We start from the raw sequence: 72,089 nt of genomic DNA on the forward strand, positions 1-72,089 counted from the left end.
AACTAGTTTTTATTTATTTATTTATTTTTCTATAATTTTTTGTTATTTTCTATTTTTCTTTATTTTAATAATTTTATCAATGATGTCCTTTTTCATTATGAGAGAACATTGACATTTTTTGATAATTTTAGGAGGAACATGGACATAATTGGTAGTTTGTGATCGATCGTGGTACTGTACATGTGATCGATCGTGGTACGATTTATGTGGTCGATCGTTGTACGATCTATGTGATGCAACATGGTACGATCTATGTGATCGATCGTGGTACAATACATGTGATCGATCGTGGTACGATCTATGTGATGGAACGTGGTACGATCTATGTGATCGATTGTGGTACGATACATGTGATCGATCGTGGTACGATCTATGTGATGGAACGTGGTACGATCTATGTGATCTATCGTGGTACGATACATGTGATCGATCGTGGTACAATCTATGTGATGGAACGTGGTATGATATATGTGATCGATAGATCATCCGATCAATCATGATAGATCAATATGATCGATAGATCATCCGATCAATCATAGTAGATCATCTGATCGATCATGATAGATCATCCAATCGATCGTGATAGATCAATAGGATCAATACGTCATCCGATCAATCAAGGTAGATCATCCGATCGATCATGATAGATCATCCGATCGATCATGATAGATCATCCGATCGATCATGATAGATCAATAGGATCGATAGATCATCCGATCAATCATGGTAGATCAATGGGATTGATAAATCATCTGATCAATCATGGTAGAAGATCCGATCGATCATGATACAGGATCGATAGATCATCCAATCGATCATGATAGATCTACAGGGTCGATAGATCATCCAATCGATCATGATAGATCTATAGGAGCGATAGATCATCTGATCAGACTAATGCACAAGGTCGGATGGTCTATCGATCCTATTATTCTATCATGATTGACCAGACTATCACTACAAAAGGATCCTATTATTCTATCATTATTATTATTTTTTTGGGAAAGTACACATAACCCTCTCAAACTACCACTCAATTGTCAATGTACCCCACAAACTACCAATTGTGTTAATGTCCCCCCTTAAACTACTAAAAAATGTCAATGTCCCCCCTAAGACCAACAAAAAGACAAAAATGACCTTAATTTTTTTTGAATAAGACAAAAATGTCCTCAAAAATTCAAAAAATTAAAACTAAAGAATTAAAAATAAAACAAATGAAGAAAAAGAAAAAGAAAAACAAATTTTTATTAAATTAAAAAATGAAAAAGAACAATTTTTTTTTAAAGAAAAAAAACGAAAAAATGAAAAATAACAGAAATTTATTTATTTATTTAAAAAATAAAACAAATTAAAAAAAAAAAAACAGTTTTTATTAAAATAAAAAGACGAAAAAGAACAATTTTTTCTTAAAAAGAAAAAAAAAACTGAAAAATTATTTTTTTAAAAAAAATAAAAAATAAAAAACAGTTTTAAATTTTTTATTATTTTTTGGAAGAAATTTTTGTTATTTTATATTTTTTTTAATAACTTTAGAAGCCGCTAATGAATATTATTTATTATTTTTTTTCTATTTGTTTTATTGTGTAGGATCAATAGCGGTGACCCCAATTGTCGCCGCTATTGAGCAATTATTAGCGGCGACATTTGATCTAGCATTAACGGTGACTTTAGAAGTCACCGCTAATGAATATGATTTATTATTTTTTTTCTATTTTTTTTATTGTGTAGGATCAATAGCGGCGACCCCAATTGTCTCCGCTATTGATCTAGCATTAGCGGTGACTTCTCTAAAGTCACCGCTAATGAATATGATTTCTTATTTTTTTTCTTTTTTTTTTTATTGTGTAGGATCAATAGCGGCGACCCCAATTGTCGCCGCTATTGACCAATTATTAGTGGCGACATTTAAATGTCACCGCTATTGATCTAGCATTAGCGGCAACTTTAGAAGTCGCCGCTAATGAATATGATTTATTATTTTTTTTCTATTTTATTTATCGTGTAGGATCAATAGCGGTGACCCCAATTGTTGCCGCTATTGACCAATTATTAGTGGCGACATCTGAATATTGCCGCTATTGATCTAGCATTAGCAGCGACTTCTAAAGTCGCCGCTAATGAATATGATTTATTATTATTATTTTTTTTTATTCTGTAGGGTCAATAGCAGCGACTCCAATTGTCGCCGCTATTGACCCATTATTAGTAGCGACCGGCCAACGAGGGTCGCCGCTAATGATGGGTCAATAGCGGCGACAAATGGTCGCCGCTAAAGATCTAATGTATATTTGCAGCAACTTTTTAGCGGCGACAGATTGGTCGCCACTAAAGATCACTCATTAGCGGCGACCTCTAAATGTCGCCGCTAATAAGGTGTCTTTAGCGGCGATTTTGGTGTCGCCGCTAAAAAGTTGGCAGCTAATGTGCAAATTTTTTGTAGTGATTTATTATTTTATTTTAGATTTCTTCAAGATCAAATGATCTATGTCATCCAAAAGAAGAAGCAATAGGATGATATAATGCCAAATTGATCTATAATATCCTTCAAAAAAATTATGGAAAGTTGGAAATTATTTTCCCCTTTCTTTTGGCACTTGGAAGGCTCGTGTTGCTCACATATCAATGATTCTATAGTATTCTAGATCACACGACCATTCCCAAACAACGAATAGCTGCAAGAAAGAGATAAGCTAAAATTGGAGATTGGTTGGAGTGCCAAAGGGAGATGACTCTGATATTTAATTTAGCAAACATAATTATCAAAATAGTTCTTTGTATTGAAGATGGAGGAGTATAATTTTATGTATTACTTGCATGGGTAGCATGGCCCCATTGCTATGGTGGGTCTACGGAAGTTGTACGGGTGGGTAGGTGTCACCATGTGACAAGGTGTGGACTTGACAAGACATGGGGTCTAATTTGTATTTTCCAGCAGGAGTGCCCTTCACCAGGTGTCGTTTGGTTAAGGGTGTGCGGTTCTGGCCAATTGTGGCTCCGAATTTCTCACCTGCTTGTCAAGTTATGGCCATTGCTTGATGCCGTGCATGTCACAGACACCGTCCGAATATCCTCTGTCCTATCCAGACACTCATGCACTACAAAAAAATAAAATAAAAAAATTTTATGACAATTTTTAAAGGATACTATTCAAAAAAAAAAAAAGAAGGTAGCCAATCAGTTGGTATCCTTTATTTTACAACGTTTCTATTTTGCCGTGATTTTTTTTTTTTACGACGAAATATGTTCCCATCCTTTACACATAAAGGTCATTAAAAATAATATGGTTTCCTGTGTAAATGACGCATTTTTTTGTGACACTTACACAATAAACGTCATTATTTTGTGATACTACTGTATAAAGAATGTTAAAGTTCTGTGATGCTTACCGGTAAACGTCATTATTTTGTGAGGTCTACTAGAGAAAGGATTTTAAAGTTTTATGACGTTTACAGTATAAGCGTCATAGAATTATGTCATTTATATAGTAAACGTCATAAACATTCCACTTAAAGTCATTTTTCTTCTTAAAAAATTAAATAAATTGGGTATTATATTTTCTCCCTTTTTTTTTTTTTAATTCTATTTTCACCTGATAAAACATTTGCAGAATAAATTAATTGTAAACAAAATCATATGGCCAAAAAAACGCGTTTATGTGTACGCTACTGAAATTCCAACATCACCACACAATTCCATTCGGCGAACACCCCTACAAAAATCACAATAAAACCCTAGGTTTTCATCTCAAACCAAAACCCAATCAAAATCCTAAATTTTGTTCCTAAACAAACTCAATCAAGACCCAAAGAGGACCTAATCCGATTCTAGTTCATTCCACCCAAAAATCCACTGGAAATCACTGAAATCGGCAAGGAATGATCCTCCACGCCACTTGTCGAAAACCACCATTAAACCGCCGAAAATCGCCTCTTCTGGCTTCACTGGCGTCATCAACTCCGACCCACCGACGACCCACTCCAAAAATCGCCCCTCTCGGTCTCTCTCTCAGTTTTTCTTTGTTTCGCTCTCTCATTCTCGGAAGATCTCTCTCCCTCAATGCGCGCGGCAGCGCGTGTGAAGAATAGAGGAGGAAGAGAGAAATAGGGAAGGGGGGGGGGGGGGGGGCGTGGATGATAAAAGGGAGAATTGGAAATACTAAAATGCCCTTTGCCCTAATTTTTTATTTTATTTTATTTGCTTTTCTATTTATTAAAACTAAGAAATAAGGTATCTTAGCCACACACGTGGCAATAGATAAGTTTCATTTTTGTTTAAAACCCTCATATTTTCTAGATTATGACATTACCCCACCTTATATTAATTCTGTCTTTTGTTAATTAATATCTGACCCATTATTCAATCAAATTACACTTTAACCCTTATAATTAAGCTCAAAAATTTCTTACAACCCGGTTTGTAAGAAATTTTCTACAATCCACATATAAGATTGACACGTGTTTCTTAACATATGAGAAACATATGTTATTTAAATAGCATGTACTTTTTACATGCTTTTTTAATAGCATTAATAAAAAAACATGTATTTCTCATATGTTTAAAGGATACATGTCATTTTTATATGTAGGTTGTAAGAAATTTCTTACAAACCGGTTTGTAGAAAATTTCTATCCTATAATTAATTATTTATTTAACTAGGACTCATTTTTATTATTTTATCTTATGCTCCGTTTGTTTCGGCGTAAAATGATTTCTGAAAAATGATTTCGGCATTTTCCGGTGTTTGGTAGGGGCGAAAATAATAGTCAACCAGGAAATGATTTCTGTTTGACCAAAAATGCTTAGTAAATTTCGGAAAATGATTTACCCTTTTTAAAAGCGTAAATCATTTTTCGAAGACGCCAGACGCAGTTGATCTATTTTAAACGGCACAGTTGACCTTCACGTTCAAGCAACTGACCACCATCCAAATATTGCCGGTATCGGAATCCAACATCCAGTTAATGTCGCCGGAATCTGGCGACGGAATCCGGCCACCTTCGCCGGATTCCGGTCAGCCAGATTCCGGCGACCAATCTGACCGGATCTGGCCAGAGAGGCCGGATCCCGGCCGGCCCTGGCCAGAGGGGCCGGATCCCGACCGGCTGGTTGGACGGATCTGGCCAGATCCGGCCAGCCTGCCGGGATCCGGTTATCCCAGATTCTAACGAAACTGTCCGGATTCCGGCCTTTTATCTTGTATTCTGGCTATATTAGTCGGAATCAGGTAAAAATAGTCAGAATCTTGTCGGTCAGTGACCGAATCTCGTCATCGATGATTTTTATATTATTTTATATTAATATTTTTATGTTGTGAATAAAAATTGATTTTTATTAGTTAATATGATTGAATAAAAATATAAAAAAAAATATTTGCAATTTTCCGTACGCGCCAAACACCGGAAAATGCTTTCAACGGAAAATGGTTTCCTGAAAAATGACTTCCCTGAAACCATTTTACGACGGAAACCATTTTACGTCGAAACAAACGGAGCATTGGTTTACGTCGAAACAAACGGAGCATTAGATTTATTTCATTTTCAAAATATAATCATTATCACCTAGAATATAACTATTAGTCCTATTTGTTTAATAAATTCAATTTATTAATTGTTAAATTCTTTATTTATTTTCTTGGTCTTTACCATTAAACTAATGTTAGGTTAATTTTGTTGAAAATGCATGTGCTTGAAAATTCAGAGTCTCCATTAATGTACAGCTAGCTCACGGAATTTGGATGAGACAAAATGTCCTTCTGTCTATAACATGCTAAACCCTAATTATCAATTAAGTTTCCAACTAATCATATCTGCATTCTTTAATTCCTGAATTCGGTGGATGATTAACCTGTCCCTTTGGACCTTTGACATCACGTGGGAAATTGAAATTATGATATAATCCAGACTGTATCTTCATTGATGGCAACCTTTTCTCCAATACATCCTAATATAAAACACAAGCAAAAACACTTGTATAATTGTATTATTGTATTCTCCAATGTGCTTCCACACTTCAAATACCTACTAATTCTATAATATTCTTTCTATTAATTGACTTTGAATGCTTCCAAGTCTCCCGTCAATTCGTCTCTCCTGCCTCCCTTCTCACCAAAAACTTATACAAATTACACGCTTCCACCCTTCAACATAACCTTATCCAAAAGCTCTGAATAGAGAAAATTAGCTAGAAACATGGAAAATAAAGTAGCATGCTTTTTCCTAGCCTTCTTCTTCCTCACACTAGCCAGCCCCTGCCGGAGTCGACCGATTTTTACAAGCGACTCACCTTCCGACAATGTCTCCGATGGAATCCATAGTCATCACCAGCCAAAGCTACTTTATCTTAACCGCCTGTTTTCGTCGGATACCTGCACGGAGACGTACGGATTTCTGCCATGCACCACCACTGTCCTTGGAAATGTTTTTCTCATTCTTGTGTATAGTTACTTGATGTTCTTGGGTGCCAAGTTATTGTCGGATGGGAGTGAGATTCTGCTAGAAATTCTTGGACCTGGGATCATTGGTGGCTTCTTCCTGCCTGTTTTGAGCTCTCTTCCTGATGCAACAATCATCCTTGGTAAGCATGATTAAGCAAGCAAACTCTGTCTGAATGAATTTCATTTTTTACTTCTCTTTTTTTTTTCACTTGATGAATGAGAAACTTTCGTTAACGAAACAACTGAACAGTACTTTCATAAACCAATTACTTTCATTTCATTCCTTACTTCTGAATCCTTTAATATATATATATATATATATATATATATATCGACTCACCTACGCATGAAATCTTTATTTTCTTTCCTCAATTTGAATGGGTTTAACTTGCCTGCTGCATAAAAGAGTTCACAAACCAGCAGCCGAGTTGGCTTGGGGTATCACTTTCGGATGCTCAGATTTGACTTCCTACACGAGCACCGCGATCTTGAGCTGTACTTGTCTCTTGCGGGAGGGGACATGCATCCGGAGGTTATCCCGTTTCCACCTAAGGTGGGGTTGAGGGTTTTGTTAGAATATAAATTAAGAGAAATAATAGAAGTCATTTTTCAACCCATCTTTCACCCATTAGTAAATAAGTGAATTTAATATTAAATTTGTAGGGCCTACATGTAGTTTCCATAAATTCATCGGTGAATTTATAATTCAAAGGGAGAGTTGGGAGATTGGATTGATGAAGAATGATGGGTAAAATGGCTCATAAATGAAATGATTAAATTCATCAATATTTATCAAATTCAACTTTTAGGATAAGTGGTGATTTAATATGATTTCTTCGCCACTCATTCTATTTTAATTAAATATTTCACGTATTAAGTCTCACCTATAATTAAAGGAGAGTTTGAACTCATACATGAGAGTGTCAGAATATAAATTAAATGATTAAATTTTTAATTTACCAATTTTTATTAATTTAAACTTTTAACATAAGTAATGATTTAATGCGTTTAACGTCATTGAAAATAATATAAGACTACAAGAAAATTTGGAATTCAATGGATCCGTACGGTTGTCAAATTTCGGGTTTTTCAGCCACCTTCTCTGACTTGGGACTTGATTGGTATACTACACCCACACAATAATAGTACAACAGCCCCTCACATGGGGTGGACTCTATCCCATGTGAAGGGCTGTTGTATATTATTGTGTGGGTGTAGTGTAAATAGCATTTTTCTTCTGACTATATGACAAAGTTCTTGTTTTCCACATCGATCTAACGTTTACTCAAATTGAACAACTTGACGGAGTTGGAGCTGGGGCGTGTATTAATACACAACTTATAATCTTTGATACGTGACACTAATTATAACGCCGTCCTTTTTTTGGTTTTTCTTATATTTCTTGTAAATTTAAAACTTCTCCTGTCAGTAGATGATTGGCCTATTCTTCGACAAAGTCAAGTTAGAAAATACTAAACTATTCCTTAAGAAAGGACGAAAGTCGCTTAATCCTCGTGACTATCGCTAAGTACTGCTCAAATATACTTGAGAATTTATTTGTTTTAATACTCAGAATGGCTCAGAATTTATTATTAATATATGGTAAGAATTTAATGTTCAAAATTTTCTTATTGTCCACATCTAACACCAATAAAAAGAAAAAAGAAAAAAAAGACTCAAGACTGCTAAAAAATGGCTAAGAATTTATTCTTGATGATTTAGTACTGTTCAAATATACTCAGAATTTGATTTAATACTGAATTTTAGGTATTCTGTCTAGAGATATATAAAGTTTAGAGTAATACTACCTACTTATCTCTCATATTATTGAGTTGATGTTGCAGTGCCTATCAGCTATTGGATTAACACTTGTAGAAAAGGAAAAGAAAAAAAAATTGATTGTCACTGTTGCATCATTCCAGTTGTATTCCAGTCGTATAACAGTTTACTAAATAACGTTAAGAGAAACTTCATTTAACCCTCTGAACTTTTATTACTTTTGCAATCTCCTCCCTCAAAGTTTAAAAACTCTCAATTATTGTATCAAACTTTAAAAAATTTGCAAACTCAACCCTCCTTTAGGATTTAAAAGAAAATCCTAACGGAGAGTGATGAGAAATTCTACAATACTCTTATTTTTATTTTTATTTTTTAAAAAAATTATTATAATTTAAGAGTAATTTTATAATTTTATAAAGTTTGTACTTTTACCCCGTTAGATTTTATATATCCCAAACCTAAAGGGAATGGTGAGATTACAAAAAATTAAAAGTTTGACATACTAAATTGAGAGTTTTTAAACTTTGTTAAAGAGATTGTAAAAATGATAAGAGTTCGAGGGAGTTAAGTACCCAAGTTATTTTAGTGAGTAAAACTTATGGTAACGTAACATATATAACATCCTGTTTTTGAACAGCATCTGGACTATCTGGGAGCACGGAAACTGCTCAAAGTCAGGTATCGGTAGGGATGGGGTTGCTAGCTGGATCAACTGTAATGCTTCTGACAATTTTGTGGGGCAGCTGCCTAATAGTTGGCAAGTGTGATCTTGATGAGAATTCAGTCGCTGTAGATCAGAAAGATACAAAAACATTTAGCTTCACCGGTAAGCCTTTGGATGGTTTGTGCGCGCAACTGTTCCTTTCCACTGCTAATACATCCATTTCAAACAAAAGAATTTGGTTTGTGTATGTTAATTAAGTGACTGCTTAAGGAATGGATTTATTGTCAGAAAGATAAGCGGATGACATTTTTAGAATCCTTTAACAGTTAGATTACTAAGAATTATTACTTGGATGGTCGAGTACTGCAGCTGGTTTTAAATGATTAGAGTAAATATTTATCACTATTGATGAAGCAACTTTAAGTTTAGTTGCTTTACAAATTGCTAAATGTCTTCGCTTCTTCAAAGTAAAAAAACTTAGGATCCGTTTGTTTCCACGTAAAATGATTTTTGGGAAAAGTTTTTTTTATATTTTTCGGTATTCGGTACGACCGAAAATAATGGCCAATCCGAAAACATTTTCGATCGACCGAGAAAACCTTCTTTAATTTCCCTAAAATGGTTTCTCTTTTTCAAAACGATAAACCATTTTTCAAGTTTGAGCTTCTTCTTTTTATACGTACTTTATCTCGTAGTTAATTCTTCACTGCTGTTGGAGTTCGCGGGAATTTGTTGCCACGAGAGGTTGCCAGAATCCGCCGAGGTGTTCGCCAGAAGTTGCTGGCCATTTTTCGCCATCGCTGATTTATCGTACAAGCCAAAGGCTATTTTTTAGGGAAATCATTTTTTGAAAATATTTTCTGACAGAAAACCTTTTGCGTCAAATCAAACAGAGCTTTATTTTGAATGCAACAGCCATTTTTTATGGCAACATTTCTAAAAATTCAGTTCATTTTACCTGATGATTGGATTACGAGGCTGAAAGATACCTTTTTCTAGTGGAAGTGTTTCTGCTGTACGTGGGATATGCTTAATAACATGAAACGCTTGATTTTTGCAGGATCTGGGGTGAGCACTGATATCTGGACCAGCTATGCTGCCAGAATCATGATTATGTCTATTATCCCGTTAATAATAGTCCAATTGCCACAAGTTTTCCAGGAAACTTCTCTAAGCCACCTGGCAGTTCTGGTTTCGCTTGTTGTGTCCATTTGTTTATTGATTGCTTACAGCCTTTATCAGGTATTTACAAGTTGATTTTATTAACGATTGATATAATCTTGTTTGGCTCCATATTCTGTAATGATTACATGCAGTATCTTCCTTTGAAACATAAATGCAGATCTTTCAGCCTTGGATTCAGAAGAGAAGACTTGCTTACGCAAAGCATAAGCATGTAATATCAGGAATTCTAAGAGATCTGAAAATGCGTGCCCTAGGAAGACTTTATAGAGATGATGGTGAACCAAATACAGATGTCATAGAAAAGTTAGTCTTTGCATGTTAAACTTTCTGTTTTATTTGAATCTATCTTTCCAATCATTCAATCAAATTAGTGATTGTCATTCCTTAGAAAATATGCACCTCATGACACTTGCATTCCAAGAAGCTTAGATCCTACTATTCAAGTGTTCAAAGGAATGGAATAAGGGAAAGTTTCCTTTCAAAGGATCATATCATTAAGAGTAAAGGCTTCTCTAAGCCTACGAATCCTAATTCTAATTGCTGCTCTTAATTATGACATCCTTTGCCTTACATACATTATGGTTATGCACACTAATTCAGGAAAGAGATGGCCATGGCCTATAAATATTTTGAGTTCCTTTGATAACACTTTCTAGAGAGTTTTTTTGGCTTTTTGGTTGAAAAAGTGTTCTGATATGACATAAAAACAAAAATTGTTTTGAGTATTTTGTAAATGTTTTATGTTTGAATTTATTTGTTAATACTCTTGCTTTTTTACTAAAAAAACATTATCAAAAAAGGCCTATATATAGTTTTTTTGGTAAGGACAAAATAAACATCTTTCCATTTAACCTGAATTTGAGATCCAATAATCTAGACCAACTATGCTGTTTAAATCAGACTGTAGGATGAACAGACAGATAATTAACCGATAAAACTATTGACATTCAATAAATGTGAACTAAATCTTAGCTTCTAAACCAACTGCTACTGCACTACAATGGCAGGTTGTTTAAGACAATTGATCAGAACTCAGATGGGAGTCTTTCAGAAGCAGAGTTAAGAGCTCTGGTAATAGGAATTAATTTTGAAGAGATAGATGCAGACACTGATGACGCCATTGCAAAATTGATGAAAGATTTTGATGCATCTCGCGATACACGAGTTGATGTGAATGAATTTGTCGAAGGAATTTCAAGATGGCTTAAAAAGGCTAGGCACTCTGCTGGCGATGGCCAAGATGATCAATCAATAAGATTTCTCAATCATTTTCATCAGGTATATATATTACTTCATATAATTTCCTCCAATCATGCCTTTCTCTGTCTGTGTGATGAAAGTCTATAAATGCATATGCAGCAAACAAAGAAAGAAGCAGATCTTTTTAGTGATCAGAATGATGAGGCTGTGGAGAGAATTGAGAATGCCAAGTGGCATGCCTCCAAAGCAGGCTTGATGTTGCTTCTGGGAACTCTAATTGCTGCTGTAATTGCTGATCCCCTTGTGGATGTTGTTGACAACTTCTCAACTGCTACCAGCATTCCTTCATTCTTTGTCTCATTTGTCATTCTGCCCTTTGCTAGCTCCAGCGAGGTAGTGTCAACTCTAATTTTTGCCAGAAAGAAGAAGTCGAGAATGTCATCCTTGATGTATTCAGAGGTTTGCTTCTCCTTGCTTGCAACACTGTTTCCAATAGTTGCATTTGTCTTTGAAAACATGCATTAAGAGAGCCTAGATTGAAGAAGATCGAATAGCCATATCTTACTCTATTACAATGTCTCGAAGAAGGATTTCACACATGGACACAAATTAACATGCACTCATTTCCCACCATGTTAATGTCTTAAGGATAGTCCTTCATTCAGAGTTTGTTTGGGATTGCATTAGAAAATAGAGCATTTGTCTATAGAAAAATCCTAAAGAGCCTTTTAGGAAAGCCTCATGTTCAAGTTTTTCCCAAAACGCAGTTTTTAGCTTTTTTATAGCAAAAAAGGTCAAAAAAGTGTTTTTTAAAATTTTTTACCAAGAGAAATTATATAAATACATCTCCTATATACACATCTTATTTTCAAATCTACCATTGAATTTATGAAACTCACATTGGGTCCTGCAAATTTAATGGTTAATTTGACATGTGAGGAGTTGTATATAGTTAAATGTAAGTGTACCATTTCCCTTTTTACCAAACCAACATTTTTTTGCTTGAAAAGAGCTTTTTAAGTACTAAATGTACTTTTTAAGCTCCTTAATGCAATCCTAAATGTGCTCTCAAGATAGGCTTTGAAAGAGTTTTAATACATTCATTCTCACGTGTGGGCTTAGACTCGCCTTTAATAAGTAGAACTCAATACGTAAAATATATAGTTCAATTCATTGAAACAGGGGTTGGATGATAATAGATACAAAGTTCGAACTCATGATAATAGATAAGTTTGGCTTTGATACCATGTTAAACCACCACCTATCCGACTAATAGAAAATAATAAATTTAATCATTTAATCTATATTCTCTTAATCTTTTTAATTTTAAGCGTTTCCAATCTCGAGGGTCTCTAATCTTTGTGTTCTTTGTGGTGCAGATATATGGGTCAGTAACAATGGCTAACGTTCTTTCACTAGCAGTCTTCTTGGGTCTTGTTTACTTCCGCGACTTGACATGGGACTTCTCGTCTGAGGTGCTGGTTGTACTTGTCGTCTGCATTGTGATGGGTCTCATTGCCAGTTTCCGCACCACCTTCCCTCTTTGGATTTCATTGGTGGCCTATGCGCTTTATCCACTTTCCTTGTTGCTAGTCTACATTCTTAACTATGTTGTTGGGTGGTCGTAGACTCTTTCCACTTCACAAGGAAGCAAATGGAAGCATCGATGCCACAGTACTGCTTGGTGTGGGAGGTTTCATCATGTATAATTCTATTATTTGAAAAATCATTAATTCCATAAGTTATTCAAACCTAAAGCTTTTCTGCCCAGAAAAGTTCATGAGCATAATAAGCAGGTCCACCAATGCCATGTTTCGTGGTACGTAGGACAAGGTACGTACATCAATAAATTTTTTTTAAAGAAAGGTTACTTGTTTTCGCTGTTCGATCAAGAAGTTTCTGTTTTCTTTATGTGGAAGCAATAGATCTATTAGAATATATGAAAAATATATTATATTTTTCGTATATTTGATATTTGGTTTATATTCTCTATTTACGGGTTAATTTTAATCAAATCATGGGGATTTGATTATCATATTTTGTTTTTACTCTAAACTCTATAAATAAGAACTTTTGTATTATAGACAAATAAGTCAATAATCACAATGTTATTTTTAGGGCTAATTCATAATGGTGGATGTATGTGTCTAAAACCGAACCACCAATAATTTCTTGTGTTTTTTTTCCTCTCTTGTTTTCGTATTTATTATTTTATTTTAGATTTCTTCAAGATCGAATGATCTATGTCATCCAAAAAAAAAAAAAAAGAAGCAATAGGATGATATAATGCCAAATTGATCTATAATATCCTTCAAAAAAATTATGGAAAGTTGGAAATTATTTTCCCCTTTCTTTTGGCACTTGGAAGACTCGTGCTGCTCACATATCAATGATTCTATAGTATTCTAGATCGCACGACCATTCCCAAACAACGAATAGCGGCAAGAAAGAGATAAGCTAAAATTGGAGATCGGTCGTTGAAGTGCCAAAGGGAGATAGATTACTCTGATATTTAAGTTAGCAAACATAATTATCAAAATAGTTCTGTATTACTTCATGGGTAGCATGGCTCCATTGTTATGGTGGGTCTACGGACGTTGTACGGGTGGGTAGGTGTCAGCATGCGACATGGTGTGGCCTTGACAAGACATGGGGTCTAATTTATATTTTCAAGCAGGGAGTGCCCTTGGCCAGGTGTCGTTTGGTTAAGGGAATACGGTTCTGGCCAATTGCGACTCCGAATTTCTCACCTGCTTGTCAAGTTATGGCCATTGCTTGATGCCGTGCATGTCACAGACACCATCCGGATACCCTCTGTCCTATCCAGACACTCGTGCACTACTAAAAAAAAAAAAAAAATTCTGACTTTTTTTTTAAGGATACTATTCACAAAAAAGAAAAAAAAAAAAGTCCCCAATCAATTGATGTTCTTTATTTTAGGACGATTCCGTTTTGCCGTAATTCCACCTGTCGAGATTTTTTTTTTACAACATAAATATGATAATATCGTTTCCTGTGTAAACGACACTTTCTCTTCTTTTTTTTTTTCTTTTTTTTTTTTTGTGACACTTACAAAATAAATGTCATTATTTTGTGACTCCTATGGTATAAAGGACATTAAAGTTCTATGATGCTTACCAAGTAAACGTCATTATTTTGTGAAATCTACTAGAGAAATGATGTTAAAGTTTTATGACGTTTACGGTATAAGCGTCACAAAATTATGTCATTTATACAATAAATGTCATAAACATTCCACATGAAATCATTTTTCTTTTAAAAAAAGGTAAAATTAGGTATTATATCCCCCCCTCTTTTTATTCTGTTTTCACCTGATAAAACATTTGCAAAATAAATTAATTGTAAACAAAATCATATGGCCAAAAAAATGCATTTATGTATATGCTACTGAATTCAAAATAAAACTATATACAATTTTCTGTACGCTACTAAAACGACCATTGTTTCAAAAATAAAGAAACACATCAAGTAACTCATGATAATAGCATTTTTTTTTTTCCGATGAATAAATGATCTATATTGAAAACAGAGCAATTGTACAAAATTGTTCAAACCAACAAAATTAAAGAGCAAACTAGCTCAAAACCGAAACAAACCAACAACCAACTGGACAAAAACCAGCAAACAACCAAACTAGCAAACAAACAATTAGAACTATCAGTTAAACCAAACAACTAGTATCAATATTCCAGCTATGGCATAAACTAATAGACTCTGTGGTTCTTTTAAAGCACCCTCTTCCCGAAAATCCTAGTCCGGACTTCCCAAAAAATGGACTTCAAAATATGCTCCTCAGTCCGTGGTTGGCCATGATGCTTGATCTCATTCCGGGCACGCCAAATACCATACACAATAGAGCTCAAAATCAACCGATAGACAATACCCACCATGGACTTAGCTTTCCAATTTTTGCACCCATCCCTGACTATAATTGACCAATCAGAAGGAGGAACCAACGGGGAGCAACGTTGCATACAAACTTTCCATATCCTGTATGTAAAACTGCAGGAAAAGAAGAGATGATCCCTGCTTTCAATAAAATGTCTACAAAAAACACATTTTATATCACCTGTATATCCCCAACACAGCATCCTATCTCCCGTAGTCAATCTATTCTTCATAACAAGCCATAAGATAAAAGCTTGTTTGGGTAAAGCATATGGAAACCAAACCAATGACCCCCAATCCACAATTTCCTTCTTCTTCCTAAGGAAATTCCAAGTGTCAGCACACACATAATATCCCTTCTTTACTATAGACCAGATTGGTTTATCAGTAATACCAAGAGGAATTTCAGGAAGTTTGCTTTGAATGGCAACCAACACATCAGACCGAGCTGGCTTCCAACTCATGATAATAGCATTGTTGGGACTAGTATCCAAAATTCTAATTATATTAATGTTGCTTTCCTATAATTGTATAATATTGGTACGTTGGATGCTTATTCACAAAGCCCATGTTTAATAAGAGATGCTTCGTAACTGAATTTTGTGGCTCCAATGAATATAGGCCTCCAATAAGATTGTTGTCGCTGTTAACCCATCTAGTCCACAATTAAATAAAGCTAGGTTCCTCGTCTCTTATTTTGTGAAACCAACAGTTCACTGCTGATGCACGATCACCTACCATTCTCCCTCCCAAATTTTTTTTAAAAAAAATATTACTATAATTTTTTGAAAATTAAAATTTTACCTTCTAAATTTTTTTTAGTTTTTAGTTTTAAACCACCCCCCCCTCCTCCCAATTGTTTTTTGCCAATTTTGCCCTTCCAAATTTTAAAAGCTAATTTCACCCCTATTGTGAGAGACTACTTATAAGACCTACTTGACTAAATAAGTGCTTAGGTAACTCAATTTTTATTTGGTCAGGTAGGTCTCATAAATGTTCTCTCATAATCATCTGCTTAAATTTTCTCAAATTTAGACATATAATTATAGGCGGCAGTGTCCGGACATGTCATCGCGTGTCTGAACATGTATCAGAAAATAAACATTCTGTGAAGCGTGTCTGGAAATGTTGCCCTTGTGTCCGAACATCTACATGAAAAACTTTTCTGTGTCCACTGCCTTGTCTTTTGTATCCAGACATCTCGGAGAACAGGGACTTTCTAGAACTTGCACCTGCTAGGCTGTCCGGACATGTGAGAGAACATGACCTTACTGTGACTTGCGTCCTCTGGGCTGTCTAGATATATTGAGAACACAAACTTTCTACCAGTTGTTTCCGGACGTTCCTCAGGAAAACCAGAATTTAAGGAACAATAAATTCTGGAAAATATTTTTCAAAATATTGATATTTCCTTTCTTGATTAATATTCTACAATACTCTCATTGTTCAGCTCTTTCCTTTCTTAATTAATATTCTACAATAATCTTTTGAAAGTTTTCTGAGAGATCGGAGTCTCAAGTTCTTCAATTAATTCACATTTTGTCATCAAAATGTAGTCAATCACCAAAAACAAACAAACTTCCATTTTGGCCATTCTGGGACAAAATGGTTATATATATATATATATATATATATATATATATATATATATATAAACTCCCCATTTTTGTCACAAATGAACAAAGGGTAAAATGAAGTGAAAACAATCAGAATAAATAAAATCCAGAAATTAAAAAAAAAAAAAAAAAAAAAAAAAAAAAAAAACTCAGTCCATAAAGTATACTAAAAACTGTTTATCAACTAATACAAAACACAGTAAAAGCAAGTGTAGTCATGGCACTTGATCCCGCTGGTCTTCTGGAAGAATGTTACAAAGAGTGTTCCGTACATTTATTTTTATATGGGCATCATCCACCTCTATGAGCTGCATGCGTTGATCCATGAATGAAAAATATGCTATGAAAATATTTGATGGTTGTAATTTCTTTCCAAAGATTGGCATCCCTATTCTCATTCAAAAGGCACTTGTGACAATTGCACAGTCTTATTCGAGATATGGGAAGGGAGATTATTAATGGAAAGTCACCGAATTTGCTAGGAAAACGTAGTAGATTGTGGTTTTACGATGATGCATTACATATATTACGCGAACATACGGTAAAGGCATATACATTTATATATATAAACAAATTTACATGTACGGGCACATAACATATGTTAAGTGTAGGTATATATGAGCATTTTTGCCTTTTTGCCAATCATGCATCATAGTTATAATTGAATAATTTTAAATCCAAATATTCTCTGACTTAAGTCAACAACGGATACTCAACAATATTTAAAAGGTATGCAAGCGCGTTTCAAATAATTTTAATAATGTCTGAATCAATTTAGTTCTTTTTTTTAAAAAAAAATATATATATATATTCATGATGAGAGTATATAGACCTATTCTAAGGTCAATGTTGTTCAAGTTTTATGCAAGATGAGGATGTGCATTGCCAATCCAATTGTCTATTTTGCTAGGGAACGAAAATAGTTGAGGGTCTGATCTTAAAAGTATTTGAAGATGTATGCTTGATCAAAACTGAAGCATTTACCAATATGAAGAGTTTGAGATTACTCCAAATCAATAATGTTCATCTCAAAGGATCTTATGAGCATCTCTCTAAAAAGTTAAGATGTCTTTGTTGGCATAAGTGCCATTTAGAATTCCTACCACAAAATTTTCATCTAGAAAACCTTATTATTCTTGACATGCAGTATAGTAATCACAAACAAGTTTGGAAGAAGAACAAAGTATAACAAATCTTACAAAACTTTCTCTCTCTCTCTCTCTCTCTCATATATATATATATATATATATATATATATATATATTAATGTTAAATGTGTAACTAACAAGAACTTTTCCTTTCTCTATTTATTCTCTATTTTTATTTTCACTGATACTTAACAAGTTGAAGGTCCTTATCTTAGCCATTCCAAATATCTTACCAAATCACCAGACTTCTCTCAAGTGCTACAACTAGAGACACTAATACTTTAAGGTTGAACAAGTTTGGTTGAGATTCACGAGTCCGTTGGATGTTTGAAAAACCTTGTTTTGCTTAATTTAAATGGATGCAATAGTCTTATGAATCTTCCAAGCAGTATTTCTAACTTAAGATCTCTCAAAACTCTTGATTTGTCTGAGTGCTTACAAGTTGACAAGTTACTGGATCAAGTAGGGAGTATGGTTGCTTTAACAGAGCTGCTTGCAAATGGAATTGCTATTAAGCAATTACCATCCTCCTTTGGTCTTTTGAAAAATCTTGAGATTACATCATTATCTGGACGTAAAGAACAATCCTCAAAATCTTGGTCATCATTGATGTCACCAAAAAGCTTGAACCCATTTTGTTTTCTACCACCTTCCGTTTCTGGATAACGTTCTTTGACAACACTAAAGCTCTCTGGGTGCAATTTGTTTGAAGATGTGTTTCCTGTTGATTTTGAGAGTTTATCTTCACTCCAGTTTTTGGATTTATCAAGAAACAATTTTCAAAACCTACCTGATTGCATTGGTCACCTTCCTAAATTGTACAATTTGAATTTGAGTGAGTGTACGGCCCTTCAATCAATTTTAGGACTCTTCTCAAGTGTAGGTTTGTTGGAAGCAAGGGATTTTACATCAATGGAACGACTCTCAATTTTGTCAAACCACAAGAGAGGACTACATTTTGACCTTCGTAATTGCCACAAATTGACGGAGATTCAAGGCTTAGAGAATTGGGAAATTTCTCCTATTCACAATCAAGCATATGATTTTAGGAGTCATCTTCGGGTTCCTCTCTCTCTCTCTCTCATTCTATGTTTTGAACATATTTTTTTTTTCGAACAGTGTCCGTTAACCATGGGCAAAGATGAGTCTCATATCATTTGCCTAACTGGTAGTGAGGTTCCAAATTGGTTCAGCCACAAGGAAATTGGGTCTTCGATATCCTTCGATGTACCTTTAATTTCAAAGGTTCAATTCATTTGGATGCTTGTTTGTGTTGTTTGTACTTCTTATGGACCCAGTGATTTCAGGATTTTTCATTACTCTCCTAGCGTGACAATCCGAAATAAAACTAGAGGCAACTTGAAAGATCTTGGGTCACCACAATATCCTGCCCCTTTTAATCGATCGTGACGACTCCTTTATTTTTCTAAGATGAAAGAAGAAGATTATTTCTTTCTATTCCCAACACCACTCATAATAAATAAATATAAGCTGGAAAGTGGACTCATATTTAATGAATTGGTGATGGAAAGTGGAGATTGTTAGTTTTATTGGTTATATTTTTGTAGACAAAAACACTGCCATATCAGGACACTACTTGGATAGGGACACCGTAATTCAAAAGGACTTTTTAGATATTGCAGAATATATTCTCCAACATGGAAATGGCTTAATATGACAAGGTCTGCATCAAATATCTCAAGGAAGGCAATTTCCTGAGACAAGAAAAGTTCTAACGCACGTACAACTCAACAAAGGCGGTTTTCATTGTGACCGTCTGGATGGCCAAAGGAAGTGTCCGAACGCCCTTCAATGTTACATCTTGTCCAAACAGCGTAGCAGACGCAAACCACAGGGACTTGGTGTTCTACACAATCGTCCGGACACTAGGGCAAGCCGTCCGGACTCGCTTCAGCAACTTATGAAGAATTGTTGCTTACCGTCCGGACGCCCAATGTCCTGTCCAGACGCTGCCTAGGGAAATCTAAGTTTGTGTCAAATTAGGTTTTCCAGAACCTATTTAAAAGGGCTCCTAGGCTGTTACATCATAAGAATTTAGGCAGAGATTGTAATATTTTCTAACTCTTTTAAAGTTATTGTGTGTGATTTGATCAACCATTGAAGTCTAGTTTAGGGGGAAGCTCTAAGCTAAAGGAGTCCATTGAAAAACCCTTCAGACAAGTGGTCTGGTTGGGATGCGCTCACGTATAGGTACATGTTAGAGTTCAAGGTACAACTACTGCATCAAGGGTATGTGAGTACGACTCCTTTGTAACTAGTTATTTCTTCTGTTAGTGGATTTCCTGGGTTTGGCTGCCCCATAGTGGTTTTTTTCTTGTTTAAGAGTTTTCACTTTGTTACCAAAATATTTGTCTTATTTGAATTCCGCATTTATATTTTGGTGCACAATTGATCACACACACACACACACACACACACACGTAGGAGTCTTATTATTTTTCAATTGGTATCAGAGCAGGTACACTATTTTTTTTTTTTATTAAATTCCTGTGTGTGATCTGTGACTCCTATTTTTTATATCATGTCTCAATCTCTTAATTCCATTCTTACCTTTGATAGCACGAATTATTGCTATTGAAAAGTGAGGATGTGCTTCTTTTTAAAATCTATAGACGTTTGGCAAATTGTTGAGACTAGGTGGTCCCCACCAAGTACAGCACTTGCCGAATGGACTATTGTTCAAACTAGTGCTCATTTTTCCAATGACAAAGCCTTACATGCTCTTTGTTAAGCTCTTTTACCGTCAAAATTCTCACGAATTTCACACTGTAAATCTGCTCAAGAAGCATGGACAATTCTAGAAACAACATATCAAGGCACAAAAATTATTAAATCTGTCAAAATTCAAATGTTGATTTTTAGATTTGAGGAAATTAAGATGCTTGAAAACAAAACTTTTAATGAGTTTTACACCAAAATCAGCAACCTGAGAAATTCCATGGTGAGTCTCGGAAAGAAGGTTTCGAATGCAAAACTCACTAAAAAGATTCTAAGATCTTTGCATGAGCGTTTCAGAATAAAAGTTACAACTATTAAAGAAAGCAATGATCTGGATTCAATGAAGATTGAAGAGCTCATGGGATCTCTTCAAAATTACGAGTCTTTCCTGCCCCTGGTTAAGAAGGCGAAGACAATTGCACTCAAGGCTGCTAAAAAGAAAGTAGAGTCTCTTCAGAAGAAGACACTGATGAAGAAGATGCAGTCGCCATGCTTGCCAAGAACTTCAGCAAACTAGTGAAGAACGATAGATTCAAGAAGAAGTTTACTAAAAGGCTAAAGAAAGACCCAAAGGAAGCCGAGCCAGAAGAAGTTGAGAAGAAGGATACTAGAGGTCCAAGATGTTTTGAATGCTCAGGCTACGGGCACGTGAGGGAAAATTATGGAAACCTTAAACAGGCCAAGGGGAAGGCTTACAACGCTACTCTCAGCGACGACTCAGAAGAAGAAGAGGTTATGGGTAAGGATAAGAAATTCCTAAATTTTATTGCTCCACATGAATACCCGGAGGAATCTCAATCCTATTATTCTGAGAGTAGTGATGATGGAGAAGAACTGAAAGAGGCCTACAAGATCCTCTATGTCAAGTTCTTGAAGCTGAGAGAGACCCGCCAACAACATGTGCTGGAGCTGAACATTTTGAAGATTGAGAAGAGCACATTGCTTCTCAAGATTACAGACTTGGAAGAAAAGTTGTTGGAAGCACAGCTGCAATTAGAAAGGATCACTGATGAGAAGATCACTCAGATGCTGTCAGTCCAAAAGTGCCAATCTGACAAAATTGGACTCGAGTATGTTGCCTCTACTTCTGAGATAGCCTCTACATCTAAAACTATGTTTATCAAGCCCACAGTTCCAGAGCCTTTACCCACCTATGTGGATAAGGGAAATGATATTATTGGGGGATAAGTAATAGCTGCTGTAGAGCCTGTCAAGAAATCTTCTACCAAGAGAAGCCCTCCCACATGCCATCATTGTGGCATAAGCGGTCACATCTGACCAAAGTGTCCACAGTTGCAAGCTTAGAAGCCGAAGGTCAAGAAGGAGCTGCCAAAGAAAGCTACATTAGGAACTAGACATGCAAAGGTGCATCAAGCTCCACGGCATCAGCAGCAACAACCAAGATTTGTTCTTGCCAATAGACATAATGGCAAGCCCAGAGACAACAAATCAAGGCATTTCATGAAGAAGCTTCATGAGCCCAACAACAACTAATTCGATGAAGGGTTGCTGAGCATAATGCAGAATGTGCTGAGCAGGCTGCACAACCTGGACAAGGCTCACAATCCTCCTCTGAAGATCAAGAAGGTTTGGGTTAGAAAGGATGAGACCATTCACCCTTTAAGGGGGAGTGGACTCACCAAGTGGTAAGATCACACCATGCCTAGGATTTTGGTTCCTGATCCTATAGCATGTCAGGTTTGTTTGCATTGCATTAGTTATTATGTCATATCTTATTCATGTCTTGCATTCTTGTTTGGAACCATATTTGTTTTATCCCCATATTTTCTCTTGTTTGTCTTGAGAAAAATTTCTGCAGGTATTCTATGGGGATGACAGAAAATGTACGTTGGGTGACTGCTTTTCTGTCTTGGTAATTTCAAACATATCTATGAGGAACATGTTTGCTCTTACCTCACATGTTAGGATTTGTTTTTGTCTATTCCCTTCATAGCATGTTTTTGTTGTTTTTCTCTTATTTTTTCAACATTAAAAAAAGAAGAAGATAACTTCACAAAGGGGTACTGAACTATCACGCCTTTTAACGGAAGGATACAAAACTATCATTTCTCTCGAAGGGGAGTATTAAACTATAAAAAACCCTCAAATAAGGGTATTTCGTTAGCTTTGGGCATTAAATCATGCCAAAATTCTCAAAATACCCCTGTATTTATTTTTTGAAAAAATTTTATAAAAATTTTCAAAGATTCAAGCATAGATATTTTTACAAATTCCATTAAACTTTGACCAACACCTAAATCCTAACATTTTTTTTTCTAAAAAATAAATAGGGGTATTTTGGGTATTCAGTCAGGATTTAACGCCCAAAGCTGACAAAACACCCTTATTTGAGGGTTTTTAATAGTTTAATACCATGATTCGATAGAAATGATAGTTTGGTATCCTTTCATCAAAACGCGTGATAGTTCAGTACCCTTTTGTGAAGTTATCCAAAAATAATAATAATAATAATAAAGAGGGGGGGAAGATAATGCAGCTTATTCTTTGTACATATTTTCAGCTATCTTATGTATTTAGAATTGATATCTCAAGTTGTGTGCATTGATGACATATCCTTACATATCCTTGAGATGATTTAACATTTATATATGCTTAAATTTTTCTAAAAGTTGGATAGTTTATTCCTTTTATGTGATGATCAAATTTGTGCACTATCTAAAGCTCCCTTACAGTAAATTTTTTTATCTCTGATTTTTAACGCTGAAGTTTTTATTAAGAGATAAATTTTTGCCTAGATGGTCAAATTGACCAACTCGCTAGTTGAATCTAGAACCTAAAAATTCTAGCATTTTTTCTAGGTTGCAGCACCAAGTGATAAAAAGAAATAAACTTCTCATAATATATGGATACAAAAAGATCCACTACTGAATGTGCTGTTAAATAATTTCTTACTCTTGTCTCTATAGAAAGAGTCAGTGATCAATTCATTGCGAAAAGAGACGGTTACTAACGGACTAAGTAAAAGAAAAAGTGTTGCTTCTTAGGGGGAGTGTATCAGATGAGGGTGGTTAGGCCCTAGTAGGATAATGTATGACTTTTGACTAATCAAACAGTAATTTTATCTTTTTAGAAAATTCAGTGTTTTCAACCTTATCAATGAACATATGCCTTATTGAGACAACTTTCATTCACGACACACATGATATGAGTTGAGTAAATTGATCATAGTTAAAATTCTGCAGAGAAATTGTTGCTCATAAATTACTCATCTCTCTTGTATATATTTGGACATGTTTGATCTGCTTCATAACTATTTTATCCATTTTATATACATGCGTGCTCTGACTCTATGTGTGAAAGAATCACTCTGCATGTCTTTCTTTTCTTTTTCAGAAAGTTGTTGGAGGTTTAAGTGATGTGTCACTCATGTTTAACTGAGTTTATTTTGTAGAACACTGCTATATTCCAAATTATTTTGGATGTTTATTTGTGGATTTTTTACTCTGTTTACCCTTTGTCCTTTTGAGACCTAAATAGAGAGTAATTTTTATTTTTGGGACCGGTTATATCGTTTTCCACTGGTTGTTTGTTTTTGTCCTAGAATGACCAAAGGGGGAGTTTGTTAGTTTTATTGGTTCTATTCTGATAGACAAAAACACTGCCATATCAGGACACTGCTTGAATAGGGACATCGTAATTCAGAAGGACTTTTCAGACATTGCATAATATATTCTCCAACATGGAAAATGGCTTAATATGCCAGGGTCTACATCAAATATCTCAAGGAAGGCAATTTCTTGAGACAAGGAAAGTTTTGACGCACGTACAACTTAGCAAATGTGGTCTCCATTGTGACCATCTGGACGGCCAGATGAAGCGTCCGGACTCCCTTCAGTGTTACATCCTGTCCGAACAGCGTAATAGACACAAACCACAAGGACTTGGTGTTCTACACAACCGTCCGGATGCTAGGACAAGCCGTCCAGACGCGCTTCAGCAACTTATGAAGAATTGCTGCTTATTGCCCGGACGCCCAAGGAGGAGCTAGTTAAGCTAAATGAGTCCATTGAATAACCCTTCAGACAAGTGGTCTAGTTGGGAGGCGCTCACGTATAGGTACGTATTAGAGTTCAAAGTACAACTACTGCATAAGGGGTATGTGAGTACGACTGCTTTGTAACTAGCTATTTCTTCTGTTAGTGAATTTCCTGAGTTTGGCTACCCTAAAGTGGTTTTTCTATTGTTTAAGAGTTTCTACTTCGTCACCAAAATATATGTCTTCTTTAAATTTCGCATTTATATTTTGGTGCACAATTGATCACACACACACACACGTAGGAGTCGCATTATTATTTTTCAGAAATGAAATTGAGGTGTCCTTCGGAGATTGGCTAAATGCTAAAGTGAAGAAGTGTGGAGTTCATGTACTAGTTGAGGAGCCAAATGTAATGTAAGAGTATGTTACATTGAAGAAGGAAGTTTGGAGGACTTATCTTTTAATTGCTTAGTTGTTGTCTTTTAGTTTTAGTGGCTATGTTGCAGTAGTAGAAATAAGGATATTACGTGGTAGTCATAATTATCTATTAAAGTCGGTGAGTCTTTTAGTTATTTGTAGCACTATTGTTACTACTAAAAAACCGAACTTTTATATAATTTTTTATTTTAGGGTTAAATACATATTTGCCCCTTGTGCTTTACGACCTTTATTTTTTACCCCCCTCAATTTCACTTTTTATTAATTTTGGTACCTGTGGTATATGAAAAGACGGAAATGGTACCTTCGTCTAATTTTTCGTCCAAAACTAACGTCCACCCACGGCATTTTCTGTCATGTTGTTGGAAACGATGTGTAAAGAATTGGGTTCTAGGCTTCAAATTTTTAGGTACCCAATGACGTGGGTGGACGTTAATTTTGGACGGGAAATCAGACGGAGGTACCATTTCTGTCTTTTCATATACCACAGGTACCAAATTTGATAAAAAGTGAAACTGAGGGGGCAAAAAATAAAGGTCGTAAAGCACAGGGGGCAAATATGTATTTAACCCTTTATTTTTATTTTGTATGAGCAATAAATATATTAATTGAACAATTCATAAACAAATTAGAATTCATTCAAATAATAAATAAACGAAGCTTGAACATGTAATCTAATTTGGTATTAAGCTTGAACTTTACTCAAATCAAAATTAAGCAAATCATGTTTGAACATTTAGCACTCAACTTGACTTGGTTCGATTACAATGGTGCCTATATTCATTATATATGTTTAATGTTTTGATCTACTTCTATTAATAATTTAGAGTTTTTCAATTTTTTAATCATATATGTATGATATTTAATTATTCTAATTGAATTGTTTTCATCCCCTTACACTGAAAGTTATTAACAAAATTGATCACGTGAGAATAATTAAATATCAGATAAAAAAGATATGGATATGAAAATAAAAATGTGACTAATTTATGTTATGGTTTTAACACAAAAAGAGCAAAAGTAATTAATCAGATTAAACAAATTAAAATCGGATCCATAGAGTGTTGGATCCCTATGCGGGATCGACGCTCGTTATGTCCAAGGCACCTTTGAAAGTCGAGTAATGCTACACATCATCCCCTTATCCTCCTTTTGTCACCCCAAAATTGATGTGGCTCTTAAAATCACCATTGAATTTTTGATATATCACTCTTGGATTTTGATCCAATGGTGATTTTAAGAGCCACATCAATTTTGGGGTGATAAAAGGAGGACAAGGGGATGATGTGTAGCATTACTCTTGAAAGTCATCTGCAAACTGATTCTTCGTCCGACATAATTGAAGGTAATAATCTGTCTCCGTCGCCCGACGGCCCGAGCCGGTTCGCCTTTCGTCCTAGGTGTGTGCTGGCAATGGCATATGCTAACATTGAGGTTGATAATTTTTAAGGCAATTTGTAAATTTTATACCAATTCAACATAAAATTAACCGGGTAGAGCTTTGTGTATTCGGTTTTACGACCTCAATTAACCAGTTTAATAATCGAGTCAATCTCAAATCAACTCATTTAACTTATGAATGACTTACATAATTTGTATATAAATTAAATTATAATTATTTTTTACAATTAAAAAATAAAACCCTTAAAGGCTCAAATTCATATAAATTTATTTTTATATAAAACTCAAAAACTCATATAATTTTATTTTATTTTTTCATTTAAATTCATATACAGGTCGAAACTGGTTAAACGGATTATGTTTGGGTCAAGTCAACATGACCTGCTTATTAATGAGTTATGCGAGTCGAGTCGAGTCGGGTCTGGTCAATACAATACGACATGTGTATTAAACGTTTTATGTAAGTTAGATCAAGTCATCCACTTATTTAAATGGGTCGTTTCAAAATTTAAAAATGTGATCCGTTGATTTAAATTAAGCTTGACAATTTTTGACACGACCCTCAAACATGACACGAACCTAACACGACCCGTTTAATTCGGGTTGAGAAGTCTGATCCGTTTAATTAAATTGAACGGGTTATGGTTGACCTATATAGTCTTATACTCATACCTTGACACGATCCAAATCCAGCACGCAGCATAATAATTGGCAATTTTTTATATAACATGTGAAACAAATATAAAATTAGGGGTTAGGGTTGAAGAGTTTAACCCGTTTAATTAAATGGGTCGGGTACATCGAATCTTATACATATGTCTTTACACGAACCAAATTTAACACACGAACACGAACACGAACACGAACACGAATTACCACCTCCTATCTAAATAGATGGTCTTTAAATTAACCAACAAATCAACCCAACAAAAACGACCCATCATGAGTTGTAAGCCCTAACTAGAAACTCAATTGAAGCTAATGATTGACTATTGAGCTGCGCGAAATGGTTGCGCTACGGTTCTCTTCTCCTAAATAAAGTCGGTTTACCGTTTAACAGAGAGGTAACCGCTATAAGACAAAAGCATTAGACAGATCTCAGTACCAGCTTACTCGCATTCATATTCCCACTTCCACTCTTCCACAAAGTGACAGTAACGGTCACATTTCGATCTTCCCCATAAACCCCTCTACACTCCAGACGGCCACATTTCTCTCTCTCTCTCTCTCTCTCTCTCTCGCTGCGCAAAGCCCTCTGTTTTTCTCTCTGTAAAAATGGCGAAGGCCTTTGGCTTCTTCATCTCTCTCTTGCTTTTCCTGTCCCTCTTCACGCTCCCACTCTCGCGCGCGTCGGTGCCGGTGTCGAGGGCCCAGAGCGGCGTCGTGGGGACGGAGCTGTGGTGCGTGGCGAAGAATAACGCGGACGACGCGGCTCTGCAGACCGCTCTGGACTGGGCATGCGGGCCCGGGGCCACCGACTGCGGCCCAATCCAGCAAGGCGGTCCCTGCTACGACCCCACCGACCTCCAGACTACGGCGTCTTTTGCCTTCAACGACTACTACTTGAAGCACGGCATGACCGACGACAGTTGCTTCTTCGACAACACTGCCGCTATCACTTCTTTGAACCCTAGTGAGTGCCCAGAAAATTTCCTGTTTTTCTTTTCTATTATTTGAATGGAAATGTTTGTGGGGCTATTCGATCTGATTTTAGTAAACCCATTTGTTTATTTGCAGTCTCTCTAAAGAAAATTAAGTTGGGGCATTATTGGGGGGGGGTTGGATCTGAAAACTTGAACTTTTTTGGTGTTTTTGTTTGTTTTTTTAGTTTATTTGGGATTTGATCTTGGTTACTTTTTTTCGATGTTCTATTGCAGGTCATGATAAGTGCAAATTCCCATCCAGGTAACTGTTCAGATTTTGGTTTTATTTATTTGGTTATAAGGAAATTTGTGCTTTGGAAGAGAGAATATTTGCATTTCTCCTCAGGGAAAAAACTATAGAATTGTCATCTGAAAATTTTACGTTTTCAATGAAACATGATTGAATTTCCTAGTAAATGTGCTATACCTGTCTTGATGAATGGATCCTCAAGAAAATAATATACAAACCAATAATAATATCACAAACATTTATTGGATTTGTATCTAGAGAAAGTAATGGCCTTAGTTGGAAGCACGCAATGTTGTTCAGTTACATATTACACATTTGGGTATTTTATGATTATAGCCATAATTCCAAGATTTATTACAAACAGTAAAAGCAGAGAGTCTTTTGGTCTTCAAAATTGTGTAATATTTATGAATTATAATGATGCAGCTTGGCGTCGGCGAGCAACGGAAGCTTTTCCGGTTCATCAACAGGAGCGGGATTCGGACCAAGTGAAGACATAAGCGGCTGCACTGGCAATGCTCAGCTATGGTTTTGGACTGTAATTATTGCTCAAATGTTTCTTATGATTCCACAGATTATTATTTCACAACGGTAGAGAGTAACTGGTTTGTCCTCTTTTTCCCTTTCAATTATAGGCAGTCAGTGAAATCAAAAAAGCCAAGGCTTCTTTGTTTATGAGATATCTGCTATGCATGTTTCAGAAACTGAAAATGTATTGTATCTGTGGTTAGAAGTCTCTTAAGATAATATTAGTACGCATATTTGTAGTGGCCAGTTGGGACATTTCCGATTGATCAAAATTCTTGAGCAGAACCCTCAAAATTTGAGGAACTTGCATATCTTCTTGTCGATAAGAGCATGGATATCTTTTATGTGGTATTGCTACGAGAATTGTTAGAATATTAATTAAGGGTTAAATGCTCCACAAGTACCTGTGGTTTGGACCGAAATCGAATAGCCACATCGGTTTTTATAAGTGTCATAGCTGGTACTTGTCTTCAATAAAGAAACCCAGTTAGTACTTCCGTCTAGATTCCGTCTAAGTTTTTAACGATAGGCCACGTCACCACCACCAAAATGCTAACACCTATGATTCACCGCCACGTAGAATTCAAGACATTTCAACATTTTGGTGGGGTGACGTGGCCTGCCATTAAAAATTTGGACGGAATTCGAACAGAAGTATCAATTGGGTTTTTTCATTAAAGACGTGCCAATGGTAACACTTATAGAAATCGAGGCGGCTATTTGATTTTGGTCCAAACCACTGGTAACTGTGGAGCATTTAACCAATTAATTAAAATGATTAAGTCTAACCGCTTCCTACGAATTGGGATGATGTGATAGTGAAAATCAGTACTTTTTTTTTTTTAGAAGCCTTTGTATCACCGAATGCTAATTTTCACTACTATTTCATCACAGTTGTATGACAGTGGTATAACAGTATACTTAATAACATTAGAGCATGTTTTAGATTGCGTTGAGATATAGAGCTTTTAAAGTCATAAAGAGTTTCTTAGAAAAAAATAAAAACTTCAATTTTATGCTCTTTTTTTATTTATTTTTTATTATTTTTTTTGAAAGTGTGTTTTGGCATTTCTTTTAGAGTAAAATGTCAAAGAAGTATTTTTTTAAATTTTTTTTTTTTATGAAACGGTCTAGGTTTTTACTTGGCACAACCTTTTATACACTAAACTCCCTAATGCAATCTTGAACATGATCTTATCTTTGATATAAGATGTGAGTTAACAATGTATTAGAACAAAGGCATGAAGTTCGAACTTTGTCTCTGTCACTTACCTTTCACTTGTTGAGAGAGAGTTTGAACTGACATGTGAATGAGCATCCGAATATTAATTTAAATGATTAAGAGCTTGTTTGGGATGATGTTAAAAAGTTTAATAAGTGTTTTTAGTAAATAGCTGTGCTATTTTTTTTAAAATAATAATAATAATAATAATAGGATTGTTAAAAAATTTTAAAGGTAATTTTTTTTTTTCTCAAAATACTCAACTGCATATTTAAAATTTTTGGAAAAGTTTGAAAATGAGACTATAAACACAAATTATATTTTCCAACATAAACTCTTTGATGCTACTCCATTATTCTCCAATTACTCACGTCTGACACATGGTATACCACGTGCTGGTGTTGCAACTCTATTGGAATCTACTCCTGGATCTTCTACTTCATTTTGGAAGACTGCAACTGAACGTGGCATTTTGGTAAACAAACAAAAGAAAATAGTGGAGCTGCGAGGCTCCTTTTTGCATAAAGAGGGGACACAGGCATTATTTCTCCAGATACACACATATATGAAAGTGTGTGCACCACAGTACAAGGCAATTCTGAGAACTTTTAGTGGAGTCCCTTCTTTAAGGTGATAAAGCTATTTGCTTTCTTTCGTTTTTAATCTGTGATTAAGGGCATAGATTAAGAAAAAAGAAAATTAGCTGAATTGCCATGACACACGTTTTCTGATCTTCCCCACTTCGCAACAAGAAGCTACAAGAACATTAGGTGGAACTTGGAAAGGGTGAAAGACCATCGTATTGTCAATGTCATTAGATGGAATTTGCATGGAGATGCTGTAGTGAGATTTGAGTCTACTTTGGAGTCTTAACATTTTTTCTTGTAAGGAAGAATTCATATGAATCTCTCCAACTTGATGCATTCATTTTGAGGTTTGACTTTGTGAGATAAAATTTGAAATTTTTTTAAAAAATTGAATAAAATATGATTTATTTTTTAAAAAAGTAGAAAAGAATCAATATTTTTTTTCATTGCAAAACGAATCAGGTGTTCTCCAACTCTAACCAACTCATTATTATTGTTAAGACAATTTCTGGGTGTATCCTTGAACCAGCAGATGGGGATATCCTATAACTCGATTGTCAACAAGAAAGTGATTAGACAAAAAGAACTTGCCGGAGTGGGTCGGCGTGAAATAGTTCTGATACCTAAGTCAGACGGTGTTCTTCAGAAAAAAGCTTCATAAAGAAATCTCTAAAGTGTTTGTGTGTGTTTTGAAAAAGAATAAGGAAAATACGTTCTCTCTCTTTCTCTCTCTCTTATACTTATTCGATCGTCTGGGTGGTCATGTTACCCTGGTCTTTCTCGTGCCGTGCTCAAGCAGCTAGTCCTTTCGTGTCCCCTTTATACTCGCACCAGACGGCTCAATTATCCAATAGTGCATTTATTAACGGTCAAATCAGTCGTTTTCAAGCCTGTCCAGCCATCTATCAGGAGGACAACTTCCGGGGATCTAAGAGGGTACAACCAGAGATCTTTATGACAAGTTTTCGTCAAATTAATAACTCATGTCCTGAGAACCTTTCACGATCGGGGGATGGTGGCACCACGCAATCGTCAATCTACTTGGTGATCGCAACGGACCGAGGGGACGATACTCAACCTCAAACCACTTGCAATAATTTTTAGATTCGGTTTTACATCGAAGCTTGTTTTGCTCGAGGCTAGTAATGTGGGGATCATGCACATACAAAGTAAGCGCATCGGAAACCGATCCTATAAAAAATTTTGCTTCAAGATAAACAAGACTAGATAAAACAATTACAGAAGTCCATTGTGACAGCCTATTTTTTATTTATTTTCATACAAAATGGAATCATCACACTGGCATGACGATTAGTGACAAAGCCAACTTATAGTACACATCTCATAATATGTACTTGATATTTCAGAGACAACTATGCAGCGGAAACTAAATCTCATAAACCAAGTAATATTAGAAATAATAGAGCCATATATTGCTTATCTGCTTAAAGCTTAATCAAAATGCTAATTACACAATGAAAGAATGGCTGTACAAAACACATGTCACATACGACACAAGCCATATACAAAAAGTTTACAAAAGTGGACCATCAGAGTCCGACACACCTACGACCCAAGCAAAGAGCTTCAATCGTAGTAACCCAAATATAGCGCCACAGGGTCTTCATCGACGTTTGCGGTACCTGCAGCCAAAGCATTAACATCTACACGGTTGTGGTGTTAGCCACGTCCACATAGGTGAAAGTATGAGTTCACGAACTCAGGAGTATAATGCACATTGGTTTTCACAATGAGCCAACTGTTTCTATTCTACCGTATGTTTACAAGAACAGCTACTATTGACATGATACTTTTTGTTTTGAAAACGTTTCGTAGCTAATAAGAGTAAACACAGGTACACCTAAACAGGAGGAGTTTTAATACATAATACACACATACATATATCATATGCACTCTAGCCGTAGCCATATACATATGCTCTGTCCTATTTAGACTCATAGGCATATCGATACGTCTGGTATGAAAATTCCATATAAATCATTCTATGCAATCTAGTTGTAATTGCATACATACGTTTTGTCCCATTCAAACTCGTAGGTATACTGGTACATGTAGTCATAAAAGCATTTTAAAACATAAATCATGTCACACGTCATCATCATGCTCTGCATGCTCACCATCTATTCTTGTAGTTTCTGTTTCTGAAGCCTCGGAACTTTATACCCGGTGATCTTACACTTGCTCTGATGCCCTTTGGCTTTATACCCAATGGTCTTACATATGTTCATGTTTTCTGTTTCTGAAAATAATATAATTGACTTCTAAAACAAACCAAGTGTGTGTGTTTGTGTGCAAACAAATATCTTAAATGCGGAATTTAAATAAGACAAGATATTTGTTACGAAGTGGAGACTTTGTGAAGAGAAAAACCACTCCAGGGCAGCCAAACCCAGGAAATCCACTATCCAAAAACAAAGCTAGTTACAAGACACTCGTACTCACATAACCATATACAGTAGTCATACCTTTAACTCTGACGTGTAACCCAACACGAACGCTTCCCAACCAGATCTTCCACCTGAAGGGGTTTTTGATGGATTCCTTTACCTTAGGGCCAATCCCTAAGATATACTTCACATGAACACTTGAGCACACACTGGCACCGGCTTGAGAGCTAGCGGATTTTCGATTCTTCTTAAACATCCTCTTAAAGCACTATGAAATTCACTGTCGAATTCTGTACAAAACATAAGCCTAGAGCCCCCTATTTATAGGCTTAAAGAGACCTCAAAAATTGCTGAGATTCGGACTCTGGCTATCGAGCGTCTGGACGGAAGTTAGCCACATCCGGACGGTTTTTTGCAATATCCTTTCAGAAACAGCGCAATTCTATTTTTATCAAGTTTACGTCTGGACGGCTTGACCGAGCGTCCGGACAGTCTTTGCTAAAATCATTTCCGCGTTCGAACAAAATTCTGGAATATTCTGAATTACTGGATATCGTCCGGACATGTTGCCGAGTCGTCCAAACGGCTTGCTGAGACTTCCCAAACAGTGTCGACTTCTAAAATACAACTCCTTGTTGAATACTGATTGACTTAGCGTTTGGACAGTGTTGCTCTGACATCCGGACGTCTTCAATGTTTATCTGTAAGACACTGCGGGACGTCCGGACGCCTTCAAAGGCTCGTCTGGACGGTTGCACAGGAACTGGCTTATTTGTCTTGAATTTTGCAAGGACTCTTCACGTACGTCTTTTTAGAAGCTTTTGATTAGTTATTGTCTTTGATTTAATCATTGTCTGAAGATATGAAGATTCTGAATTGAAAACCAACTATCCTGTTAAAACGCAACCATTACATAAAGTGTTTTTGTTTTATCCAGAATGTAGCCAATAAAAATACTAACAAACTCCCCCTTTGGCCATTCTGGAACAAAAACACTTGACCGGTTTGGAAACACATTCCCGATCTAAATACCAACAACAAACAAAAATACTCCCCCTTTTTGTCACGCAATGACATAGGGTAAACAGAGTATATAATGAAACCATAAGTGTTTAATAATTACATCAAAAAGTAAGCACAAATGTAAAATTGTTCAAAAACCAAAATAATATAAATAAAACTCAATCATCATCATCATTCTGCTTGGGATGATGATATTTGAGACACTCTCTGATGTCGATCTGGCTCTGCTCGACACGCTCCCATATAAGATTGACTTCCCGCTGAAGAGCTGACATGGAAGTCATAAGCCGTGCAAAAGCAGCTTCAATGTCAAAGGAGGGAAGCACAGCCTATGAAGACGATGATGCAGCTGTTGTGGGGAGATCTAGTGGAGGCTGAGGAATAGCACCTTGAGCCTTGTGCCGCAACTGAGCATTAGACTTCATGAGAGTCTGAATGCCAAGAGTATCTGGGATCCGTGAGCGGGGCTCCGAGTCTGAAATATCTGTCACGACCTACAGACAGATGTGAGTGATCAAACACCCAAAAGATAGACTCGTGTTCTTCTCATCTCGAACCTCGAGCATAGTGTGCAGGATGTGCTTGCATAGGCAGAAAGGAGTCTGCATCACGATGGCATAAAGAAGGGTGGCCTTCTTGAGAGTCAGCTCACTCCGACGAGCTTGAGGCCAAATGTTTGTGACAACAACCTTTGCCAAGAATCGATGCATAGGAGCAAAAGCACCGATGCTGATCTAAGAGTGTGACTTGTCCTTGCGCTGTGGTCTCATCCCAAAGAAGTCATGTAAAAAATCAATGCTGGGAGCCTCATCAGGAAAAGGAACTCCGGAGACTGGTAGAACAGGGACCTCGATCACAAAACTGATAAGTTGGGGGTCCATCAAAATTGTCTGGCCTCTGACCATAGTCTGCATGATCAGTCCTCTGTCATCATCCTGAATGATGATCATGTGGCCATAAAATTCCCGCACCAGTCTGGGAAATGCCTGGCAGGCACAATTGTACAGGTACTCCCAGTTGTTTTCCAATAGCATCTTAGCGATGGGAAGTAGAACTAGGTCTCTCAGATCTGCGCGAAGAAGATTCCGCTTAGGACCTGTCGTGATTGCATATGGTGCAACCGGTCAGCAACTGATTCCTCAATTCTGTGCCTGACTCGAGGAGGAGAGTCGTTTGAAGACATAATTTATGAACTAAAAAAAATCACAGACACAAATCCATGAAAGCATTAATTCCTGTTAGTCCAAAAAAAATTTGGGCATTATAACGGCTGTAAAATGGACTATACCAGAAATTACAACATCAAGAAACACAACCCAAACAACATTTAGAACAAATATGCAAAATTTCAACCCAAATAATAAGGAATTTTTGAGCAAAAATATATATTAAACTCAAAAAAAATGAGAAATGAAAAACAAACTATTTTAAGCATGAAAACTTTTAAAAAAAAAATTAGTAAAGAGTATAAATACATACCTGGGTAGGAGATAAAATGCAAAGACAACATGTGCACATGAAACATACGCATAAAAATCACAAGGAAAACGCACAAGACGAAAAAAAAAAACAAAAGGAGAGGAGAAAATGACGTGCGGCGCCAGGGAGAATGCGAATTAACCCTACAGGGTTCACCGTCCGGACGGAACATAAGTGACGTCCGGACATGGTGCCACGTAAAAGATCGCAAAAACACACCCGTTCGGACAAGAACCATGAACGTCCAGACGAAACAAATGTATCGTCTAGACAACCAAAACCATCGTCCGGACATACAAGATCACCGTCCAGAAGTCCCCAAACACATCGTCCGGACACTTCACACAAAAAAAAATCTGAAAAAGAGAGGAAAAAGAGCAGCAAAATATTTTCCAAGTAATTCCAGAGCACGCATGTATATAACACTGATATCTCAGTTTAATTAGCAGTTCAAACATATCCCAAGATATAATTGAGAGTTAAGTTTTAATAATCATAAGAATTTCCCTGCAGAAAGACATTTAAATAGAAAACTTAACTCAAGCAATGCATGTGTGTGTGAAGGCTTTCTCAATAAGACATGAAGTTCACTGATATGACTTAAATCACCCGGATTTTTCAAAGAAGAGAGAAAATCAATGTTAGATCAGTCAAAAGTCAAACCTTATTATACTACGACCTAGCCACCCTCATCTGATACACTCCCCCTAAGCTGCAACACTTTTTTTTTTACAAAGCCCTTTAGTGACCGTCTATTTCCGCAATGATTTGGTCACTGATTGTTTCTATAGGGACAATATCAAGAACAGATATAGCAAGTAGTGGATCTTTTTATTTATCCATTTTTATTCAATTTTGAATGCCTTTTTATCACTTGGTGCTACAACCTAGTAAGAATGCCAGAATTTTTGGGTCCTAGGTTCAACTAGCGAGTTGGTCAATTTGACCATCTTAGCATAGAAAATCTCTCTAAAAAAAAAATCCAAAAGTTAAAAAATCAGAGGAGAGACAAAAATACCTTAGGGGAGCCTTGGATAATGCACATTTTCATCGCAAGAGAAAAGCAACTATCTAGTATGGATGCCACTGGGAAACTTCGTAGATATTAAAAAAACTCTCAGTTATATAAAGACAAATGAATAAATGCATCAGAAACTGAGACATCAGTTAAACATACATAAGATATCTGGAAAAAATGGAAAAACAAAACTCTGCATCCTTTAACCCCTTTTTTTTTTTTTAAAAAAAAAAAAAAAAAAAAACAACCATGCTTCACAATATAGAGAATAATATAGACCTAGCATGTAAGACAAAAATAAACCTATCCTCAGGGAGAGAGGTTTGATAGTACCAAGATAGAAAAACAGCCGCTCGACGTGCTTTTACTATCATCCTTATTTAATACCTGCAGAATTTCCTCAAAACAACCCAAGAGGGAATATAAGGAAAGAAACGATGGTTCCAAAACAACATGCAAAGTTTTTTTTTAAAAAAGATGATGAGATGATAAAATAAACTATGCAAGTGTACCTGTCATGCGCTAGGATTTAGGAACCAAAATCCTAGGCATGTGTGACCTTACCTACTAGGTAGGTCTGGTCCCCCTCGGGGAGTGGGTGTCCTTGTCCTTGTCATGTCCTTCCTTCTTAAGTTGTAGTGCCAGAAATTTGACAAGATATTGCATGAAGGAACTGGCGGAAGATATTCCTTCATAGGAGATTTCCCTTCTTGCAGTCTTTTGTTCTTCCATATATAGTTTCTTGGGGACCCAAGTCCTTTTTGCTTGAATAGGCTTCTGTAGCTGCTGATGCTTTGGAACATGATTTCTGGGCGGAGATCTATGCTGCTTGGGAGGCTTAGGTGAAGGACACCATGGTCTGATATGACTACTAACTCCACATTGGTGACACATGGGAGTTTTCAGAGCCAGCCATTTTTTCTTCAGCTGAACTTACCTATGTGGGCAATTTGGTTTGATGTGCCCTAGCTCGCCACAATGATGGCATAAGGGAGGCTTTCTCCTGATAGGAAGCTTGACCAGAGGCTAAGGATTGATATGAACTTCTCCTTCCATAACAACATTTCCCTTATCCATTCTTGGAGGTGGAGATTCGGGAATAACTGGCCTCACGAAAATGGTCTTGGAGGTAGATGGAGTATCGAAAATAGAAGTAGGAACATACCCAAGTCCAGTCTTGTCAGTTGGGCACTTCTGAAGGGAGAGCATGTGAGTGGGCTTCTCGTTTGAGACTCTCTCCAGTTGTAACTGTGTCTCCAGTAGCCTCTCTTCTAAAAATCATTGATCTTTATGAGCATAGAGGTCTTCTCCCAAGAGATCGCAAAAACACACCCGTTCGGACAAGAACCATGAACGTCCAGACAAAACAAACATATCGTCTAGAAAACCAAAACCATCGTCCGGACATACAGGATCACCGTCCAGACGTCCCCAAACACATCGTCCAGACACTTCACACACAAAAAATCTGAAAAAGAGAGGAAAAAGAGAGGAAAAAATATTTTTCAAGTAATTTCCAGAGCACGCATGTATATAACACTGATATCTCAGTTTAATTAGCAGTTCAAACATATCCCAAGATATAATTGAGAGTTAAGTTTTAATAATCACAAGAATTTCCCTGCAGAAAGACATTTAAATAGAAAACTTAACTCAAGCAATGCGTGTGTGTGTGTGAAGGCTTTCTCAATAAGACATGAAGTTCACTGATATGACTTAAATCACCCGAATTTTTCAAAGAAGAGAGAAAATCAATGTTAGATCAGTCAAAAGTCAAACCTTATTATACTAGGGCTTAGCCACCCTCATCTGATATACTCCCCCCTAAGCTGCAGCACTTTTTCTTTTACAAAGTCCTTTAGTGACCGTCTATTTCCGCAATGATTTGGTCACTGATTGTTTCTATAGGGACAATATCAAGAACAGATATAGCAAGTAGTGGATCTTTTTATTTATCCATTTTTATTCAATTTTGAATGCCTTTTTATCACTTGGTGCTACAACCTAGTAAGAATGCCAGAATTTTTGGGTCCTAGGTTCAACTAGCGAGTTGGTCAATTTGACTATCTTAGAATAGAAAATCTCTCTAAAAAAAATCCAAAAGTTAAAAAGTCAGAGGTGAGACAAAAATACCTTAGGAGAGCCTTGGATAATGTACATTTTCATCGCAAGAGAAAAGCAACTATCTAGTATGGATGCCACTGGGAAACTTCGCAGATATTAAAAAAACTCTCAGTTATATAAAGCCAAATGAATAAATGCATCAGAAACTGAGACATCAGTTAAACATACATAAGATATCTGGAAAAAATTGAACAACAAAACTCTGCATCCTTTAACCCTTTTTTTTAAAAAAAAAAAAAAACAACCATGCTTCACAATATAGAGAATAATATAGACCTAGCATGTAAGACAAAAATAAACCTATCCTCAGGGAGAGAGGTTTGATAGTACCAAGATAGAAAAACAGCCGCTCGACGTGCTTTTACTATCATCCCTATTTAATACCTGAAGAATTTCCTCAAAACAACCCAAGAGGGAATATAGGGAAAGAAACGATGGTTCCAAAACAACATGCAAAGTTTTTTTTTAAAAAAAAAGATGATGAGATGATAAAATAAACTATGCAAGTGTACTTGTCATACGCTAGGATTTAGGAACCAAAATCCTAAGCATGTGTGATCTTACCTACTAGGTAGGTCTAGTCCCCCTCGGGGAGTGGGTGTCCTTGTCCTTGACCTGTCCTTCCTTCTTAAGCTTTAGTGCTAGAAATTTGACAAGATCTTGCATGAAGGAACTGGCGGAAGATATTCCTTCATAGGAGATTTCTCTTCTTGCAGTCTTTTGTTCTTCCATATTTAGTTTCTTGGGGACCCAAGTCTTTTTTGCTTGAATAGGCTTCTGCAGCTGCTGATGCTTTGGAACATGATTTCTGGGCGGAGATCTATGCTGCTTGGGAGGCTTAGGTGGAGGACACCATGGTCTGATATGACTGCTAACTCCACATTGGTAACACATGGGAGTTTTAGGAGCCAGCCATTTTTTCTTCAGCTGAACTTACCTATGTGGGCAATTTGGTTTGATGTGCCCTAGCTCGCCACAATGATGGCATAAGGAAGGCTTTCTCCTGATAAGAAGCTTGACCAGAGGCTAAGGATTGATACGAACTTCTCCTTCCATAACAACATTTCCCTTATCCATTCTTGGAGGTGGAAATTCGGGAATAACTGGCCTCACGAAAATGGTCTTGGAGGTAGATGGAGTATCGAAAATAGAAGTAGGAACAAACCCAAGTCCAGTCTTGTCAGTTGGGCACTTCTGAAGGGAGAGCATGTGAGTGAGCTTCTCATCTGAGACTCTCTCCAGTTGTAACTGGGTCTCCAGTAGCCTCTCTTCTAAATCATTGATCTTTATGAGCATAGAGGTCTTCTCAATCCTGAGGCTGTTCAGCTCTAGTACCTGCTGCTTGTATTTCTCCCTCAGCTTTAGGAACTCTACTTATTGAAGTTGATAGGCTGACTGCATATCTTCTTCTCCACTATCCTCAAAGTAGTAGGACTGAGAATCCTCCTTATCTTCATGTGGGGCCACGAACTCTAGGAATTTGTCTTCCTTAGGAGTTTCTTCTTCCTTCTCAGACTCATCGTTGAGAGTTGCATTAAAGGCTTTCCCTATTTGTTTCTTCAGATTTGCACATTCAGTCCTGATGTGCCTAAATCCTGAACATTCGAAGCATTGAAGACCCCTCAGATCTTTCTTCCCTGCTTCTTCTGTATCAGTTGTGTGGGGAGCCTTTCTTAGCCTGTCAGAGAACTTCTTCTTGAATTTGTTATTCTTCATAAAACGCTCGAAGTTCTTGGCTAACATTGCCACCGTATCTTCATCTACATCGGAGTCTTCGTCAGATGAGACTGTGGATTTCTTCTTGGACGCCTTAGATACCTTGAGGGCAATAGTCTTTGCCTTTCTGACCGGAGGTAAGGAATATTCGTATGTCTGAAGAGATCCTACCAGCTCTTCAATCTTCATCTCCTCCAGATCTTTGCTTTCTTCTATAGTTGTCACCTTAATCCTGAAACGCTTAGGCAAAGATCTTAATATCTTTCGGATAAGTTTTACATCTAAGATTTGCTTCCCAAGACTCACCATCAAGTTTCTTAGGTCGCTAATCTTAGTGTAGAACTCTCTGAATTTCTCTTCTTCTAACATCTTAATCTCTTCAAACTTAGAAATCAACATTTGAAGTTTGGCAGATTTTACCAGTTTTGTGCCTTCATATGTTGTTTCTAGAATTTGCCATGCATCTTTAGCAATTTCACAATTTCAAATTCTTGCGAATTCAGATAGTGAAAGTGCTTGACATAATGCATGGAGGGCTTTATCATTAAAAAGTCTTGCGCTTGTTTGAATAACAGTAATTTTCTCTGTTTCTTCTGGTTTAATCCAACCAATTTCAACAATTTTCCAGACGTCAATAGATTTTAAAAAGAAGCACATTCGGGCTTTTCAATAGCCATAGTTTGTCCATCAAAGGGTGGAACAGAATTAAGATTTTGAGACATAATAATTAGAAAACAGAAGTCAAAAAGGATACACTCAAGAAGTAAATCTAAAACAAAGTGTACCAAGCTCTGATACCAATTGAAAATAATATAATTGACTTCTAAAACAAACCAAGTTTGTGTGTTTGTGTGCAAACAAATATCTTAAATGCGGAATTTAAATAAGACAATATATTTGTTACGAAGTGAAAACTCTATGAAGAGAAAAACCACTCCGGGGTAGCCAAACCTAGGAAATCCACTATCCAAAAACAAAGCTAGTTACAAGACACTCGTACTCACATAACCCTATGCAGTAGTCATACCTTTAACTCTGACATGTAACCCAACACGAACGCTTTCCAACCAGATCTTCCACCTGAAGGGGTTTTTGATGGATTCATTTACCTTAGTGCCAACCCTTAAGATAGACTTCACACAAACACTTGAGCACACACTGGCATCGGCTTGAGAGCTAGTGGATCTTTGATTCTCCCTAAACACCCTCTCAAAGCACTATGGAATTCACTGTCGAATTCTGTACAAAACATAAGCCTAGAGTCCCCTATTTATAGGCTTAAAGTGACCTAAAAAACTACTGAGATTCGGACTCTGGCTGCCGAGCGTCTGGACGGAAGTTAGCCACGTCCAGACGGTTTTCTATGATATCCTTTCAGAAACAGTGCAATTCTATCTTTATCAGGTTTACATCCGGACGGCTTGACCGAGCGTCTGGACGGTCTTCGCTAAAATCCTTTCCGTGTTCGAACGGAACTCTGGAATATTCTGAATTACTGGATATCGTCCAGATGTGTTGCCGAGTCATCCAGACGGCTTGTAGAAACTTCCCAAACAGCGTCGACTTTTGAAATACAACTCCTTGTTGAATACTGATTGACCTAGCGTCTGTATGGTGTTACTTTGACGTCCGGACGTCTTCAATGTTTATCTGTAAGACACTGCGGGGCGTCCGGACGCCGTCAAAGGCTCATCTAGACGGTTGCATAGGAACTGACTGATTTGTCTTAAATTTTGCAAGGACTCTTCATGTACATCTTTTTAGAAGCTTCTAATCAATTATTGTCTTTGATTTGATCATTGTCTGAAGATATAAAGATTCTGAATTGAAAACCAACCACCCTATTAAAACGCAACCATTACATAAAGTGTTTTTGTTTTATCCAGAATGTAGCCAGTAAAAATACTAACAGTTTCTGATGCCTCAAGGCTTTATACCTAGTGGTCTTACACGTACTTGTTCTTGATGCCCTGAGGCTTTATACCCAGTGGTTTTACACATATTGTTTTTTATGCCCCGATGCTTTATACCCGCTGGTCTTACACATTCTTTGCTAAGATATCTTTCAACCTTGGTCTTACGTTCAACGTTAATGATTTCGTTCCATGCTCATGCTCATCATGATCACGCTTTCATACACAAATGCATCATTTAGCATCATGTTCTTCTCATATTCTTTCAAACGTATTGTGAAAACATATCTCAAACATCATTTCATAATCATATCTAAAAGCATATAAAACATCCTCAAAACATTACTCATCATTCATCTTGGTACTGAAAATATTCACAAGCACTTATATTCATTTAAAATATCATTGGCTCGACATTATCAAATCATATAAATTTCTTGGCATAAAACACATCAAGTTCTCAGTGAGTAAAATACTCACTTTGGCTGCTCGGTTTATGGCTTAACGGTGAATCCGAGAACCAATCAACAAATAACACTAACCCATAAGATTATCTTAGGTTTGGATACCAAAAATACAACTTAGACTACTTAGACAAAAACTAGGGTTTTGGAGTTTTACCTTAAATCCACCAAAATAAGACCCAAAGTTTGTAGATTATTTAGAATACTCCACAATGCTCAAAACCTGAAGAAAATTGAGAGATTAGGCTCAACCCCTCAAAAATCAACCCAAAATCTAAAGAGATATGGATTTTTAGATTTACCTCAAATCGAACTGTGAAAAGGTAGATCTTGCTTCGAGGATCACATTTTCGAAGTCGGATTTGAGATTAGAGGCTTTAATCTTCAAGGATCTAGGGTTTTAGAGTCAAAACCCTAAAAAGTGGAGAGAAAATCATGTGAGAGAGGAGAAGGATCCGGAAAAATGAGCTGAAATCGCCGTTCATCAATTTTAATACAAGCCTGTTCGGACATGCTCCTGAGGATTTGCAAATGGGAACTTCCTATAAGTCTCATCCGAACACGAGTTCAGCCCGTCTGGACACGTAAAGAAATTGAAACTTTCTGGAAGTCCTGCCCGCAAGCCTGTCCGGACATAGTTGCGGACATGGACTTTCTGCCAAGTCCGTCCAAACACACGTCTTAGTCTGTCTAGAGACACAACCTAGAAATTCCATTCTAAGTGTTTTCCTTGTATTTTCTTCTAATCTCTTACTTAATTAGTCTAATTTATATTTTTAATGCCTAATTAATTTCTTGGATTACATCCTTCCCTCCTTATAAGAATTTCATCATAGAAATTTAAGCTCTAAACCGTTTTACAAGCTTACAATTATGTATTTTACTCTATATGAATGCGTAAAAGTGGTATGATGAAAGAATCATACCTGGGTTTACTCGAATAGATGAGGAAATCGCTTCTGCATCTCTTGCTCAAGCTCCCACGAGGCTTCTTCTATGCTGTGGTTCCGCCATAGAAACTTCACTAATGGGATGGTTTTGGTCCTTAGTTGGTGTTCCTTGTGATCCAACACTTGCACGGGCAGCTCTTCATATGTCAAGTTTGGTTGAATATCAAGACTCTCGTAGCCTATCACATGTGAGGGACCGTGAACACAATTTCGCAATGGAGAGACGTGGAAGGCGTAGTTGATGCCTGCCAAGCTAGGAGGCATTTTTACCTTGTACGCAAGAGGGCTTACTCGCTTTGATACTTGGAAGGGTGCAACATACCTTGGACTTAGCTTGCCCTTATTGCCAAAACGCCATACACCCCACATTGGCGATACCTTGAGGTACACAAGGTCTCCAACTTCGAACTCAAGTTTGCGGCGATGCTTATCCGCATAACTTTTTTGTCGGCTTTGGGCAGTGAGCATTTGCTTCCGGATGAGTGCAATCTTCTCTTTTGTGTCTTGCACCATTTATGGGCCTAATAACTACTTTCCACCAATTTCATCCCAATATAATGATGATCTACATTTGCGCCCATATAAAGTTTCGTACGGTGCCATGCCAATAGTTGCTTGAAAACTGTTATTGTAAGCAAACTCAACTAAAGGCAAGTATAGTATCCAGTTTCCCTTGAAATCCAACATGCACAACCTAAGCACATCCTCGAGGGTTTAAATGGTTCTTTCGGATTGGCCGTCGGTTTGCGAATGGTAGGCTGTGCTAAAGTTCAGTTTTGTTCCCATTGCATCTTCCAATCTCTCCCAAAATTTTGATGTGAACAGCAGATCACGGTCCAATACAATGGTGACAGGTACTCGATGTAGTCTTACTATCTCTCGCACATACATCCCTGCTACCTTGTCCAGATAATCTGTAATCTTGATAGGGAGGAAGTGGGTACTTTTCGTGAGTCTGTCAATAATGACCCATATGGCATCTTGTCTAGTTGGTGCTCTTGGTAAACCAACAACAAAATCCATAGCTATTTGATCTCATTTCCATATTAGTACTTCCAGAGGCTGAAGTTGTCAAGCTGGCCTTTGGTGTTTAGCTTTCACAAGTTAACATGAAGGGCATTGTGCAACATACTCAGCTACATTACGCTTCATGCCACACCACCAAAATTTCTTCTTCAGATCCTAGTACATCTTATTGTTGCCTGGGGTGAACAATGTACTGTGTCTGATGAGCTTCATCAAGAATTTCCCTTCTAACTCAACATCATTGAGAATGACTATTCTTCCATTGCTAGTCTTCAATGTTTCGCTTTCAGTTAGATAGAACTAAGATGCTTCTTCACGTCTTGTCCTATCAATGAGATCTTGTAGCTCAAGATCATCTTTATATGCTTGTCTGATTCATTCCAGACTTTGTGACTGTACAACAAGGGCTGCCATGATTGGTGTCCCACCAGTCAAGACTTCATCAATCTGCTTAATAGCAAATTGTTGTGCCAATTGCTTCATGAGCACTACATAGTTTGTCACAGCATGACGAGATTTTTTGCTTAGTGCCTCAGCCACTATGTTGGATTTAGAAGGATGATAAAACATCTTTGTGTGAAAATGTACTTGGGACTCTTGTGATCAGTGTGGATTTCGCACTCTTCACCATAGAGGTAGTGCCTGGTATATGTATGCCTACGACCATGCATGCAACATACTGTGGCAAGAAGACTGAATATGAAGTTGGCGTCAAAGTATTATGGACCATATAAGGTTATGCGAAGGCTTGGAAAGGTAGCATACAAGTTGGAGTTACGCTGAATCTAAATTACATTCGGTATTCCAAGTTTCTTTGCTAAAAAAACACTTGGGACCAATTGTAACTTCAAGCACCAATTTACCAAAGGCTCCATATGCTGAACGAGTGCTAGTTCCTCAAGCCATCTTGGATTCTGGGGGAACAACCCGTAAGAAAGAGGTTTTCATTCACTGGCATGGCTATAGTCCTACAAATGCAACATGGGAGAAATGCAGTATCATGCAACAATAGTTTCCACAATTTGTTCTGGAAGACAAGGATTGTTTTATGGGGGGTGGGATGTTATGATATGGTCATCACGTGGATAAAGAAGTAGGCTATGGTAGGCATAAGTCTTGTAGTGGGTTTGGGTTCTAGTAGTCAAGTGTATGTAATTAGGACTCTTGCTCTATATTATCAAGTCATAGGAGAGTTCAGCTCTTAGTAGAAGTATGTTTTTATTTACAAGTTATCTACATTCCTATGTTACTGCTTTTTAGTAGATAAGTAGATTAGTTTTAGTGGATGTTTATCCACTTGGTTGAGTCTTGATAGGAGTTGTTCCAAGCTATGGATTCAACCCTACAATGGTTATGTTTATCTATTTAAAGAGATGAACTCATGTATAAAAATGTATCAGAAGTTAACCCAAACCTTGTGTTTGACAAAGAGTCCTAGGATCCTCTAATTTCCTACTGCTAGTTCTTTCAAATTAGCAAAATAGGTAAGAACAAAAAGCAGGATTCTGCTTCTATTCTTGTCGAAGGTCGAGTTACTAGATCTGTTACGCTTTCGCATAACATTTTTTAACCAATATGACCAGCCGAAAAATGGATGAAAGAACAAGTTGTGCATAATCTAAAAATAAGTGGATAAATTAATCAAATGACTCGTATGGTTTGGGGGATGAATTTCAACTGCCAATACTTGTTGGTTCAATCGTCGCCAATCACTAGCAATTGAGCCCAAGGGATCTGTGCACATTCCTAACTTTAAATTCAACTCCGATTTGTTTGATGAAGATTTTACACCAATTTTAATTGAAACTCTTTTGCTATTTCTAGAGCTTGCTCTCATACATATATTTCTCTATGAAAAAATATCATGTGCGTGGTGCAACAACTACAAGGCTCGTGCCCGACAGGCATGTAATAATCGTGCTTTGACCCTCTTGTGCATGAAATGTGAAATCAAGACCTAACATAAAAAAAAATACCTAACATAATGTGATCCTGATCGATTTTTTAGAATTGGCGGATCAGGGTCCATCAAACAACCTATAATACAGGAATTGGCCGCTTCTATCAAGAGAGAGAAGCTCTCCTTTTTTTCTAGGATGTATAAGTTTTTCTTCCTTCTTGTGAGGCTCCCCACCGCTTTATGCGGTCAATCCGGGGGAGGAGGGATGGAGTTCGTTCCCTCCCTCCTCCCTTCTCCTCTACCCCTTTCCCCGCCCTCTTGTTTTCCCTCCTCTCTCATTGTTTTTTCCATGCTTCTTTCTCCCATTTCACTAGCGTCACCTCCGCCATTCACTTTCTGTTGTTTTTATTGTGGTTTGTGGGTTTTAGTCTCCTTGTCCCGATGTGGTTTTATCCTCTTGTGGAGACTTTTCCAATTGGAGTTCGTTCCTCCTTGTTGAGGGAACCTAATAAGTTTTCAATAGTGCCCCCCTCAACAACCTCCTTCGGTTGATTGTTGCAACTTTCAAGTGGGGTTCAATAAGGGTTGTGGAATCTTTCGAGATTCAAGTCCTTGGCTTGCTTCATTTATTGCTTTCTGCGACCCTTATAGAGGATCGGGTCGTTTATGGTCCCTTTGGAGCCATTTGTGGATCTATTTCCTATTTTCTGTTTTTATTTTCATCATTGTTTCTTTTCGTTTGGATATGTTGTTTGCAGCCTACCCCCTCATGGTTTTTTGTTCCCATGTAACCCCTTTTCCTCATATTGATTAGAAAAAAAAAAAAAATGACATTTAAAGTAAAGTAGACAAACCTGCTCAACTATCAATCTCTATCATACAATTTGTAATGTCCTGGCCCTCTCAAATTTTCAATTAAAGCAATTTTTTCTTGAACTATCAGAAAATTGTAATGTACTCATTTTGTGTTACCGGCCAAAAGAAAAATGGGCCTAAATTTTTTGAAAAAGTAAAAAATACTCTTATAAATTTGAAAAAAAATATAAATATAAAAATAAAAAACCGATGTGGCCATGATCTTCAGTGATGAACCACTAGTTTCTTTTTGTTGAATTTTTCTAATTTTTTATTAAGACTATTTTTTTTTTTTTCTTCAATTCTTCGATTTCAATTTATTAAAGTGACATTTGTCTTGAGAGCATGTGATTAATTCTTAATATGTTTTTAATAAAATAATTTAATAAGAGTAATGTTAAATGTAAAACCCATATTCGATCTCTTTGTGTCTTCCCAAAATTGAAGTGGCTTTTAAAATAATCATTGGATTAAAATTCAATATTAATCTATTACAAAATCTAATGGTGATTTTGAAAGGCACATCAATTTTAAAAATAGAAGCAAATTTATTTATTATTTTTTAATTTTTAATTTTAAGCATTACAAGGGTAGAATGGACAGATCGAAGAAAGTATAACCGCCTTATCAATGTAAAATAGTCAGATTAAATGGGCTCAGTTTAGAAGCGTTAGGTTTCTCGTAAGATAGTTTGTCAAAGTTTGAATAAAAGCTTTACGTGTAAAGAGTCAAAGATTACAGATAGGACTTAGGACTTTTCATTTGGTCAATCTTTTGCGTATGCACCAAGCGCATCTAAAAAAATCAAATTGGGTATATAATTCTAATTGTAAACTGTCTATCAACTATTTCATAAAATATCCCTTAGAAGAAAAAAAAATATTCACATGCATGAATCAAATTATGTTTACTTCAATATAAGTACTTGAAGTAAAAGAATTCACGTGCATGTTAATTGTGATATTTTTCCTCCCATTTTAATGCCAGATATTAACTAATGGTATTACTTGTAACGATGTAATATTTAGAGAATCAAGTCAAATGGTCTAGGCTGGATGTATTTTAAGGGGATTAGATGTATTTTCTCTTAGAAGAAAAAGACAAAAAAAAAAAAAAAAAAAATTTGATAGTTTTCTTGTACTTACATTTTATGTCTAGATTAATGTCATTTTCTACTATTTTGACCAAAAAAATAAAAATAAAAATAAAAATAAAAATATTCTTCCTGATGCATATCTTAAACTGAGAAAGTTAATTTATTAAGAATTTTAAAACTTACAGCAACTCTAGTCTCTAGCACACACCAACATATCTAAACAGATATCTAGAATCCGGTTCTCTTTTCTAGAGAGAGACTCTCACCTTCTCTCTAAGACTAATATTTTCCACCTCGTGAAGGTCTTTTCTCCACCTTCGGTGGTCCGATCCTCAAAGGGGGAGGGATATATAGATTTCTTTTCCGAAAAATATTAGATTTACAACACAAATACAACAACTGCATAACAACCCCTCACATAAGGGTGGGTCCCACACACTAAAGCTCACCCTCATGTGAAGAGTTGTTGTGAAGCTGTTGTGAAGGTGTAGTACAAGAATCAAATCCCTTCTTTCCCTGCCCCCTCTATTTCTCATTGTTTTCTCCTATTTTTCTCTTTCTCCTTAATTTTTCTTTTCTTTTCCTCCGAACATCACCTCAGAAACTCAACTTCCACCTCTACCTCCATCTCGGGCCCCATGCAAGCCGTTGTCTTGCTCTCTATTGTTTCTTCGCTCCTCGCCGACCGATTCTTGGGTTTGTGAAAGTTTATGGTTTTGCTTTTTTCAAAACCAGATCCATAATCCTCTGTCAGTCAAACCCTCAGACACCCCCCCGACCTAGGGCTGGCAATTTTTAACACGACCCGCGAACCCGACACGAAGTTAAAGAGTTCGGATTAAGTTTAAAAGGGTTGACTCGTTAGACCCGTTTAATAAAAGTGTCATTACAGGGTCAACACGTTTGACCCGTGGGTCGACTCGTTTGACCCTTATACTTAAAACATTTTTCTTTTTCAACATTAAAAATTAAATCTAAACAATCATGTTACATCTCTATTTCTCTCACCGTAAAGACTAAACTAAAAAAAACTCACAAAAAGCGAAACAAGTCTTTTCTTTTATTGAGTTAGAACTTGAACAAAAAAGGCAAATACTAAAAAAAATTTAGCGGAGTTTTTTTTTCTTTCAAGTTTTTGAACTTAGAAGTTGAACCAAAACAAGTAAACAATAAAACAACTCAATGTTTCACATTTCAATTGTGAAATAATATGATTATTTAAAAAATATGATTTTTTTTTTTTTGTTTAAATTTGTGTTTTTATTTTTATTTTTATTGAATTTATTAATAAACGAGGTCAAACAAGTCGTGTTGTGTCAACCCGTTATTTAACAGAGTCGTGTTAAGATTTAAGGATTTGACCATTTTATCTAAATGGGTTGTGTCAAGGTTGACCCTTAATGGGTTGGCGGGCCAAAGGGGTCGTGTCAACCCGTTTTGACAGCCCTACCCCCACCGTGTTCTTGGGCCTATTTGCTTCCTGCCGCTATCCTTAGCTCCACCATTTGCCCTCCATGTGCTAGCGCACTCCAACGCATGGTCTCGCCAGATCTCGACTCTTTCGCCCTCCTCTGCCGCTACAATTGTTTTTTGTTGTTTTGTTATTTTTCTTAGTGTTTTTCTTGCATATATATATATATATATTTCGTAATTTCCTATGTTTTTTGTTGTTTGGGTTGTTGTCTCCTTAGTTATATGTGACCTGAATATTTATTGGAGACTTTTGTCACTGGATTTGTGATTGTACTTCTCTTTACTGTAGTCCTTTCATCATACTACGACAGTTTCAACTTCTTCCCGGGGGTTGTTGTTGGTCTCAAGTGGAGGTTCAGATAGGTTCGTCTTTTTCTGTACCTATTTTTATTTTTGTAACTATCTTATGCTGCCTATTGAGAGGACTGGGCCGGGTTACTTGTGTGACCAATTTTTTATATATCTTTTGTGATTATTGCCGTACTATTGTAGTTTGTGTTGGGTGATCTGTTATTGAGAAGCCCACCCCATTTTTCGTTTTTAAGATCATCTACTCTTTCTTCCATTTTGATTACGAGTGGAAATGATCGTTCCATGTAACACTTTTCATATTCAATTTAAAAAAAAAAAAAAACTCTAGCACACACCTGGCTATCCAATTATTCCCTTCTTAGCAGAGAATCAAAGAACAAATCAGCAATTGACTTTATTTCCCTCGTTCTTTAAAATTTTATTTGAGAATATATATGATCAACACGATTTTATTTTTTTTTCTAATCCCAAAGGGTCAAGATCTTGATTTCTCAAAGGAGGCACCTAATATGCCCCTTTTATATTAGTAGTTTCAACTAACATCATTATTCGTAGGTTACCTAACGATAACAGGTCTACTTTAGACCAAGTAAAATTCAACAAACAATCTAATACAAAATCTCTCAACTTTTACAAAAGTATAGAAAAATTCTAAAAGATCTGACAAACCTGTTATAAAATATGAGCTCTCCTCCTCGACCAGTACGATCCACCATATATAATTACTTATTTGAATTATTAACAATTTAAATAAATAATATGAAGACACTTGTATATATATATTCAAATAGGTGGTCGGACAATGCAAAATTTATTTAATTAAACATGAAAATCTCATTTAGAGTCTCTCATATATATATATATATATATATATATATATATATATATATATTAACTCGATCATCTCTAATATATATGCTAACCATTCTAACAAATAATTGTAGATCTTAATCCCTCTTCTAAGCAATAAAGCCAATTAAGTTTATGCAAATGTTCAGCCTCTTGTATATATGTACTTACAATCGAATTGAAACTTAATTATATATGCTTTATTCCAAAAACCAAAAAGTAAAATTAATCATTGTCTCTCTAAATCTTGTATAACGTCGTCTTCGTCACGAGAATGAACTCTTGTTGATGCTCTTTCCCCAGTAAGAATCCTTCTGAACGAGTTTAATCGCAAGCTTGAACCACTAACCTTTTCTGAGGATTGGGTAGCACCGGCCGATGTTCCTTCCATGCTTGACAGTCCGGAAAACATTTGGGGTGGAGCTGTGGGTGCAGTACCGCCGGTTGGACCGGCTGGCGCCTCACGGGGCTCGGGCCGAACCAGTGGCTGAGCCTCGGTTCGACAAATAGGACACGTAGAGTGCGAACCCAACCACTTATCTACGCACTCCGCGTGGAAAACGTGCTTACAGTTTGGAAGCAACCTCGCCATCTCTTCATTCTCTATCATGCTCAGACACACCGCGCACTCCGTAGTCGACGTGGCGGTGGCATCGTCCTCACCCTTGAAAACAAACACGGGTAACGACGCGATGACCGCCGGATCAAGCCCTCTGTTGGGTTGCTCGCCGGAGCGGGCATGAGCTACGGTCAACCCCAGTTGAAGTAGAGCAGCTCGGCGACGAGCCTGGCGCCGTAGGACACACCTTGCGTATAAGTGTAAGGCAATAACTACTACGACCACCACCGACAATGATATGATTGCAGTGAGCATGATCTTGCTATTTAAATCATATACGTTCCGACGATTGAACCAGTCATTGTCGTCGTTTCCATGGGGATCGTGATCGAAGTTAGGGTAGGAGGACATGGTTGCTTTGTGTTGCCGTGCCGGTGAAGGAGGAGGAGATAAGAGGAGAATATAAAACTTTGCGTTATGTGAGAAAGCTGTGTTGTGGGTTTAAGTCTTTGCGTACGTATGTATGTATGCGTGGGGACTGGGTTTTTTTTTTTTTTTTTTTTCTCAGGAAAATCCGAAGAACAAACGAATTTGCAGTAATTAACTGGCAACTCCTTTGTTTTCAAAGATGTTGACTGTTGACTTTTGACTTACATCTTCCACATTTCTTTTCAGCTAATCATATTTGTATACACATTCACAATAATATGAATACAAATAACACTTTTCTTTGTTTTCTATGAAATTTTTGTCTCCCCCCTCCTTTCGTTGTACTTTCATTTCAAAGACTTGCATGGTTTTTGTCAAAGCTGCAAAAATAAATTTGGTCACAGTCAAAATTAAGAGGGAAAACCCCGTGGACAAAATAAATAATAATATTATATATTATTACTTTTATTTTCAATTATTTAATAATATTGCTGTGACACTAATTTTTAGTTTTATTTATATATATATATATATATATATATATATATATATATATATATATATATTTTTTTTAAAAAAAAAGATTGATTAAGGGTTGTTTGAGTCTTTGAGATTGTAAGTCGGCATCATTTATCTTTTTAAGATGCCGTACGTATGTCTGTAATTGAATAGACAAAGCAGGTCTGTTTGATTATTTTTATTTATTTTGATAAGAAATAGTGGTATAATAAAATATGATCCCTCACCCTCAGGAAGGACGGTAAGGGATCGATGGATCTTATTGATTTAAACATATATAATTTTTTACACGCTAAAAGTCATAAAAATTGTGATATTCTTTTTCAATTATAGAGTTGTGTGAAATCATCGATTAAAATATGCCGAAAAAAAAAGGAGCGCCAGAAGAATTAGGCGGTGGATAGAGGAGAAAGTCTACAATAAGGAGGGCCCAGTAAAGAATAATGAGTAAGGATTTAGAAAATCGACCATCTTTTAGTTTATTTACTTGTTATTATTTTAATTAAATGTATTTTTATTTTTATTTTTTTTTTGCTTAGATTAAATACTATATGTGCGACTAGTTGTCCGCACAGTTGAAATCGAAATGGATTTATCAATTTTTCTTTTTTCAAATTTTATGTTATATAATACGACACCACATCTCTCGAACTAGAAAACTTATTCTCGTATTATTATTCTATTAAATTATCACTTATCTTAAAAGCTTAAAAGAAGGAATAATTTTAATTAAGACTTTAACACTCGCACTCACTTGTGGATTCAAACTTTCTTTTAATAGGTGAGGCCTAACACGTGAAATCTTTAATTAAAATTGGAAGTAAATGAATGAGACAATGTTCGAACTCAAGACCTCTGCTATGATATCATGTTAAATTACCACTAATCTCAAAAGTTTAAGTGATAGGAAGATAAAATTTAATCATTTAATCAATATTTTAACACAAATCACGACGAAAACAGAATTCTCTAGTCCTCTATTTCTATGGATTTTAACATTTGATGAATTTCTTCATTCCTCTCTTTGTTATTCTCTTTGCTTTCTTTTGGAGTAATAATGCTACGTACTTAAACAAGAATACATCAGCCTTTGAATTCTTTTATTCTTTTTTAGCAGATTCTTACACTTTATGTCGTATAAAAGTTTTGAACAAAAAATTGTGTATTGGTTTAATAAAGAAGAAGCGTCTCTTCAAAAGTGAAAGAAAAATCTTTTTAAAATGATTTTTTTTTTTTTTTTTTTTTTTTGGCCTCTATAACATGTCATGTCTTTCATATGTAGCATTTTTCATGTTGTTCGATGTAAAAAAATGCATAAATTCACATAATTTAAGAATTTAAAGTTTTTTTTAAAGTTGTAAAGAATCTTAATCCTAGAAAAAGAGAACCCACTTGTTGAAACAGTTTCCAGTTAGGTGACAAGAGCTTCAACAAATAAGGGTAGTCACTTGCTGCAAAACAAGAAAGCTGGTGAGGGTGCTTGCTGGGGATGCCAGCTTGTCTCACTCCGATGCTTAAGTCAGTTCTCTTGTATAACAAGAAGATTGCTTTGTATATAAAAATGTCACTAGTCGAATATCTGGTAGCATGCCTATATTTATAGAGAGGGGAGATTCGATTATCTCCGAAATAGGTGGGAGCTGGCTCTTGGATCATGGGTTTCCATTTCCGAAATGTGGGCAACCATGCGATCCAGAATGTGGACCCCAGCATCTTCTGGGACGTGGGTCTACACGTGTTGAATAGGCACGCGTTCTTGCACTTAGATCGTGTGCACTCGTGCTCCGGGGTATGAATGGCCAGATCGTGGGTCGGAACGTGTTGGGAATGCGTTCCAGATATCTTGGAGTCTCAGTGAAATCCCGGGCTTTCATGGGTCATTTCTAGATGGGCTTGGTCAATGGGTTTTCACACGGCCCAACTTGTGGCCCCATACAAAGGGGTTCGGTTGGTGAGCCCAAATATAAGGTTTGGTTGATGGGCCCGATAGAGAGGGCAACAAATGGGCTTTTGGGCCCATTCATTGACTAGTGAATATTTTCCAACAGTTACTCCCCAATTTCTCTTATCCAATATGATCTTCGGTGAGGGAATTTTACACTATAAATCCGATTCGTCACTAAATTGGTCGATTTGACGGCAATTCCAGATTTCATATCCAGTTTCATTAATGCCTAGGATTATGGGCAGTCAATGCCTTGATTTCTGAATCCCATGCGGCTACCAAGGGTAGGCTTTCCTCTGGGTTCGACACATCGATTCTCGGTTTCACACGTGTGAGATGTCTTCTCGATGAGACGCTTCGATTTCTGAATCACACGTGGCTACTGAGGGCAGGTTGTCCTCAGGGTACGGTGCCTCGATTCTTAGTTTCACACGTGTGAGATGTCTTCTCGGTGAAACGCTTTGATTTTTGAATCCCGCATGGCTACCGTGTGATGTTCTAAATCCCGAGACTCGGTACGCGTCATTATTAAAGCCCCGACTTTTGGTCTTCTAGAGGAAGCTCTATATAAGAGCACTAGTAGCAGATTCCCTATATTGGTTCCCTTCCCTATATTTAGGGAAAATTTGATAAAAAAAAACACCGAAAATTGACCCACAATAGATACCCTAATTTTACATATTTTGGTCACTTCACCGCTTGGTGTTCTCATACCACTTGTTGCCCTGTCGATAATGGCGTTGCTAGGGTCCATGTGGGAGGAGAGGGCGGCGATGGTTTGATCAACGGGTGAGCCGGCCTTGACCAGGATGATGATGGATCTGGGACCAAGAAACTGATTGCAAATTCTCTCATGAGTCCCATATTAGTTCCTCCTTTTCCTTTCTCCGAATCTGCTTCACTCTGTCTGCAAATCTTCTTGTCAACTTTCCGTTCTTGTCTCTATAGCTTACATTGTCTTTGTTTGTTTCTCTTCCTGTGATATAAAAGCTTTGTGGGTATTTTGTGATTGGGTTTGTTTGAGCCCAGTCTTAGTCTCTTTGCAAAGGATTTGTGTTTCTTTCTAGGTGCCCAAGAAACAAGCACGCCTCTCAATTTCTTTGATTGGGATTTCCAGGGGTTGGATTCTGAATTGAAGAGTTCTGATTGCAACGGAAGAGATGGGTTTTATGTGGAGTGTGACGGAGAAGACGAGAGAGCATGAAAGAGAAGAAAATAAATGAATAAAAAAAAAAAAAAAAAAGAAGAGTAAAAAATAGCATTTAATTGATATAGGAAAAATTAAAGGAATCTATTGTGGAGTGTTTTTTTATAGGGATGCAAAATGTAGTTTTGTTTCCTAAATTTAAGGAAAATGGTTGGGTGTCTGCTGCTAGTGCTCTAAACCCCCTTATTCCCTTCATTTCACTTCATTCTTCCCAAATTCTCTTAAACTCTCTCAATTTCCGGCGTTCTCCTTTTTCGGCGTTTTCCTTTTTCGGCGACTTCATCCTTTATTCCCAGAGATAAAATGGCTTCTGGTTTTGGCTCCGAGTCGATCTGACAACAATCGCGTCAGGGACGCTTCTCCGTTCTTGATACCTCATGAGATCCATCTGAAGACCAAGCTCACTGCAGTGGAAGAGGGTCACCTTCATTACTGTTTCGATCCAGAGTTCGTTAGGTTCTTTTTCCAAGATTTGGCTATCTGGACTATTGAGGGTGGTGACGTGGCCATCCACGAGAGAATGCTGTTAGCCGGATTTGCATTGCATTGAGGGATCCTCCTGAGCTCGATTCTTATGAGAAGCGCAAGGTCGACACGATGCTCCAGTTTTCTCGGGATTGGAGAAACATTGATCGGATTAACTACGATCATATAGTCACGGTAGAGAACATGAAGGCCATTCTCAGATATGACATTTCGGAGAACAAGGCGCCTTATGCAAGAAGGGTTCGGTCGAAGGCACAAAAAGAGTGGGATCGAGCCCACGACTCAGGAGAAGAATGCCCCAAATAAGGGGAAAGAGAAGACAAAACCCAGCGCTGTGGATAAGGGGAAGGGGAAGGCGACTGAAGCCTCCAAGCGGGCTTCGGGTAAGGATCAAAGGGACGTTTCACGGTCAGGGAACAAGTTGATGGGTAATGCCATCAGGGTCGGAGTGGGAGTCACTCGAGGACCAAGCCCGATGGTCAAGACAACGGCCCAAAAGAGGCCTCGGACTCCTGAGGAGCAAGGTTTTGGTGAAGCTAGGAAACCCAGATTGGAAGACATGAATCAATACTTGCGAAAGTTGATAGCGAACTCCGAGACCAGCTTCGTTCGTCCACAGATCATTATTCCAACTCCCCCTCCTTCCCCTGAAGCAACCATGCCAAACCAAGAGGAAGTGAAGCAAGAGGAGGCTGAGCATATGCAGGCTTTGGATGGCTCCGAGTCGGAAGATGCGGCGAACATGCCTTTGGTGAGAAAGGTGAGGGCAACCCTTTCACCTTCTTCTTCAGTCGAAGGGAGCTTCTTCTTAACTACGCCTTCCTTAGGGATGGATGTCTTGGCGGGCCCCTTGAATCCTGAGGCCTTTCGTGCCAAGGGTACATTTGGGGCTCCTGAGGGGCTAAGGACCGCTCCGGAAGCCGAGCAGACATCGGTGTTGGAGGATTCGAGGCTGTCGCCTGAGGTTACATTAACCTTGAATGTTGAAGAGTCAGAGATCCGCGACTTGAGTTTTGCCGTTTTACGAACTCCAGAGTCAATAGAAGCGGGGGCATCAGCCACGAATCTTGATTTAGAGAACTTGAGGGGTTCTCAAGTAAACACAGAATCTGGAGAGCCCGAGAATGAATCTCGGGATCCAACGGCTGAGGAGCCGAGGGAGCAGGATAGAGCAGAAGTGAGGCATCCTTTGCCAGTTCTGAGGACAGAAAATGTGGGGGACTTTGCATTGAACCTATAGGTAGAAGGTCTGAGGATTTACTCCCGAGCTTTGTCCTTTGTCGATATTTGGAGAGGGGACTTCGGGGATTGCGAGCTCTTCCGAGGTGAGTGGTTCTAGGATGAGGGTACTTTAGTCCCTGGCAGATGGTATGCTGGGAGATCCACTGGAGGCTCTTAGAGGAGTTACTCTTGAGGGGTTTTTGGGAGGAAATGACTCCGGGCGTTGCGCTCCCGAGAGATTCAACGAAGTTCTTGTCCATCAGCAAGTTGTGGTATAACTATAAGATATTATCTTCATATATGGCCTATATGCCACATATACAGTGTTTATTATATTTATTTTAATATAATATACGGTATTACGGTTATGGTAATTTCTATTAATTTAGAATACCGTAATGGAATCGTTTAATTGATATGAAATCAATTAATAATATTGTTTCCTTGATGGGAGGAACAATACGATATTTACCATATTTGAGGGTCCCTGACCTAGCCTATAAATTAATAGTCTGTGTACACCATCAGTACAACAATACAGTCATAGGCATAGGTTAGAAGATCCCTCAGATAACTTTTCTTATTCTTCAGTTGGATCATGGAAATGCTTGAGTAAATATGGCTAGAGGTAAGCCTGAATCTTGTCTTTTATTTTCCGTTCCGCATGTTAGTTGAGCATAATATATTTATATGTTCTAACATGTGGTATCAAAGCCTGCCTCTATGGCAATTTGCTCAGCATTAAGTTTTGGTTAATTTTCCGTTCGTTGAATCGAGTAGATTTTCTATAAATAAAGATTGCATCTGTTTATTGTTCTGGTTCACGTATTGTTTTGCATGTGCTTTAAGAGTTTTGTGAAAATAGCCAAAACAAATATTCTGGAGTTTTTGAGCATCGCAAACCTATTTGTCGTGAAACCCACTGAACACTGCATCGTGAGCTTTCAGCAGTGCATAAAGAAGGATCCAGCAGTGTTTATTACTGCATAAGGGAGGATCCGCATTACAATATCACTAGAGCTCTGCTTTTTCTCTAGAGGAAAAACCGAAGAAGGAAAAGCATTGAGTTTTGCTTGGTTTTCGCCCGGGGGGGTGGGCTTCACGCCTTCCCCTCCGAGTGCTGGTGTCTCCCCTTAGTCTTTAGGAATAGGGTGGTTTTTGTTCCTCCTTAGCTTGTTTCCAGGGGTGGATGGTTTTTTTCTCCATGCTTTAGGGCTGTTAGAGCTGTGTTCTTCCTGGTTTTTGAACCGGTGGAGGTTGTTTTTTGGTTCTTTGGTTTTTTCCTGTTGTTTCTTAATGCAAGCAGAGTTTTTTCTGGTGATCGGGCTTTCTGGTGAGCTTAGTGGTGAGGGAAGTAGCCGTGCTTTGTGTGTTTTTGGAAGGTTTGTTTGGATCGAAATTTTGGAACTACGTTTCTCTCTCCATTATTGCACAACACCAGCCTCACCATTGGGTTCACTGGCGTCCTCCGAGTCCCCCGATGTTCGGCATGTTCCCCACCACCCCCTCCACATCGGCGCTTGGCATTCACGCGCCAGGGACCTCCCTGACGTGTGATGGCCACGTGCCACTCTCCCGCCTTCTCCTACCATGTCGGACGGCGGTTCTCGGATGACCTGGTGCTTTCCTGTTGGCGGCTCCTCCCTCCCCTCACCGAGGCTCTGTTTTGGTGGTTTTTTTTTGTTGTATTTGTTTGTTTAGATGCAGTGTCTGGCCATCTACATTTGTAGGAGTGCTACTGTCGGATGCTGTGTTATTTAGTTAGATTTGCAGGCTACCTGTTTAGATGCTCGGATATTATTGGAGTTTTTCGCTTTATAGCGTAGATCAGCCATCCTTTATTTTAGTAGTGGCGCTTATTTGGTTAGGGTGGCTTCCAATATATGTTCTTGTAATCTTTGGGTGTTTTTTTAGGTAGTTTGCTCCCAAATCAGAAATTAGTTATGATTTTCTGTTTATGTAGTCTTTGTATTCCTTAACAATGTATTTGGACCTTTGGGTCTTTGGGTTTTTAATGAGAGCTAGTACTCTTTCTTCAAAAAAAAAAAAAAGAAAAAAAAAGGGAGGATTCGTGCAGTAGGGGACCAGGCATCCACCGAGGCTCCACGAAGCTGCTAATGGCCGATCTCCTCAGCCCCGGCTAATGGGCGATTTTCCGCCCCATGAAGTAGACGCTGGCCCTCTTTGTGGCCGGCGTCATTCCGTGTAAGGAGAGGCAGCAGCGTCTCCCCGTCATCGGAACGGACGACCGCCTGGAATCTGGACGCACGGCGACGTGGGTCGCTGTGGCTGCTGAGCAACAACCCCTCGTGGCCGTTGCATAAGGTGGCAGTGTGCTGAGGGGGACAGCCGACGCTGGTGAAAAAAAAAAAAGGAGAAACGACGTAGGTGCAAATGTTTTTCAAGTCAAGGGATTGGGATACGGGTAGGGATTCGACCCATCCATAAAGGAATACGGTCCGTGTCAGGTATCGGGCATGGGTTTAAACCCATTAGCTCAACCGGTTGCTAAATGGGTTGACCCATCGTCCAGAAACCCATTGGCCCTTATACAAAACAAAACAAAACAAAAAAAAAAAAAATTAACACCCATTCAAATTTTGTTTTTTGGTCACTAAGTGGGCTGACCCGATTTTGGGCCAGTCCAATAAGGTAGTCCAACCGGTTATTAAGAGGGTTGACCCATTCAGGTCAGCCCATTACAGAGACCCAAGAGGCCTGATCCAGATTTTTTTTAAGAAAAAAAAAAGAGAGGAAGGGCCATAAAGTGGGCTGATTTATTTTGGTCAACCCAATACAGATACCCGACCCGATTAGGTGGGCTGACCCATGATCCCCAATACAACAACCCATCAAGAATTAAAAAAAAAAAAAAAAAATAGTAGGCTCATGTGGTGTTTAGAACTTGGATTGACCAAGTGTAAAGGGCCTAAGGCCACCTACTAAACCATTAAGCCATATATTTTATTATGTCCTCATATTGCAGTTTTATTCCTCTTATTATTCACAGTGTTATATATTAAAATTATTGTTTCTTTAATATATGAATTGAGGAATATATTTTAATTATTGAATTTATATTGTTTAAATATAAATTGCTTGATGCCTAGACCTAAGAATAATTAACAATACCATATATGCTGGTGTGTTTACAGTAATATCCAATAATGCAATGTCTAGAAAAGTTCTGGTTAGGAAAGTCTTGAGATTTAAGTGTGTCCATGTGACCCCCCTCATTTTTCTGGGAACTCACTTGGTTGCACATTGGAAAATGCTGTTAACCCCATTTAGGTATTGGTTTGTTATATTCTTGGGGTCATTTGTGAGCATCTATAAAGTTGTTAGATGTTAATGAAGCCGCAATTATTATGATAATTTTTTGGAGAGCCACAGCATCCCAAATTTTTAATGATAATTACAACAAGATTACACACACGTAATTATCATAATAATTTTGGGAAAGCCACAACATCCTATTTTTAATGATAATCACACCAGGATTATACGTATGAACATCATAAATAATTTTATTAGATGTTCATGAATTACAGTATGATTATTATGATTTTGGGAGAGTCACAGCATCTCGATTTTATAATAATTGCATAAAAATCATACACATGAACTTCATATAGAAAAATTAACATCGTCTTGTAATTAATTCATAAATTTAATTACTTATCCTCATAGGAAAGTTTTTATTTTTATGATTTAATTAGAATAAGATAACAAATTTAGTATTAAAAGTAAAATTTCTCTCGGTTGCCCGCAGGTACGGAGAATTTTATTTATTAATATTTAAATTTGCTTTAGTCTTATTAATAAAGAGTAAATTTCATGCGTGATGCAACTTTTGCCCACAGGTAGGTTGAAATTTTTACTATTTAAATTGGCATTGGCTAATTTAAAATAAAGTTACTTCATAGCATTAAAGTATTCTTATTTTAATTTTTTTGGTGATTGCAGCTATTCATGTTACTCTACCTTTTGATAGTTTTATATTCTAATACTTTATGGTAATATTTTTTCTGACTGGAAAAAGATTAATATGCATTTTCATTTGAATGTTTCTAATCCCATTATAAGAATGAAGGATATTATAGTTTAGCTTAAGTCCCTAAAGGTTGAGATTTTTTGAGTCATTATTGGTCTATTTCATTTTTTGAATTCTCTCTTTTAAATGTAGAATTTTATCTTGTAATACACATAAGGAAGGATAAATGGTTAGTAAATGAACTTCTAACCATGTGTGTTCAAAAAGATGAGAGAATCCATAAAGTGTTCACATTATTATTCAGGAAAAGACCAATAAATGCAATCATGTCCATCAGTTAAAGTATGAGAATAAGGTGCCAATAAAGTATTATGGCAATCAAAATACCTACTTCTCCTACAATAAGGAAAATTAAGGGCATATAAAGAAAGATTGCATGAAGTATGAAAAATGACTTAAAAAAAAAAGATAATCTCATATGTCTAGTATGTCGTGAATCTCTTTTAGTGACTCATACAAATATGTTGTGGATTGATTATGGTTTAACAATTCACGTTGTCAACACAAATGTAGAGTCTTCTTAAAATGAATAACACATGTTTATAATTGGAGGTTGTTGGGATCTATAGGTTAATTTTAAAATTCAGTTATGATTTTTTACCTCAAAAATGATTTATATTCCATAATCTTTTAGAAATCTACTTTCTAGTTTAGTTTGTTAAAAGTTTCAATTTTATTTTAAACTTGAAATTTTTCTTATTTTGGGTGGAATATTGGTTCAGGGTCTATTTAAAGTCTATTTAAAATTGACCTATATCTCAACTTTTGAAACAAAATTATTTGTTTATTTCTGCATACTGATGTTGACGTAAAGTAGAGTCTTTAAGAATTTAAAAATGCTCTTGTTATGGCTTTGGAGATTGCAATACATCTCCATACAGAAAATAAAAGTCGGTAATTTACTGACTTTGGTACTTGTTTGGACTGCATAAGAAAAAGCATACCAACAAGACCACTAAACATGTCAAAGAGAGCATTTTGAGATTCTTGAGATCATGTTCATTGAAAGGTGTTGAGCTTTTCATACTCATTGCCTAAATGGTCAGAGATATTTTTATCTCTTTTAGTAATGACCATATAAGGTTTATGTATCTCTATCTTCTAAATAATAAAGCTAAGGTATTGAATGTTTCCAATACCTATAAGGAAGAAGAAGAGAAACAACATGAATATCATAAGATCTGATACAGGCAAAGAGTATTATGGTAGGTACACACAAAAGGGAAATGATTAGTAATACTAATCTGTTATTACCCTTATAGAGTAAAGCTTTGAAGACTGTTGTGTATATGTTAAACATGATTCCATTTAAGGTTGTCCTTAAGACACCTTTTTATAAAATGGATAGAAGCCGAGTTTAAATTATTTACACATATGGGGTTGCCTTGCTAAAGAGGGGATTTATAATCCTCGCCTAAGGAAATTAGATTCAAGGACAACCAGTGGATCTTTTATAGGCTATCCAGTAAACTCGAAGGGGTTTTTGGTTTTATTATCCTTCATATAATCCTAAAGTTGTTGATTGTAAAATTTCTAGAGAATGTTGAACCTAGTGGGAGTGTTTATCCTCAAAGGTTTTACTTAGAGAAAACACGAAAGTTAACTGAGGCTCCTTCATATGAAGGATGTTTGATTGTACTTATAGAAAATCAAATTGATTACCTTGAGTTACAATCAGTTTTTGGAATTGTCAACTCATGAAGAATAGGTTCAGTTTGAATATACTTAGACTTTGCAAAATGCAGAGGAAGTAGAATTAAGAAAATCCTATAGAATAAGGAGATCAACAATTCTTTGTGATTATGTTGTATACCTCCTAGAGTCTGATGTTGATGTTGGACATAAAGATGATCTAAAATTGTTTTCACATGCTATGAGTGGAGATAACTCCACATTGTGGTTCAATGCCATGAAATAAGAGATAAGTCCATGGCTAAAAGACTCGTAGCCAATGGTTTTACTCATAAGGAAGGCATTGATTATCATGGAACATTATCTCCGGTGTCTAAGAATGGTTCATCAAGATAATCATAGCATTAGTAGCTCATTTTGACATAGAGCTACATCAAATGGATGTAACTTTCCGAATGGGGATCTTAAAGATGAGGTTTACATGACACAACCTAAAGGCTTTATAAAATAACAGTCAGAATACTTGCAAATTAAAGAATTCTATTTATGGGCTACGATAGATCTCTCATCGGTGATATACTTTTTACAAGGTTATTGCTTCATTGTTTATTGAAAACCTTGTTAATTAATATATATACCTTAAGGTCAATAGGAGTACAGTAATCTTTCTAGTCCTATATGCAGATATTATTTTTTGCAAGTGGTGATTTAAGTTCAGAGTTCGAGAAGATTCCAGCTTTCTTTCACAGACACGGAGTTGAAAAACTGGACGTCAGGACAACACCGTCCGGACGCCTAGATCCTTGATAAGGAAATTGCGTACATACACTCTGCATCTGTCCAAAGGATAGGGCAACAACGTCAGGTCGCAATCCTATTATGGCAATTACGTGCAGACAAAGTGCAATTGTCCAAACTTTAGGGCAACACTGTCCGAACACGGCCTTAATATAGAAATGCGTAAAGACAGTTATGGAAAGCCGGTTGCACAGAAGACAGTTCGGACGCTCAATGCTTCCATCCGGAAGCTGCCTAGAGAAATCAGAGACAGTCTCGATTTAGGTCTTCTTAGCCTATAAATAGAGGCCTCTAGGCATGTATTCTTTACAAAATTCAGTATTGAATTCTCGATAGCTTAGAGAGGGTGTTTAGGGAGATATTGTGAAGATTTGCTAGCTCTCAAGTTGTTGCCCGTGTGTTGTTGCTATGTTCATGTAAAGTCTATTTATGGAGAAGCCCTAAAGAAAAGGAATCCATTGAAAATGCCTACAAGTAGGTGACTTGGTTGGGAGGCGTTCATGTTGGGTTACGTGTTAGAGTACAAGATACAATCACTGCATATGGGTATGTGAGTGTTACTGTCTTTGTACTAGCTTTGCCTTCTGAATAGTGGATTTCTTGGGTTTGGCTGCCCTAGAGTGGTTTTTCTCTTAATTGAGTTTCCACTTTGTTAACAAAATATATGTCTCATTTAAATTCTGCACTTTTGATATTTTGTTACACGTTGCACAACACACACTTCGTAAATTAGAAGTCTTTATTATTTTTCACTTCTCAATCACTTGCCGCAGAGACACACAACCCTCTGTATAATGTCCCACTGCATCATGATAAGCGCAATACTTATCCTTGTTCTTCTCCAGCGGTTCTCTTGTAATTTTTTAAGGAAGGATATAGTCGGGATCCTTCCTTTCTTCCATCAAGACTTCATGGATTGATGCGTTGAGAGGCATGAAATTAAAGTCCTTATACTGCTTGTGAGGTTTTGCCTCGGTTGCTTGTTCCGCTTGGGGATTCTTCTTTTTCTTCTCAGGATTCTGAGAGCCCGAGGCTTGAGCCTTTCGGGAACCAATCATGGCTCAGAGAGTTTCCTCCTGGTTTATGTACTCGTCTAGCTTATCCATAAACTCCAGCAGGTTCTTGGCGAGCAAGATAGGCCATCACTACCCCCTCAGGTCGTAGTCCCTAGTACAAGGTTGCGTAACCATTTCATCTGTAGAGAATATGATTTTGCTTGGTTGAACCTCATGATATAGTCTCTCAAAGACTCATTTTCTTGAAGGCACATTGACAGCAAGTGACCCACGGGCTTTTTTCTGACGCATCCAACTAGAAATTGGACCATGAACTTTCTTCCTAAGTCATTGCAACTGTCAATGGACCAGGGGGAAGTTTTCAGAACGAATCTCAGGCACTCCCGAACAAGGTCAAGGGGAAAGCTCGACACATCACCTTTGTTGGGGTCCCATGAAGGTCCATGTCATCCCCGTAATTATCCAGGTCCTGAGTTGGATCCTCGATCCCGGTGAACGTTACAATGCTTGGGATCTTAAACTTCTCAGGAAGGAGGACCCCTGAGATCTGGAAAGTGAATGGTGAAGCTATACCATGTAGCAAGTGATCTACCAACAAGGTTTTGCCTTTCTCCTTTTGGTGGACCTTCTGTTGGAGGCGGTTATACTTCTCGCCAAGGCGCCACAACTTCACTCAGTCTCTTCATCTTATTCTAGCCAGGATTCCTTCCGCCTTCTTCGAACTAGGAGTTATCCCTGAACCGATCATCTCGAGAGGCCCTCTAATTCTCTGGAATCAGGTCATCACTGATATATGCATCACTTTCGTATCCTTCATTTTTCGTCTGATCCTTCTGGATTCCCGAGAATTGCTCAAATAGCCGCATGTTTTGCTAGGTAAGAATTGCCATATCCCTGGACATTTGAGCGATCTGGGCCTCCAAAGCAGCTACATTATTGTTATTTTTGATGGTCCACCCATCTCCGAAGATTCTGTGCGCACCATTCAGATTATTTTTTTACAAGAAACGATAACAAAAATCGTTCACACAGACGGTGCCAAAATGTTGAAACAGTTTCCAGTTAGGTGACAAGAGCTTCAGGAAATAAGTGTGTCACAGAAGGAGGAACAACTAGACCCAAATCAACACATTCTTCACAAAGAGACTCTGGCTTTTTAGTTTGTTCCATGTCTTCAATGGTTTGATCTTCAAAGAAAACAACATCTCTACTTCGTATGATTTTCTTAGTAATTGGATCCCAAAATCTGTAACCAAACTTCTCATGTCCATAACCCAGGAAGATACACTATTTAGCCTTGCTATCAAGCTCGGACCTTTTATCTCTAGTGTTAATTTTTTATTGGCTGCATTCTGTTGACAAAATCACTATCATGTAATGTTGTTGTTTTCACATGGATACCGTATGTTCCAGAATCTTCAAAGTATTTAGAGTTTATTTCTCTAAGATGGAAATGGTCTTATTATGACAAGTTCCAGTGTTACAAGCTGCAAAAGGGCTATTTCAGTGTTCAAGGAAGATTTTGTGCAAATTCCAACTCAGAAAAGTTGGATCCTTTGTTTCCATCCGAACGGCATAGTAAAGCATCTAGACACTCATTAGTCAGCAACATCCTTTTGGACAACATGGCAATACAGTCCAAACGCCCATCAGTGTCCAAAAGTTTCGAACAGTTCAAGGTTACATCCGTCAGGACGTCGCGGCAACGCGTCCGGACGCTCATCAGTGTTCGACAAGAAATCAGATTTCCTTCCCAGACACAGATATTGAAAAATAGCTGCATCCGTCCGGATGGCTGGGCAACACCGTCTGGACGCTATCCTTGATAAGGGAAGACGTGGACAAGAATTGCAACCGTCCAAATGTCAGGGCAACACCGTCCAAACGCAGTCTTTATTATGGTATTTACGCTCAACATAAGTGCAACCATTCGGACGCTAGGGAAACATCGTCCCGACGCGGCCTTTATATGGAAAGCGTGAAGCGCGGTATGGAAGGTGGTTGCAGTTCTCCGTCCTGACGCGACCTAGAGAAGTTTGATTCAGACTAAACTTAGGTTTTCTTAAGCCTATAAATAAAGGCCTTTAGACATGTAATAATCATGAATTCAGTGTTGAATTCTTCTGTACTTAGAGAAGGTGTTTAGGTAGACATTGTGAAGATCTGCTAGCTCTCTAAGGGTTGCCGGTGTGCTGTTACTACGCTCATAACTGAAGTCTATCTTAGGGAGGAGCCCTAAAGTAAATGAATCCATAGAAGGCCCCTTCAAGTAGGAGACTTGGTTAGGAGGCGTTCAGTTTGGGTTATGTGTTAGAGTGCTAGATATGATCGCTGCATTAGGTATGTGAGTGTTACTGTCTATGTACTAGCTTTGTCCTCTAATAGTGGATTTCCTGTGTTTGGCTGCCTCGGAGTGGTTTTTCTCTTAATTGAGTTTCCACTTTGTTAACAAAATATATGTGTTCTTTAAATTTCGCATTTACAATATTTTGTTATACATTGTGCATACACACACACAGTAAATTAGAAGTCTTTTAATTTTCAACTGGTATCAGAGTTTGGCACTCTATTAGATTAAATTCTTAAGTGTGATCCATATTTTTAGTGGACTTCTTTTATCATGAATTTTTCTATGTTATCTGAAGATACTGAGCTCCTTGAGAATTTTTTTAAACTAAGTAAAAATTCTAAAAATTCCAATAAAGAGCTCAAAAAGGTTAAGCAAGAAAAAGAGTCATTGATCAATAAATTGTCTGAATCACATGCTTTGACTGACTCTTTGAAATCTGAGAATACCATGTTGTTTAACACTATTGATACACTAGAAAATAAATTAAAAGAATCTGAAGAGATCTTGAAAATATTCTCTAGTAATAATTAAAAAAGCATGCTTTGTATTCATACAGATATTTCTAACAAGCCTGATTTAATTCTTGATGATTTAAGTGCTTCTACTTCACATGTGTCTGATTCTGAATTGGATTTATTGCTATTAAGCAAGTGATAGTAGATACAACTTGTTTAGATAATATTGAAAATTCTTGCTTGAATAACTGTGTGAAGCTTACCTAAGTCCAAGGAATCAGGAACTCAAGGTAAGTTTGTTCTTACTTGTCATAATTGTGGGAAGATTGGTCATATTAGACCGAATTGTTATTTGTTGAAATCCCACAAGCCTTGGAATAAGCAGGTTGCTTCTAAAAAGAGCAAGATTGAGAATACATGTTCTGATAAATATGTCCCGCCCCATAGGAGACATTTATCTCAAGAAGGTAAGAACTTTGTTTTGTGTAAAAATGCTAACCTTAAAATTGCAGAGCCTATCAAAAAGTATTTCAAGAAACAAAGACAGCCTACCTGCCATCACAATGGTGTCACAGGACACATCAAGCCACATTATCATCAGATCTAGCATCAAAAGCCTCAGATCAAAAAGTAAGAGTCAAAAACAGGTAAGTCTAGCTCTAAACCTTCCAAGCCTCATCTAGCTCTAAACCTTCCAACCCTCAAAGGGGTTCTTCCTCATGCCGTCACAATGGCAAGAATGGCCACACCAAGGCCAAACATTTCAAAGAGAAGCCTTACAAGCCCAATGAAATTCAGACCAATGAAGGGCTTGTCAATATGATGAAGAGTGTCATAGTCAGACTGATCAATTTGGACATGGCTCATAACCTTGCCTCACAGGTAGAGAAGGTATGGGTAAGGAAGGATGAGACTATTCACCCCTTGAAGGGCAATGGACACACCTAGATGGTGAGGGTACACATGCTTAGGATTGGGTTTCTAATCCTAGAGCAACAGGTTTGATTGCATTGCATTGTTTTCTTTGACATATTTATGCTTGCTTTGAAATCTAGGAACCATTATTATTTTTCCCCCTATTTCTCTTGTTGTTCTTAAGAAAATTCTGCAGGTACTATATGGGGATGACAGAAAAACCACGTCAGGCGGCAACTTTTCTATATTGGTAATTTTAATCCTTTCTCCTTGAGGATAGGTTTGATCTTGCCACACATGCTAGGTTTAGTTTTGTTTCTTTACCTTTGAAGCATGTTTTAATTGTTTTTTTTTCATTAAAAAAAAATTAGGGAGAAGATGCAAGATTTTATTTTCTTTCTTTTAATAGATTTTCAAATATTGCATGTATTTTTGCTTGATATCTCAGTTCATTGTACATTGATTGCCTATGCTTGTATATGATTGAGAGTTTATGTCTGATATTTGCTAAGTTTTCCTGTGCATTTTAATGCTAGATAGTTACTTTTCTCATGCGTTGATTTTTGTGCACTATCCAAAGCTCTCCTAATGTACTTTTTTTTTTCTCTCTAACTTTTTGCTTTTGAAGATTCATATGAGAGAGATTTTTTTTTTTTTTTTTTTTTTTGGTAAGATGATCAAATTAACCAACTCGCTAGTTGAACCTAGAACCTATAAATTCTGTCATTCTTTCTAGGTTGCAGCACCAAGTGATAAAAAGCATTAAAAATCAATAAATATGGATAAATAAAAAGGTCCACTACTTATTGTGCTATAAATCTGTTCTTAAACTTGTTGATAAAAAAACAGTCAGTGACCAAATCATTGCGGAAATAGACGGTCACTAAATGACTAAGTAAAAGAAAAAGTGTTGCAGCTTAGGGGGAGTGTATCAGATGAGGGTGGCTAGGCCCTAGCAAAATAAGGTTTGACTTTTAACTGATCTATCTTTGATTTTCTCTCTTGTTTAGAAAATTCAGTTGCTTTAAGTCATATAAGTGAACTTCATACCTTATTGCATGAGTTAAGTAATCTATTTAAAATTTCTATCTGCAGGGGAATTTTGATTGGCTGCATTCTGTTGACAAAATCATTATCATGTAATGTTGTTGTTTTCATAGGGATGCCGTATATTCTAGAATCTTCAAAGTATTTAGAGTTTATTTCTAAAAGAAGGAAAGAGCATTATTATGACAAGTTCCAGTGTCACAAGCTGCAAGAAGGCTATTTCAATGTTTAATGAAGATTCTGTGTAGATTCCAACTCAGAAAAGTTGGATCCTTTGTTTCTGTCCAAACGGCCCAGTAAAGCATCTGAACGCTCATCAGTTAGCAACATTTGTCCAAACGACGTGGCAATACCGTCCAGACACCCATCAATGTCTAGAAGTTTCGAACAATTTAAGGTTACATCCGTCCCCACGTCGCGGCAACATGTCCGGACACTCATCAGTGTTCGACAAGAAATCAGATTTCCTTCTCAGACACAGATATGGGAAGACAGTTGCATCTGTCCGGATGACAGGGCAACACCATCCGGACGCTATCCTTGATAAGGGAAGACGTGGAGAAGAATTGCAACCGTCCGAACATCAGAGCAACATCACCCAGACGCGGTCCTTATTATGGTATTTATATGCAGTAGAAGTGCAACCCTCCGGATGCTAGGGCAACACCTTCCAGATTCGGCCTTTATATGGAAAGCATGAAGTGCGGTATGGAAGGTGGTTGCAGTTCTCCGTCCGGAAGCACTCAGCTTCCATTCAGACGCAGCCTAGAGAAGTCTGATTTAAACTCAACTTAGGTTTTCTTAAGCCTATAAATAGAGGCCTCTAGGCATGTAATAATCATGAATTCAGTGTTGAACTCTTCTGTACTTAGAGAATGTGTTTAGGTAGACATTGTGAAGATCTGCTAGCTCTCTAAGGGTTGCCGTTGTGCTGTTCTTGTGCTCATAACTGAAGTCTATCTTAGGGAGGAGCACTAAGGTAAAGGAATCCATAGAAGACCTCTTCAAATAGGAGACTTGATTGAGAGGCATTCACGTTGGGTTATGTTGTGCAAATATCTACCTAAAAAAATAGGCAAATACTTGTAAGTTTTACTCGCAAGTGCACAAGATCAAAACAATAGTATAGTAGGCAAATACGAGATCATTCCCATGAGGATTGGTAAATTATGCTTAAAAAGATATTCCGAAAAGAGATATGTTGAATTGGACAGGATAAAATATTGAATTAAAAATACTAAGAAGAAAATGTAGGGCTTCGATATCCACCACTAATCATACTCAAATAAGATTTGCAATATGCACAATATTACAATCATAACATGATGCTTAATGTTTACCAGCCACAAGGGAATGGTATCTTCTCCTAAAACTATTGATTTCCCTAAGCAACGAGTTAGGCATGGTATCTACTCTAACTATTTTCTTCCTTGAAGGATTTAGCATGGTATCTACTAAGTTGTTCTTCAAGAAAGCATAAATCTATGAAAATCAGTAAACACACTTAGATTGGAATATTGTATCTATTCCAGTTGTCTTTATGTTGATTAATCCAAGAACTTGTGTCAGGGTTCTTTCGTTACTCTATTGTGCCCAGGACTCGGTCATCCAAATTGACATAAATAAAAAATCCATACCACATGCATATGATGGCCAAACATAAACATGTGAGGAATTCAAGATACTAGAATTAATCAAGTTAAGTATCAATATATAAATTGATGCAAAGCAAATTGAAAAACTTAAAGAGACATGATTAGGGCTTCAATCGAGCCCTAACTAAAGTATTACATACAACTAATATTGACTAAAATTATATACATACAGAAAATAAATAAAGGAAGAAAGAAAAACCAAAATTCTTCTTGAAGTAGCCTCTAATTCTTCTTCCCAAGCTTGTGTATTTTCTTTTCAAAGATTATAGGCCTATTTATAGGGATTAGAGAAGCTCTGGAAGCCCTAGAAATCCTTGAACAATTCTAAATAGGTCTCCTAGTCTAAATAGAACAAGTACAAGTCTTTTCATTTTCTGAAATTTCAATCCAAGTAGGAAAAGGATTCCAAATTCGTACAGATTTGTGGTTCTTTATTGCGGATCAATTTTGGTA

The 72,089-nt window shown here is 37.0% G+C and overlaps 4 protein-coding genes across 4 annotated transcripts; 2 read left to right on the plus strand and 2 right to left on the minus strand.

Moving 5' to 3' along the window:
* The first annotated feature begins 6,092 nt into the window (after positions 1–6,092).
* LOC133862065 (sodium/calcium exchanger NCL-like) lies at positions 6,093–13,159 on the plus strand. Its single transcript, XM_062297924.1, has 7 exons — positions 6,093–6,576; positions 8,853–9,041; positions 9,940–10,121; positions 10,222–10,367; positions 11,072–11,342; positions 11,424–11,723; positions 12,644–13,159. The coding sequence occupies exons 1-7, from the start codon at positions 6,192–6,194 to the stop codon at positions 12,890–12,892; spliced, it is 1,722 nt and encodes a 573-aa protein (XP_062153908.1). The 5' UTR covers positions 6,093–6,191; the 3' UTR covers positions 12,893–13,159.
* Positions 13,160–27,569: 14,410 nt separating this feature from the next.
* LOC133861325 (PLASMODESMATA CALLOSE-BINDING PROTEIN 5-like) lies at positions 27,570–29,242 on the plus strand. The gene is made up of 3 exons (XM_062297080.1): positions 27,570–28,145; positions 28,390–28,417; positions 28,832–29,242. The coding sequence occupies exons 1-3, from the start codon at positions 27,788–27,790 to the stop codon at positions 28,998–29,000; spliced, it is 555 nt and encodes a 184-aa protein (XP_062153064.1). The 5' UTR covers positions 27,570–27,787; the 3' UTR covers positions 29,001–29,242.
* A 14,577-nt stretch (positions 29,243–43,819) lies between these two features.
* On the minus strand, positions 43,820–44,350 carry LOC133860285 (uncharacterized). Its single transcript, XM_062295922.1, has one exon. The coding sequence runs from the start codon at positions 44,348–44,350 to the stop codon at positions 43,820–43,822; it is 531 nt and encodes a 176-aa protein (XP_062151906.1).
* Positions 44,351–51,480: 7,130 nt separating this feature from the next.
* LOC133861240 (E3 ubiquitin-protein ligase ATL41-like) lies at positions 51,481–52,421 on the minus strand. Its single transcript, XM_062296977.1, has one exon. It carries the CDS (start codon positions 52,316–52,318, stop codon positions 51,578–51,580), a length of 741 nt encoding a protein of 246 aa, XP_062152961.1. The 5' UTR covers positions 52,319–52,421; the 3' UTR covers positions 51,481–51,577.
* Positions 52,422–72,089: the final 19,668 nt, after the last annotated feature.

This window comes from Alnus glutinosa, chromosome 2, assembly GCF_958979055.1.
Source record: "Alnus glutinosa chromosome 2, dhAlnGlut1.1, whole genome shotgun sequence".
Classification (NCBI taxonomy): Eukaryota; Viridiplantae; Streptophyta; class Magnoliopsida; order Fagales; family Betulaceae; genus Alnus; species Alnus glutinosa.

Excerpts from the sequence above, each read along its gene's own strand:
- LOC133862065 (XM_062297924.1), top strand. The coding sequence starts at position 6,192 with ATGGAAAATAAAGTAGCATGCTTTTTCCTAGCCTTCTTCTTCCTCACA. Across the intron at positions 6,577-8,852 it reads TGATGCAACAATCATCCTTG|CATCTGGACTATCTGGGAGC; the intron begins GTAAGCATGATT and ends GTTTTTGAACAG. Across the intron at positions 11,343-11,423 it reads TTCTCAATCATTTTCATCAG|CAAACAAAGAAAGAAGCAGA; the intron begins GTATATATATTA and ends ATGCATATGCAG.
- LOC133861325 (XM_062297080.1), top strand. The coding sequence starts at position 27,788 with ATGGCGAAGGCCTTTGGCTTCTTCATCTCTCTCTTGCTTTTCCTGTCC. Across the intron at positions 28,146-28,389 it reads TATCACTTCTTTGAACCCTA|GTCATGATAAGTGCAAATTC; the intron begins GTGAGTGCCCAG and ends GTTCTATTGCAG. Across the intron at positions 28,418-28,831 it reads AAGTGCAAATTCCCATCCAG|CTTGGCGTCGGCGAGCAACG; the intron begins GTAACTGTTCAG and ends ATAATGATGCAG.
- LOC133860285 (XM_062295922.1), bottom strand. The coding sequence starts at position 44,350 with ATGGTGCAAGACACAAAAGAGAAGATTGCACTCATCCGGAAGCAAATG.
- LOC133861240 (XM_062296977.1), bottom strand. The coding sequence starts at position 52,318 with ATGTCCTCCTACCCTAACTTCGATCACGATCCCCATGGAAACGACGAC.